Source organism: Chlamydotis macqueenii, chromosome 10 (genome assembly GCF_036417535.1).
Source record: "Chlamydotis macqueenii isolate bChlMac1 chromosome 10, bChlMac1.mat, whole genome shotgun sequence".
In the NCBI taxonomy this organism is placed as follows: Eukaryota; Metazoa; Chordata; class Aves; order Otidiformes; family Otididae; genus Chlamydotis; species Chlamydotis macqueenii.
The window spans coordinates 7,419,848-7,470,884 of record NC_141565.1 but is presented as its reverse complement, the minus strand read 5'-3'; the positions used below and the strand labels follow the sequence as shown (position 1 = coordinate 7,470,884).

At 58.5% G+C, this 51,037-nt stretch overlaps 4 protein-coding genes across 5 annotated transcripts; 2 read left to right on the top strand and 2 right to left on the bottom strand.

Annotated features, from left to right (window-relative positions):
- Window positions 1–18,732: 18,732 nt before the first annotated feature.
- Window positions 18,733–34,201, bottom strand: RBM5 (RNA binding motif protein 5). The gene is made up of 24 exons (XM_086755969.1): window positions 34,050–34,201; window positions 33,452–33,914; window positions 32,926–33,081; window positions 30,842–30,911; window positions 30,286–30,359; window positions 27,886–27,969; window positions 27,109–27,169; window positions 26,882–26,947; window positions 26,573–26,733; window positions 25,437–25,534; window positions 24,880–24,967; window positions 24,593–24,670; window positions 24,431–24,503; window positions 23,812–23,897; window positions 23,406–23,484; window positions 23,074–23,165; window positions 22,395–22,559; window positions 21,778–21,924; window positions 21,626–21,697; window positions 21,021–21,200; window positions 20,738–20,812; window positions 20,166–20,263; window positions 19,958–20,087; window positions 18,733–19,374 (listed from the first exon to the last, which is right to left on the bottom strand). The coding sequence occupies exons 1-24, from the start codon at window positions 34,064–34,066 to the stop codon at window positions 19,249–19,251; spliced, it is 2,739 nt and encodes a 912-aa protein (XP_086612095.1). The 5' UTR covers window positions 34,067–34,201; the 3' UTR covers window positions 18,733–19,248.
- A 1,053-nt stretch (window positions 34,202–35,254) lies between these two features.
- PARP3 (poly(ADP-ribose) polymerase family member 3) lies at window positions 35,255–40,230 on the top strand. Its single transcript, XM_086755854.1, is given in 13 exon segments — window positions 35,255–35,394; window positions 35,763–35,879; window positions 36,397–36,592; window positions 36,796–36,921; window positions 37,363–37,419; window positions 37,421–37,555; window positions 37,919–38,054; window positions 38,290–38,516; window positions 38,654–38,806; window positions 38,957–39,034; window positions 39,275–39,452; window positions 39,628–39,774; window positions 39,892–40,230. Coding segments are annotated over 13 exon segments (1,860 nt in total). The 3' UTR covers window positions 40,062–40,230.
- A 748-nt stretch (window positions 40,231–40,978) lies between these two features.
- Window positions 40,979–44,049, top strand: LOC104475974 (putative G protein-coupled receptor). 2 transcript variants are annotated; one of them, XM_086755715.1, is made up of 2 exons: window positions 40,979–41,085; window positions 41,701–44,049. In XM_086755715.1, exon 2 carries the CDS (start codon window positions 41,759–41,761, stop codon window positions 42,755–42,757), a length of 999 nt encoding a protein of 332 aa, XP_086611841.1. In that variant the 5' UTR covers window positions 40,979–41,085; window positions 41,701–41,758; the 3' UTR covers window positions 42,758–44,049. The 2 variants fall into 2 exon arrangements, with proteins under 2 accessions (XP_086611841.1, XP_086611840.1); XM_086755714.1 differs by having other exon boundaries at window positions 40,997–41,085; window positions 41,418–44,049.
- PCBP4 (poly(rC) binding protein 4) lies at window positions 44,010–50,129 on the bottom strand. The gene is made up of 13 exons (XM_086755711.1): window positions 49,991–50,129; window positions 48,449–48,564; window positions 48,104–48,127; window positions 47,993–48,025; window positions 47,622–47,738; window positions 47,390–47,518; window positions 47,036–47,164; window positions 46,719–46,793; window positions 46,518–46,562; window positions 46,267–46,342; window positions 45,885–45,937; window positions 45,274–45,443; window positions 44,010–44,922 (listed from the first exon to the last, which is right to left on the bottom strand). Exons 2-13 carry the CDS (start codon window positions 48,542–48,544, stop codon window positions 44,607–44,609), a joined length of 1,263 nt encoding a protein of 420 aa, XP_086611837.1. The 5' UTR covers window positions 48,545–48,564; window positions 49,991–50,129; the 3' UTR covers window positions 44,010–44,606.
- Window positions 50,130–51,037: the final 908 nt, after the last annotated feature.

Below are 51,037 nucleotides of genomic sequence, written 5' to 3'. Positions count from 1 at the left end.
GTTGAGGTTGCTGAGAAAGCACAAAAAGGGGTGCTCGAGGGGTGGGTACCCTGATCGTAGACCCATCTTGTGGGTGGATGGGCCTGGGCTGTCCCCCCCCAGGGTGGTCCCAGTGCCTCCAAGCCTGGGTCCCCAGGCAAGAGCAGGACCACAAGTGACCCAGGGCTGTCCTGGCACAAGAGCCACAAGACAGAGAGCAGTGGACACTCATAAGCAGACATAGCTGCTGTAGTGATTCCTTCCCTGAGCACAGCCCCCTGCTCTGTCCCAGTGCCCCTCCATGCCCCCCAGTTACACAACAGGGAGAGTGAACAGGGTCTCCAGCCAGCCAGGGCCACGCTGTCACCCGGCTGGGGCTCGAGGAGGGAGCAGAGAGGGTGTCGGCACCCAGCCCCACTGTGTTCTGCACCCTGCTGCCACCTCCTTTCACAGGGACGGCTCCTTGGAAATAAGCAAGCCCCGTCCTTTGCCCTCACACTTGGCCTCTGGCTTTTTCTTAAAAACCAAGAGTTTTGTCACCAGCTTCTTGTCGCGGGCCGCTCTGTGTGCGGGAGAGGGCAGCTGTAATGGCCCCAGTCAGCAGCACAAATAAATGGCCCGAAACACGATACGTGAGAGCTTCCTGGGATAAAAGAATTTCTAAGAAGAGGTTTTATTTTCCCCTCAGAGCCCCAGTCTCTCATGGTCTGGTCCAAACACAAAGGCTGTCCTGAATTTCCCGTCTCGCTTTCTCTCCTCGCGGCTGGCAAGTTGGGTGATGCTTTGGGGCACCCTCTCCCCTGCGTCGGCACCTCGGCTCGCTGTGACACAGTGGTGGCAGGTCACCCAGCCTCCCTGGGGCTCACGGCATCCATGGGCCACCGAGCTCCGGCACGGCCTCCTGGCCCCCGGTTGCAGTTCTGGGGGTGGTGACACACATTTGGCAGTGAATTAAACTGGGGCAGCTGCAGCCGTAGGCTGCTCTCAGCCCCCGCCCACCTAACCTGGTGCTGGGGTGGCTGCGGGTGCTCCGGCAAGCTGGTGACACCAGGCAGGAGAGTGTGTGCCCCAAGGCACCCTCCCAGAACGGGTGGGGGGGGTCCCAGAGACCCGCACAGGAGCCAGGGTCATGCAGCTGGGTCCCCACCATCCCCTCCCCATCCCCACGAAGCCCGGCTCGCTGGCACGGAAAGGGTCCTGGCCCCGCGCGGTGTATCATTAACCCAGAACTGAGCCATTAATGGCCCGGCTCTCCCAAGTCCCCGTCGTTATAAATCAGCCTCCCTGTAACTTCCTTCTCCCCTGCTACAGTTTAAGCCTGCGGCTTCCTGTCCTAATTAACCAGTGAGCTAATTGGCCTCCAGCCTCTTTACACCTCCAAACCTCCCTGAGGGGTGGGTCACTGCGTCCCCCACTCATGCACTGACCCTCAGACCCTTCCCCTCGCCATGAGCTCTCCCCCCCAGACCCCAGGATGGGAAGTGCTGACGTGGCCGCATTCACATTGCTGCTGAGGGTGGCTGCCCCCCTGCCTCAGCTCCTGCGAGCCGGGTTTTGCCTCCTCGACCCCTGCCCACCTAGCCGGCACCCTATCCCCCCTTCATCCCTGTTCCTGCCCCAGTTCCCATCTCTATCCCTATTTCCATCGCCACCCCTATTCTCATCCCTATCCTTGTCACCATTCCCATTTTTATCCATGTCTTCATCATCATTCCTGCCCCCATTCCCATCCCTATCACTGTCCCCATTCCTATTCCTGTTCCTATTACCATCCCTACCCCCATTCCCATCCCTTTTCCTATCCCAATTCACATTCCCACCCCTATCCCAGTCCTGTCCCCATTTCCCCCATTCCCTCTCCATCCCCTCTCCCCCCAGCCCCGCTGCCTGCCGGTGCCGCGGGGCCCAAGCTGCTCCCGGATGCCTCGGCACAGCCCGTGCCAGCTTGGCGCTCCGGCCATCTGTCCCTCGCCCGCCTGCCGTCGTCTCACGCCTCCTGCTCGGGGCTAGGGGTCCCCGGCTGGCCCACCGCGGGCAGTGGACGCCAGCGGGCACGGGGCTGGGTGTCCCGGGGAGGAGGATGACGCTGGGAGGGAGCTGGGCCGTGCTGGCGTCCGAGGGATGGGGGGGATGCCTGGAGCAGGTTTGGTAGCCCCTCCGTGCCGGCATGGGGACGGACCCGCTGCCGCCCACCCCAGAGAGCCCGCAGGGACCCTCGGGCCTGCAGAGCCCTTCGGCTCGTATCTCATCACCCCGGGCCGGGAGGGGGGCAGGCGTCGGGGGGCTGTAGGGCCCGTCGGACCTGCACAGCTGCATAGCTTGTCTCCAGCTATTAAACAAACTCCCCCAGCTCTCCCCCCTCCCCTCCGTCCCTTCCCCGCCCGCCCGCCAGACGGCTGCTTAACCCTCCGCTGCCCTGCTCCTCGCCCCTCGCCCCTGGGAAGAGGCACATGCCCCTCTCTGTGCCAGGGACTCACAGGAGAGACCCCCTCCCCATATTGCCAGTGTCCCCCAGCCCGGCTGGGCAGTGGGGGAGAGGCTCCTCCGTGTCCCCAGGGTGCCCGCAGCCTGGCACCGTCCTGCGGAAAGCGGGGCAGGAGCGGGGCAGATCGAGATCAGGCCAAAAGCCAGCTTGCCAGGCAGCCCACCCGCCCCCGCAGGACTTCGCCGGGGTCGTGGTGGCCAGTGCTGGCCACTCACACTGTGGGCAGGGCTGGGAGACACTGCAGTGGGGGTGCTGGGAGGGGGGCACAGGGCTCAGAGGGTGAGCAGGGCAGGGGGATGTGGAGACTGGGGAGATGCAGGGACTGGGGGGATGCAGGGCAGGGGGGATGCAGGGCAGGGGGATCCTAGGCTGGAGAGGAGGCAAAAGGGTGTAGGGTGAAGAGCTGGGCCTCCCCTGACCCACCCCAACCCCGGCTGCAGGTCTCCTCTGAGGATGGGGACCAGTAAAGGAAGCAGCTGGGAGCAGTGGCTGTGTGGTTCCCCGAGGGCAGCTGCTCCCTCTCCCTGCTGCTGAGAACGGCACACCTTGGTGCATGGAGGCAGCAATGCCACAGCCTGACGCTTCCAGCCCAGCTCAGCTGGGCAATGCCATGGGAACAGCCTCTGTCCCCCCAGTCCCCACAAGCTGCCCAGACGCCGCAGCTCTTGGAGGCCCCAACTTTCTACGTAACCCCCAGAAGCTCCCGGCCTGGGAACCACTGCAGGGTGTGTGAGGAAGGAGCAGGATTCGCCCCTCTGAGATGAACGGAGCCCTCCAGAAGGGCTGACCTGGTGACGCCATGCTCTGCTGTCACCATCCTAGGACATCATGGAGAGGACAGACCTGCCTGGCCCCTCGAGACCTCCCTGATTACCCTCTGCCTCCCACGCTCCCTCCCGCAGATGTTTGGGATAGCTGGGCCCTTGCCGCTCCGTCCGTGGTGACAAATGCTCGCCCAAGCGCGGTTTATTATTGTAAGAGCCTGGGGGTGACTCCGGCCAACTTTCCGCCTGGGGCCAAGCCAGCAGCTGCAGGGCGCCCTTCGGCACAGCCACCACGGGGACGAGCGGTCCACATCCCAGGCACTGTCTGCATGCCAAGGGCTTGGGGACTGACCCCGTCCTGGCATCGCCCAGCACCCCATGGCAACAGCGCATGGGTGCTGGGAGCCCAGGGCGCGTCCCCAGTGCCAGGCAAGGGATGACGGCGGATGCTCCATCCTTCAGCCGGCAGCGCCGGGAGGTTTGCCGATAGCCTTCCCGAATCCCCCGCTGCTTCTCCCCTGCTCCGCTCCCCGGCCGGGCTGTCCTGGGCTGGAGTGCAGCGGGCTTGGTGATCGATGGCCAAGGCGCGGGCTTGCCAAGCCCTGCGTGTTTGGAAGGCGCCGTGTTTGTCTTGGCAGGAGCGGGGATGTCATCTCCTCCGCCTCGCACCGTGACGAGCTGGGAAAACCAACGGGGGGTTGTGCTGGTGCGGGCGCCCGAGTGGGTCCCCCCAGCAGCAGCAGCGGAGGGGTCTGTCCCACGAGGTCCTGGCAAAGCGAGGGGACAAGCAGAGGGACACAGCGGGTGCGGCAAGGGTGATGCGGGGACAAGCAGAGCCTGTTGTCCCCTGGCAGAGTGGGTTTAGCCGCCCAGATGTGCCCTGCAGCTGGAGATGCCGGGTGCTGTCCCCAGGGTCACAGAGCCATGTGCTTGGCAGGTGGGGAAACTGAGGCAGGAGGGCAGCACTGCCTGGCAGCAGGTGCTGTGGGGCACGGGGCCGAGGGGCTGGGAGCAAGATGGGTTCCCGGGCAAAGCAGAGTCTCTGGGGCACCTCCTTCAACCCTGGCATCTGCAGCCGTGGGCAGAGGACAGCCCGGCCGCGTGCCTTCCAGGAACGGGATGCAGCAAGGACATAAAAGTGGCGCCGGATCGATGCCCAGCCCAGCGCTGACAGCAAAGGTGTTTGAAGAACGGCTCTTGCCGGTGATGGCGAGGCTCTCGGTGGGTCGATCGCTGCCTTCAAAGGCAGAGGCAGATCTTGCTGAGGGGTCCCCAGGCAGAGCGGGAGCGTGTGAAGGAGGGGAGATGGGTGGTCATGTCTGCAGCGCGACGTGCTGGCGGGCACGGGGCTGGGGAGAGGCCGAGCCTCGTGAAATGGGAATCGCTGGAGTCAGCACTGCGCCCCGGGACCAGAGTGTTTCACTGCCCAGCTGCCCCCCAGAAGGCCCAGGGTGACAGTGGGCAAGGGATGTCCGGTGCTGCCCGTGCCAAGCCCAGCCTCAGGGACCCATCCTGCTCCGCCTCTGCATGGGGGGGACGAGCAGGATGGTCACCCCCTGCTGCAGTTTGGACGGCAGCACTGAGGCCATCCATCCTCGCAGGTCTCCGTGCTCTGAAGGAGCCACCACCCACCCTTGTGAGGGGGGCAGCCCCATCTCGTCCATCTCTTCTCCCCAGCCCCACAAGCAGGAGCATCATGGTGCTCCTGACCAGCACAGAGCATCCCTGGTGTCCCCCAGCCCACACACGTGTGAGGGTCCCACGCCATGCCATGGGACCGTGTCGGTGTCACCCACAGGTTGCCATAGAAATGGGCAGGAGCTGTGCTAATGGAAACCAGACCTGGGATGATGGCCCCAGATCCCAGAAAGGCAAATCCAAGCCCCTCACTTTACCGTGGGGTGCTCTGGGCACCCCCCATGCAGCCCCCTGTGCCTGGGGGGGACTGGTGGAGAGTGATGCTGGGGCATAAGGATGTGTACAGGGCAGATCAGGGATGTACCACAGTGTGTGGTTGTGCCATGGGGCTCAGAGTCATCCCCTCCAACACAGCCACTGCGTGTGCCAAATTCAGGAATACTGGTGACTTTGGAGCAATACAAGGTCCTTTCCCTGCTCCAGAGGAAAGCTGGGGTCACGGCTGGATCCGCCTGCCCCATGGCTGGTCCCTGCCCTATGGCAGTGCTGCACTGGCCATGCAGGAGGTGGCACGAGGACATCACAGCTCATTGCAGCAGAAGCCAAGCCACCAGGCCAGGAGAAGTGTCACCTTCAGCGTCAGGGCAGCATCGGTTGTGGTGCAGAGTCCATGGCCTCCTGTCGCTGCTGCCCAGAGCCATCTTCCAGCCCCCACAAATGAACAGAGATGCTCTGTGTTGTCTACAGGAGAGGGAGAACTGCGTAGCTCAACACTTTTAAGATAACTTCCCAATTTTCTGGGGGTACCGAGGGCTTTCAAGAGCCTGGGAGGCAACATGGGCAGAGGGTGGGAGCCAGCAGCTCTGCAGCACGGCCCCGACGTGCTGGCGTGCCACTTAAATGGGTCAGTGGTACAGCCGTGGGCATCGGCGGGCACAGAGGAGCTGGAGAGGACAGGGCGGTGGCAGCCGGAATGGCTCAAGGGCTGGAAGAAACTGGGACACCTCCGTGCACGTGGGTCCTCCCAGAGAAGTTGGCCCAGGAGCTGGATCAGCGTGCAGGGAGAAAATAGCACCAGGGAAGTGGAGAGGAATTTTTGGCTGCAGGACTCAGCGATCACTCAGCTCCAAGACCCCTAACTGGGATGTGTCCAGGGATGGTTGCCTTCATCCCAGCAAGGACAGACAAGTGCTGGTCACCACTCTGTGCCCAGCATGGCCCAGCCACCCCCAGCATCTCTCTGGGATGGAGAAAGGATGTTCATCCTGGCATGAATCTGGAGCCCAGACTGAGTCTGTGGTGGGAATACTGGTGAAAGGGTTCTCCATGGAGACTGGGGGAACTGGAAGACCCCCCGTCCTGATCCCTGTGGCAGCACTGCCCTTGGATCCCCCCTCCCCTCTCCCAGAAGCACAACCTGCCTCTCCCCTTCCTGGTAAAAATCTGTGGAAATGATGATCCTGCTCTCGGGTCGCCGTGGCAACCAGCAGGCGTGACAAGGATGGGATGCAGGATCCGACCCCCATCACTCCCACCACCCCAGACCACTTACCAGCACCTTTGCAGCCCCATTGCCCATCCTTACTGGAGGGCAGCACTGTCCCCAAGGCTGGGCTCCAGCCGAGGGGTGAGCGACGCCCAGGCAGCCGATGCCGATGCCAGCACATGCCTTGTTGGGAAGCTGCCTCCCTGCCTTGCCCTTCACCATCGTCCCTCCCCGGCTGCTGCCTGAACTTCAAAGTCACCAAAGGCCACATGGCCTGGAGCATCTTCTCCGCATCCCTTCCGGGGTGGAGAAGATGCTTTGAAAGCCGCTGGCCTTTCTCCTCTCCTCTGCAGGGTAATTTCCATTTTTTTTCAAAACTCCACAAAATAAAGGAGCCTTTTTCCTCCTTGTTTCTCTTTTTTTTTTTTTTTCCCCCTTGTCTTTGTCAGCTAAAAATATGCAACCCACCAGGGAGGGCGGGTGGGGGGAGCTGCTGCCTCGCCAAAGGGCAGCGCCAGTCCCGGGCTGGAAAAGCGGCTGGAGGGGGATGTAGATGTTCCCCTCTGTCTTTTGACAGAGGGTCCTGCCCCAGAAGCCCCCCTTTTGCCTGGGCCGGGGGTCAGGGCTTTGCCCTTGCCTAGCCGAGGGCGTGCGTGGGGCTCAGGGCAGCAGCGAGGTCTGGAGGCAGCGCCCACTCCGGACACGGCGTGACATCCAGTGAAGGGGCGGGATCCGGATCCGTCTGTCCTGGTTATTTCCCGGGGGGTGGGGAGATGCCCAGGGATGCCCAGCAGCCGGGGATGGGATGTCCACGCACCCCGAGTGGGGGGTGACCCCGCGGGGCAGGGATCAAAGCGGCCGAGGCCGGGGCAGCCCCAGGCTGGAGCGTGGGAGGGAGGTGGGCGGCCAGGGCAGGGGAAGGGTGCGATTGACCCAACATCCCGCTCCGCCACCGGAACGAACGGAGCAGAAAAACAACCTCGGGGTACATTGTCTTGGGGAGATGCTGTCAGGGGCCGAGAGGCACCGAGTGGTGCCAAAGCAAGTGGGGAAATGAAATCGGGATGAATCACCCGGAGCAGGCAGCTGTCACCCGAGCCACAAACCTGCCACCGACTCAGAGGAAACGTGCTCCCAGCTCCCAGGGCTGCAATTCCCAGCCTCAGCCTGCTTTGCGAGAAGGGCGTGGGCCTCAAATCTTTTTTCCCCCCACCAAGGATGGGAACGCTGCAGCACAGTGTCTGGGCGCAGGGGTAATGACCGGCCACCGGCGGAGAGGGCAACCAAGCAGTGGGATGCGGGAGCCAGGGCTCCCCATCCTGGGCATCCCACAGGGCGGAGAGCGGGTGCTGGGTGGGGGGGAGGCAGGTGGGAGACGGCCTGGGATGCTGCAGCATCGATGGGATGGGATGGGGTGAGATGCCGAGAGCCGGGGAAACCAAGGGCAGAATCAAACCTGGTTGGGAGGCAGGAGGCGGATGGTAGGAACAAATTCCCTGCATAGCTCCAGGGCAGCCATGGGTCAGGGCATTCACTGGCGCCCGGGGATGGAGGTGACGAGGAGTGGGGAGGTGATGAGGAGTGGGGAGGTGACTGCGGTGCTGCTGCTGACATGCAGCTATTTCACTCCTTCCTTCCTGCTTAAACTGAGGGTTTGGCCACCTCCTGGTGGGGGCCCGCTTGGCTCGGAGGGCTGGGAGGGATGGGGGCAACTCATCTGGGCGATGTCCTGGCCACCTGAGACATCTCAGGGGCCATGGCTGCGTCACTGAGACTCTCCTTCTCAAGGGGTCAAGTGCTCCCGCGACGGGTGCTGGTGCCAGCACCACGAAGCCAGGTTGCCCCTTGCCGGGTGCTGGTAGCCTTTGCGGGGTGCTGTGGCAGCTCAGGGCATGGTGGGTGATTTATGGAGCGAGGGATTAGCCGGGAGGAGGAGGAGGCACTGGGCACACATAGCAGGCGCTGACGGAGGGGAAAGAGCTGCCGGGGTGGGATGGGGGTATGTCCCAGGTGGCTGGGCTAGAAGTTCCTCAGCCTTCCCCAAAGCTGCGATTTACTCCCGTGGCGATGGAGGTGGCCGCACCAAGCAGCGCGGGGCCTTGGGTTGTGGCTGTTCCCAGGAAAGCGTCCTGGTGCTCAGCTGGAGGGAGACAGCAGGTCTATCCCAGCTGGGGGGCTGGCTGGACAGATCTCCCCCACTCCCACGGCCCCACGCCCCGGGCATCCACCTCTCCTCTTCAGCTGAGACATCTTGGAGGAGAGGCGTTCGATGGGGGGTAAACTGAGGCACGGTGGGGGCTGCCCCTCCCATTGCACGGGGGTTCACCCAAGGTGGGGACTCTTCAGTGTTGGGATTCCCAGCCATGTCCCAGGATGCTCGCCCAAGGGCCGCTGGGACCACGGGGCTTCTCCGGCGCCTGACGGGCAGGCACCTCCGCCGGACGGGGATCTGCCCACGGGAGCAAGGACATCCCGGCTCCTGCCCATGCACCCCGGGCAGGTGGCATCGGGTGTCGGCAGCTGCGAGCCGCCTTTCATCTCTGGCCAGGCAGGGGCTCGCTTTCCGTCACCTGCTGCCCGCCAGGCTGGAGGCCAAGGGAGCGGCGGGCACGGCCGATGTGCGAGACGTGGCAGCTTTGCCCCTGCGTCCTCTGCCTGGAGCGGGGGTGGCGAGACCATGGGTGCCAAAGCAGCATCCCACCCCGTGCACCCCATTCCCAGCTCTGCAGCTCAGGGTGGGCTTTACTGCTGGGATGGAGCCAGGCAAAGCCGCTGTTCAGAGATGGCGGCTCCGCGCGCCTTCCCTGCGAAACTTTCCATTGCCTTCAGCGCTTCAGCGGGAAGAGCAGGAGCTGGGGTGCAGGCAGGGGGTGCGTGCACAGGCTGGCAGGGACGGGGGTGTTGCTGGGACAGCAGTGTGTGCGTGCGTGTCAGGACATGTATGTGTGCGTGTCAGCACACGTGTTTGCGCTCAGGAGCGTGTGCATCTGTGTGCATCTATAGGCACACATATGTACAAACACATATACGTGCATGCCTGTGCATTTCCGAGCCGGCGTCGCAGGCCTGTGAGACTGCAGCATCCCTTTGCTGCGGCGTTTCTCAGCGTGTGCGGCTTAATGAGCCGGCACAGCAGAGTTAATTGAGGGGACAGACAAACAGAGCTCGTCATTAAGGAAAGCGCTGCGGCAGGTACTGGTGACAAGATGCTGCCTGTCCCCCCGGGCTGATGGCAGCCCCTGCGGGGGACAGTGACAGCCTGAGTCCCCAGGGAAGACGGCTGAAGATGAGCGTCCCACGTGCTGCAACCATTGCTCAGGGCCAGTTCCATTAGCGAAAGCAGCCAGGGAGCGAGAATTGCTGCCGCCTGCACGGAGGAATAAATCTGCCGGCCCTGGCAGGATGGGGCTGGCGGGAGGCTGCCAAGCCTTGGACCCAGTCCCTTGCCAACAACCCTGCCTGCACCCTGCCCACAGCCCTGCTTGCACCCTGCACCCAGAGCGTGTCCCTGCTGGTGCACACTTGCAATGCCCTGGCTGCCAAAGCTGCCCCCTCAGCTCCCACCATTAGGTTCCAGAGTGAATGCGCAACAGAGGGGACAGAACAGCCGGCTCCCAGCGGCGTGATGAGCCCGTGCCAACAGCCCACGAGGACGGGGAGCCTTGCTCAGGGCTGTCAGCTAGGGAGGCTCACAGAGCTGGAAAGGAGCCTTCTCTGCCTCTGTAGCCAGGAGCTCCCACACTCCGCCTCCCACTCTCTTCCTGGCCGTGCCTCTCCCTGGGGAACCACGTCCCCACAAGATGTGTCTGCAGAATCCCCTCGGGAACCCAGCCGTTGCTACGAGCATCTTCATCCCCAGGGCTGGGGAGGCATTGTTCTCCTCCTTCCCGTGAGCGTTCACTCTGAAACGTAACGGTGGGGCAAGAGCCTGTCCTGCAGGGAGGAAGGGATCCTGCTGGAGCAGAGTCCGTGGCTCTGCCTCTTCCTTCCCATCACTTCAGCCCCCCCCAGCCCTGTACCCCCTGCCCCAGCCACCAGCGCCGCAGGCAGAATAAAACCCTCTCTGAGTGAGCATCCCCCCGTCGGATTCGCTCCCCTCCCAATGAGGGGCTCATTCAGTAGTTGTTGGGTTCCCGTCAGGGGGACCGGGGTGTTTATGAGTTGATAACCTTATCGCAGACACATCCCTGATTAAGCTCGTTAGTTCTTTATGATAAACAACATATGGGCTGGGGCCGGGTGGCTTGGCGGGGCCACGTGCTCTCCGGCAGCCGTGCAGCCCGTGGGGCGGCACAGGCAGAACAGGCAGCCCTGTGTTTGTGCCTGGCTCTCCCTCCCATTCCCGAAAGAGACCTTCAACCCTGTGACTTCACTGACCCTCCAAACCCTAATATTAGTCTTGGGTTTCTCCTCCAGACCAGAGCACGGCTGGGCAGGAGCAGGGCTGGATTGTGCAAGGCTGCCAAGGCTTTGCCGGAGCTACTGGATCCTCCTCCTCCCACGGGGAAGGCCACAGGGCAGCATGAGAGGGACCTGCTAAGTGTCTCTCAAGGGCCTGGAGATGAAGAGATGGTGGAGAACAGCAGGTCTGTACTCCTCACAGGGAGAAATGAGAGGACCACAGCTCAACCTGCTGTTGAGTGGGTGACCCTCAGGGTTCACACAGGGCTTGCCACCCACCCTGGGATGGCTTCTTCATCCATCATCTGGCTGGTCATGGGGGATATCCATCCACCCAAGGCCAGGTTGGATGAAGCTCCGAGCAACCTGATCTGGTTGGAGATGTCCCTGCTCCTTGCAGGGGGGTTGGACTAGGTGGCCTTTAAAGGTCCCTTCCACCCCAAACCATTCTGTGATGCTATGACCCACCCACCCACCCACGCACCCACCTACCAGCTCCCCCAGCCACCCCCCCCTTGCCTTCACCTCTCCTTCTGCCCATGTACCTGCCCTCCCCAAGCTCGAAGAGCTCATGATCACCCCCACCCATACTCATTAGGTACCAGCCCACGTCTCCGGGGCCAGGCCTGCTAATGGGGTGCAGGGAGGGCACCCGCTTGCTCCCCCTCCTCGCAGCCCAAGCCAGCCCCGGCATTCCTTATCTCTGAGATCCCACCTTGCCGGCGGAGGAGCAAGGCAGGACGCCGCATCCCTGGGGAATGGCAAGACGAGCGATAACGAAATCGCAGTGGCGAGGAGAAATTACCTTGCCTGAATTTTAAAAACTTCTCGCTGAGGTTGCCGTGGTAACTGAAAGGTGCATCACGTTGCTCTGACAACCCCGAAACAGCCAGGTTTTTGCCTGGCGGGCTCTGAAGCGGCAGGTTTTGGTGAGAGGGTGCCCGGTGTGCTGGGGAGTGGGTGGCTCATGGGATGCTCAGCCCTGAGCAATCCCCCCCGATGACTGTCCCCCTCCCAACAGCTGCCAGCAGCACTACCCCCCTACCCCAGCTCAATTTCCACCCTCTCCCCCTCCATCTCTGGTGGGAATCACTGGAGGAAGAGGACTGGGGGCTCCAAACCCAACTGTGCGGGTCCCCTGAGAAGGTGCCAGGGAGGTGGGACGCGTTCCAGGTAGGTCCACCCTGCTGTGAGCATCCCTGGCACCGTGCTGGAGGTGCTGGGAGGCAGCCTGGGCACCCTCCCCGCGCCCTGCTGAGGGGGCACCCAGCGTGGCTTTGGGCTCCAAGCCCCTCGGCGAGCAGCAGCGGCATTGTCCCAGCCCGCGCAAATCACCCTGCCACGGAAACAGCCCCAGCGGGGTCGAAAAATAGCAGGTGACTCACGCAGAGCAAAGGGTCCAAAATAGCCCCTCCGGAGCGCTCCTAAAATTAGTTTCCCTCCTGGGAGGTCCCGGCCACTGTGTCCTTGCCAGGGCACAGCCGTGGCGTTGAGCCCACCCGGCTGCTGTCGCCGTGGCCAGTTTCCTCCCGGGGTTGGGGGCGTGGGGCCCCCCTTGCTGCTCCCATCTCCCTGGGATCTCCCCAAAACCCACTCCTGGATGCGGCTGAGCTGTGGATCTCCGAGTCTCTGGGCAGATCTGGGCGGCTCCTGCGGCGGAAGGCTGCTCTTCATGGGATGCTCCATGCAACACTGGTGGCACAAGTGAGACCCAGGCACCACAAAACGCAGCCTGGGAACCCACAGGCCAGTGGGGTGCCGAGGGCTGGGCCCCCATCCTGCTCCCTTGGCCTGGATTTCAGGGGGGAGGAGGGCGGCGCAGGGGATTGGGATGGCGAGGTGGCGGATCAGGTGTTTTCCAGCGATAGTGAGTCCCCCTGGGATTCGGGCTCGCAGATCCCAGCTCACCCACTTTGCTGTGCCCCCACGACAGGGCAGCACCAGTCTGCCCACTCCCACCCGCTGCCGGGGCTGGGAGGTGCGCGGGTCCAAGTGGGGGGACACAGGGGGACCCCGGGAGCAGCATCCGCTCCACCGGCGTGGCCAGGAGCGCTCTCCGTGCCGGGCCATCCCTCCCGTGCGGAGGAGCGGTACCCAGTTAATTAGAGGAAGGGATGAATAATTCCTTTTTATAATGCAATGTCGCGCGGCAGATGCCGTCTGCCTCGTCTCGGCGCGCCGCGCGCGGGAGCCCGCGTTATTCTGCTCTCAGCAGAGTTATTTATACACTGGGACATTTTTCAAAGCGCCGCTTTGATGGTCTTCCACCAGCTTGGAAAAAAAAGTAGTCCATCCCAAAATAACCCGAGTGAAAGTCACAGCTCTTCATTACGCACATCTTCAACTGGGGGGCTCGGAGAACAAAAACCCGTCACATTCCTCCCATCAAATCCGCCCTTTTCAAGTGCATCTCAAACAGGTTCAAGCCGCCGCTGCGGCGGCTAGACGAGTGCTAATGATGCTGCGGGCGCATCCCACTCTGATTTGGGCCCAGGAGACGGATGAAGCTGGGGGGCAGGGGGCTTTCAGCAGCCTCCAGAGCCCACGGATGTTTTGGGATGCTCAGGGCAGGGTCAACCCTGCGGGGACCATGGTGGGGTATGGGAAACGCGGTGCCCTCTCTTGCCTGGCTTTTCCTGCTGCAGGAAGCAGTTTCCCCCCCAAAACCAGGCTTTGGAGGAGGGGAATGAGCACCAAATAATTTTCTCCAAGGAACTAGAGCAAAAAAAAAAAAAAAAAAAAAAAGAAACCCAGCCCCCATTTCTCCATCGCACCCGCACGCACGCACCCCTTGGGTCTGGTTGCTGTTAAAGGGAAAAAAAAAAAGGGGGGGGAAGAAGAGATTTTGTAGGTGGTGACAAATTCCTGCGAAAACGTTTCTGACATGAAGTCGTTTCCCATCCAAGTTCCCTCCCAGAGGAGATGGCGAGCGGCTCCCCCTGCTCTCATGCCTGGCAAAGGGCCCAGGCTGCCGGGGGGGGCCAGGGCCAGCGGGCGCCCCACACAGCAGCGTGGGGGGTTTGGGGTTCCCCCCATCACCTGGGCTCCGGTGTCACTGCGGTGCCTCCACGGCTAGCCCAGCTCTCCAAAACCCTCTCCCCTGCACTGGGACAGGGGCCCCGGGTGTTTTGGTGGGGGCTGCTTGGTGTCCCCCTCACCGTGGGGTGCCCCGAGCTGGACCAGGCACCAGCTGCACCCACCACCATCCACTGCCAGCACCACGGGGCCTCCAGCACAGCATGGCATCCCAGGGCGGCTCACCACCCTGCTGTCAATCACACCTTGCCTGTCAATCACACCCTGCCTGTCAATCACGCCCTGCCTGTCAATCACACGCCCTGATTCCCCTCACCAGCCCCTGTGGGAAGAGAACTAAGGGGCGTGGGGACCCGTCGGAGCACAAAGTGTGCACTGCACCCCAGGGAAGAGGGAAACTGAGGCAGCCTGGGACTCACTCCAACCTCCCGAGGCGTAAAATGCCCTTGTGGGGTCTGCTCGCCCTCTGGTTCCCAGGGGGGTCTGCCTGTACCAAGCCCGGCGCTGCCTTGCCCAGCTGCCCACAGCCCCCCAGCCAGCCCCCTTGCCCTCTCCCAGGGGCTCGGCTCCACCGCCCGTGGCTGGCTCTGCACCAGCCAGCCCAGTGCGCCACGGCTCCAGGGCCGCCAGCGCTGTCTGGCAGGTGGACGGCTCACTGCCGGCGGCAGGGAAGACTCTCCGCTGGGAAAGCCATTTCTTTACCCTCCAAATCTTCCTCTTTTGGCATTTCTGCAAGGCTGGAGCATCTCCCCCGGGAGAGCCTGGCGCTGGAAGATGCCCAAGTGCCCAGGACGGAGTGAGCTGCCCGCGGCTGGTGCTCAGCACAGCGGAGCCCCAGGGGCTGGCGTGCAGCCTGGCACCCAGCCGGCTGCCTGGCAGGGGGATAACGGCGCTGGGTGCGGCCGCAGGTCCCAGGATCCCAGCCCCCATCTGCTTTTGGTTTCCTCCAACAGCACCAGAGCCCCCCGCTCCACCTCCTGGGGCTGCAAATTGGGTCCACGTTGCTGCAGACGCCATCGATTAAAACCATCTTTTTTTCCCGCCCCAGCAGGGAAAGCCGGATCGTACGGCTCCCAAGCCAGAGATGGGCTTTCGGTCAGAACAGCATCCGGGTGAAGCAGCCGAGGGATGAGGGACACACCTCCCCTTCCTTCCCCCCACTGCTCCCACGGGGCTGGGTGGGGAGCGTGGCCGGGGCGACACTACCACCCGTCCAGGGCCGCAGGGGCTCTGTGCCACAGGGCAGGAGGGGGTGCTGGTGCAGGATGCTACCACCCCCCCAGGGGAAGGGGCCACCGTTTGTCTGTGCATCCCCCCACCTCGGCCGCCCTCCTCCTGCCCCAGGAGCATCCACCCCCCCGCAAACAGGCAGGCTGCCGCGGGGCCACGGCGGTATCCCCTACACCTGCGGGATGCCGCACCGCGGCCCTGCCCGTCCTCCCCGCCACAGCCCCACGGCTCAGGTCGGAGCTGAGTGGCCGTGGGGCATTTGGGAAACAACTCCAGGACAATGCTGAATTATTTCGGACACATTAGTAGCTCAGGAGAGGATGGACCTACACAGTGGGGAGGAGAAGGGGAAGCAGCTGTGTTACCTACCCTGCGGCGGAGCAGCACACGCGTGCACACACGTAAGGGTGCACAAGCACACGTGTAGGTGCGTAAGCTCTCCCCTTCCAGCCCCGCCGCAGCAAACACCACCTCCCGATCCAGGCCAGCTTTGGCACCCAGGACACGAACCCCGGGGAGCTGCGGGTGCCTGGCTCTTGGCACACGTGTAGCCAAGGTGGCCCCAGGCCACGGCTCTCCCCAGCACCAGCTTTTTGGAACTGGGAGGGGACAGCTGGAGGGCCAACCCAAGATCCCATGAGCACCCCAAGCACATGTCAGTGCATCGGGCGCTCCAGACTGGTCCCCCTGCACCCCAAGTCTCCGGCAGCTCCAGCTGGCCACGTGGGGATGTTTTCCTGCCCACAGGCAACATTTCGGCAACAGCGCGAGCTGCCAAGCGGGCAAGCAAGGCGCGCCTGGGGCTGGTCACGCAGAGCGCTGAGCTCCACCGTGGGTTGGTAACTCCGGCGATTAACGAATGCTCAGGAGAGAGGCTGTTTGCGCTAACGACTTGGCCGGTTTCCTCGCTTCAATTAGCGTGCAGGAGCTCAGGATGCTCGGAGGGCCTCCTGGAAAGCCAGGGCATAGCAGGCTTGGGAGTTTTAATATTAATAATGCTGAAAGCTAGCCAGGAAAATCCCAAACCTTAAAATCAGACCGACAGTGATCTTTAATTCTGCAAATTCTAGGTGCTGGAAGGAGGCGCATCCTGGTTGGTGCTGAGGCCCTGGCGATCACCCTGCAGCCAGCTTGTGAGGAGCCTCAGGCTGCAGCCCTGCCCTCACCCAGCTGCCCCCCAGGAAAGGGCACAGGGTTCCTTTGGGTGTTCCCCTCGCCCCTCAGCCTGCGGTCTCCACACGCTCTGTGGCTCTGAGACCTTTCTCTTTCCCTGTCATCCACAGAGGAGAGACTCCGTTGCTGCTCAGCAATAGGGAAACTGAGGCACGGGAGGACTGCAGTGCAGCTCTGCCCGTCCAGGGATTGCTCCATATCTTCTGTCAGTACCATGCTCCAAAAACCGTTCTCCGGCGCCCTGCTTCCCTCTGCCTCCCTGCTATGACCCATACCAGTCCCCATCTGGCATTTCAGCCATGGGCCAGCACCCTCCTGGGGCAAACTGCGCCAGGATCAGGCCATCAGGAGAGGCAGCCCCCCAACAGGTGCCCAATGGAGCTCCCCTCTGCTCTGGGGGGGTCCTGCCTCGTCATCGTGCACTTCTGGGGCTGGCCTCATCCCACACCTTCTCCCCTCTGCGTCCCTAGGGAGGCAGGGACACCACGTCCCTCTGAAGGCAGTGGGCCACAGTGCATTCAGTCACGAACAGCCGCATCGTGCTGCCTAAATTGGAGGCGCGGGCGCTGGCAAGCGCCGGTGTCTCCATGCCCTGCTCCAGCGCCTGGCACGGGGGTTGAAGGGCATGCCTGGCAGTGGGAGTGCTGCATGCCCCCCCCCATCACTGCTTCTCCCTTTCCCTGGGTGACCAGCAGCACCTTTTCCGCAAGAAGGGGGGCTTTGACCCATCTACCATGTGGGACCCCGTTAAAGCCTTGTCACAGGAGGTGGCCCTGCTTTGGGGCCCCCCTCCAGCAGTTGTCCCCACGAGCAGGCAGTGGGGATCCTGCGCCCCCACGGTGCCCTCCTGGCTCTGCACCGCAGCTGTTCTGCCGGAGGTACCAGCTGGGGCTGGCTCAGCTCCTGGCATCGGGGCAGCACTTTGCCGCAGCAGAGGGAAAGAGCCTGGCAGGAGCCAGCCGGAGCCGGGAGAAGGCTGTGCTGTGCCCACCACAGCTGGGCCCCTCCTCTCACCCGGGGCATCGCCCCTCATTAGGAGGATGCGCTCGAAGGGGATCGATGGGCTGGGAAGAAGCTGAGCTGTACAAATGCACTTTATCGACCCACGGAGCCCACCTGCTGGGAAACAAACCCCCCCGGCTGCAGCCCAGAGCAGCAAAGCACTTTGCCGCATCGCCAGACAGGACACACGGGGAGGAGGGGGAGGCTGCCGCAGGGGTCCCCGCTGCAGCACACCGGGCCAGTCTCCCCCTGCCATCATCCCGGGGGGAAACTGAGGCAGAGCACTGGCACCCTCAGGACAGTTCAACCCACCCGGCTTCCTCTGTGGAGCCGAAGAAGGGATGCCGCACCCCAGCACCCAGCCCCGCACCCTCTTGTCCCCCCCAAGTCTGGTACAGCGACTTCGGCTCCCGGCTGCAGCTGCTCACGAGTCCGGGGGGGCTGCACCCACCTCTAGGGCCATACCCCCGGCCATGCTCGGGGAGCTTTGCACCGAGGAAACGCACAAGCAAGGGCTGTGCGACAGCCGGGCCACGTCTGCCACCTGGTGGCACGGCCGGCCCGGGGACGCGAGGGGGGACCCGTCCCCTCCCCGGTCCTCACCCCGCAGCAGCCCCGCACACCAGGCTGCGGCGCCCGAGGCAGGGGTGGAGGGTTGGCGGGAGAGTTTCACAAACGCAGCTCACCCCGAGCCGGGCATCCCCCAAAACTGAGGCGGCAGCCAGCCCCTGTCACAAGGCCCAGACACATTTGGCAGCAAGTGAGGGGGGATTCACCATGCCCCCTGGCAAGGCAGCCCCAGGCAGCCGGCCTCAGCCCACAGAAGGGCCTTGCGCAAGAGGAACAGGGAATGGGGTAGGAGAGATGCTCTCGCTCCGTTCTAAATCCTTCCTACGCCCACCCGGACAGCGCTGGCCTGGCCACTCCATGGGGAAGGCAGAGGGCTCCTGGCACAGCTTCTCTGGGGGCTGAGCCCCACAGCCACGGGCACCAGGCAAAGGCAGAGGGCAGGGCTGGGCCCAAGCTTCCCTGCTCCCCTTGACTCTTGGGAAGAAGATGCAAAGGTGACGCCCCAGACACAAAGCACAGGCAGAGGAGAAACACAAAGACAGCAGCTGAAGAGCTGCAGAAGGAAAGGTCTGAGAGAGGAGGAGGGCCACCACCACCCAGCCTCAGACCTCTCCCCAAGGTGCCACAGGGGCTGGCCACACTCCTGGTCAGCCCACCACCCACCAGAGGACCAGGTGGGAACAGGCAGGGGTTCCCAAGCAGGACCCACAAGCAGTAGAAGACATTTCCCCTAGTCCTCTCCCGCTCCCGTAGCTACAGCGGGGTCCTCCACCAGCCAGTGTCCAAGCTGTGACAAAGACTCGGAACAAGGGGCAGCACCGCACAGGGACCAAAGGAAGCAGGGGAGCTGAGCGCTGCGTGGAGGAGCGAGACTCCAGGATGAAGTCTCACCAAGGAAGAAGCAGAACCACAGAAAGGACAAGTAGCATTGGCAACTTATTCTTCATTCACCCACTGAGAAACAGAAATAGGATCATTTTTTGATGTATTTCTTTTGGAAATGAGCCAAACTGGCAACTAGAATCAAAGTCTTCAAAAAGTCTATACAAAGATGTATCATACAAAATGTACAGCAAAGTTCTTCAAAAAAAAAAAAGAAAAAACAAAACAAAAAACAAAACAAAACAGACAATACAACAAAAGGAGAGCAGAGACGGTGTGAAACCACAGCTAACAGGTCCTGCCCCTGCTCTGGAGGGCAGGAGCGGCATCTGGACAACACACTCCAAACACGAAATACATTACACTATGTACAGGACCGTATAAAGATCAGCATCCCCTTTGGTCTGACCAGGAGCTCTCCAGCATGAAGGTGGGGCAGCTGGGACAATCTGCTCATGGAAGTGTTACATGCCGAGAGGGGAGAGAGTCCAAGGGAATGAGATGGTCAACTCTAAACCATAACCAGAATACAGCCAGGCCAACAAGGCTACAGAGTTTAACAGTCAGTTCTGGCTAACGAGTGCTTTGGGGGCCAGAGCGTGTTACTCCATCTCCGTGAAGCGAGCGAACATGGCTTTCCGCACTGCGTCTTTGTACGAATCTGCAGTGGAGACACCATAAGAGCTGCCCTTGGCTCCCAAGCCAGCTCCTCTCATTCGTACTTGGGCCTGCAAGGGAAGAGAAACATGCTTCAGCTCTGCGGCGAGAGGCCACGCCACCACAGGACACCACAGAAAAAACTCATCACTCCAGCCAGCTCCTCAAGCTCTCCTGGGGATCCCACACAGCCACAAACACTGACGCCAGGAGATCAGACTGTACACATCATCCCATGCTTGTGGGGCTTTGCACCTCTCTGACCCCACCCCAACAGCAGCTGAACCGAACCTTCACAGAACACAGCTCCTAACAGCGTAACCCAGAGCGCAGACAAACCCCAGAAAGCCATGAGCTGGAGCGAGGGCAGCCCATCTTAAGCTGCACCGGGGTGCACAGCTTGCGTGCAGGCCCACTGCCTGGCGCGTCAGGAGCTGATTTCAGAAAGAAGGAAGCACAGCCCTGCCTGTCCAAGTCCCAGCTCTGTCCCATCTTTAGCATCCGACAGGACAAACAGAAGCAAGAGCTAATGTGAACAGAGGCCGCTTTGCCATGGATGGCACAGCTTCTTCCACAAGAGACCTTCCGCAGCGTGTGCTTCTGGATTACAAAAAGGCACCAAACCTCATGAAGGAAGCATCCACCCCCACTTACCTCAATGGGTGCGGTGATGCCCTGACATTTTCTTCCCAAGCCCGAACCTTCCCTCCAGCCCATGGCCTGCAGCATCTTGTTGCCTATGTTACTGTTGTCGAGGCCGTCTTTGGTGGGCTGCTCATAATTACTGCAGGAAGAAGAGATCAGTTAACCAAACTGCTCATCATGCTCTGGAGCCACGGCTGGGGCGCCTTCGGATACATACACTGTGCCAGCATCATAGACCTTCTTGCGCTTTGGCTCCGGGGGCTCTGGGATGCCGTACTTCTCCCGCCTCTCAGCCGCTCTGTCTCTGTATTTCATCTGCATGAGGGAACCACATTTAGTACTCATTTAAAACCAGGCTTTTGTTCGTCTTTGAGCTACAGAAGTAAGCTAAATGGCTGCTATTATAGAAAGCTGTCCACTGCAGCCTGCTAAAACGTGGCTGGACTAACACCACAGAAAGGAAACCCAAACACAAGTCCCAGAACACGACCCGGGTAGGAAGAGCCCGGCCTCAAGATCTGCTGGATCAGCTGTGGATTGCCACTTGAAGGTTTCTGGTCCCAGCCTGGCAGCCCTGAGCTGGAGGTGCAAGGCCCCTTCCCTGCTAAGCAGCAGCTGTGGGATATGGGACACGTCTCTCCACGTAACAGGACAGCGCTGAACCTTGACCTAAGAAGGGGTTGGCTTACAAGGATTATCTCAGGTGACATGCGTCAGGATAAGGAGAGCTCAACATCTCATCTGTGCAGGTTTTCCATTAGCTACTCATCTGCTCATCTCAACACTGACCTCTCTCTCACGTAGCTCCAAGGCTTCAAGTTCCTGCTCCGAAAGCTTTGATCTCCGATAGATATCCATGTTTTGCTGAAACAAGAAGAGATTCACATTAACAATATGAAATGTACAACAGCTCTTCTTAAGCAAGTAGCTGACTTTTGGGAGAGCAACAATCTGCCTGCAACTATTTTTGCTTTAAGAGGAATGGTTTTCTGAACAGCAACGTGGATCACGGCCTTGGTTTACACACTGAATTATGGCAACCAAGGAGACTCCTGACAGCACAGTGTAATACCTTGTGCAAGTCGGACAGCTGCTGGTGCCGAATAAGAGCATCTTTGTTTGGGAACTGCCTTCTACACAGCAGACAAGCCATCTTCTTCCAGTCAGTCAGCTTCTCTTCCTCATTCTCCATTCTTTCCAGTAAGTCCTCATCATTATCGCTGTCACCACTGTAGGCAGCCACGAGGCCACGCTGGAAAACAAGGACAGGGTTAAGAGGAGTGCAGTGTCACCAGGGTTTAGAGGAGAGCCCAGGAAGGGAATACTGAGGCTGCAGACATGTTTGCTGCACGAGAGAGGCATCACACTCTCGTTACTAAGGAAGAAATGCAACTCAAAAGAACCACATGCTACCGTGGCTGCAAGACTTAGCTCCCACTAGCCAAACAATAATTTGAGTACAGAGATTTTAGAAACCTCAAAACCTCAACTGAGCTCTTGAGGCCAGAAGAAATCGCAGCTCTTCTCAGTGTATCTCAGTCACTCAGCCTACTGCACTTGCACTTGTAACCACCACAACCTCTTATGGATGATGCCGTGGATATCCAAGTTGGAAATCAAGTACCTGCTAAACCTCCTCTAAAGTGGGAATAGCCCTGTCAGGTATCTCATACTCACCTTCAGCGGATTGTCATCGTCCCCATTTTTCATCACCTCTGGCAAGATCTGCTGTCTCTCAGACAGAGCTCCCTGGATGAGACAAGAATGCCATGAGCACTGAGCTCTCTGCCACACCGCACCCCGCTGCACACTGTCCCCAGCACCTTCACCTTTTTCTCAAAGAGGGCAAAGCCTGCATCTGCAGCTGCAGATTCCTTCCGCTCCTCCTCTCTGGTGCTCAGTGGCTGGAAGCTATTCTTGAAGTTCTCTTTCTGCTTGTTCAAACTCTTTGCCCAGCGCTCCATGTCTTTAGCGATCTGAAATGCAGAGTGGTTTGCTCAAACAGCTCCCCTCACAGCTATTAATCTCCTACGACACAGATTCCATCTTGCACACAGCTTCCCGAACAAGCCAACCCACTACCTTTTATTTTTAAATCACAGGACACTTGATGTAGTGCAGCTGTTTCCCAGTACAGCGTTCAAAGACACCGCAGCTTGCTTGTTTTACTGTACAAACCCTTCTTATCAATCTAATCCTCTAAGTGATGGCTCAGTTATACTCCCACCAATCCTGGCATTATTCCATATGCGCTCCTCCTATGCAGAGCTTATTTCTGCACTGAAGCCTTGCCAACCCCACCTCTCCTCAGCCCTCTAAAAAGCTTGCAAATTGCAGGCATGCACCCCATGGAATAACCTAGGATTTCCTTTATCATAAAAAAAGGAGAACTATCATCCCATTCCACAGAAGATTAGCCCAGTTACAATCCCATTTTCTCTTTTACCTGTTGAGCTGTTTTACTTTTAGGCTTCTCTTTCTTCTCTTTCACTTCTTTGGTGGTGGTTGTGGTAGCTGTTTGTTGGTACGTGACACCTTCCGCAGCAGGCATGTACGTCTCTTTTTCACCATCCCAGTAAAGGTATTGCTGGGTTAAGGCATTGTAGTAATACTGCCGGAGAGAGGAAAAGAGTTAGGACAAGCTCAGAATCCAAGAAGACCCAAGCAGGCTGACTGAGAGAACCACACCAAATGGGAAGGCATTTTCCAGAGTCCAAACAAGTTTTGCAGACTCCACAAAGGAGTCAAAAGGCATGAAGACGCTGAAGCCTCTTGTCCCCAAAAACAGGCGTTCTGCCCAACAGCACTACAGAGAATCTTTTGCCTCTCCCAAGAGACAACCCACCAGAGCCCAGAGCTGGGTGCAATTTGCTGGATGCTGTGCAGTGAAACAGCTTAATTACAGTATCTGTGACAAATGGGGCCAAACCAGGAGGAAAAATAAGAAAAGGAGAGAAAAAATGAAGGGCTATGCCAGAGAGAAGTCAAGTCCCAGCCTTAGGCATGCTGCCGAGTCATCTGCTATACTTGATATTTTGTGCACCTCAAAGTTAACTTCACTTGTATAGTAACAGGGAACTAACAGACCATAACAGTTAAGACAGGTGGGAAGAACTTGTGTTTACCTGGGAATTAGGATCATAGTAGAGCCCTGTTACAGGATCATAATAATATCCTGAAGATTCATCATATTGGTAGGTGGAAGTGTCGGGGACAGCTGTAAGAAAATTGAAGCGTGGGACATGGTTGTTCCAGTCGAATTCAGACAGGTATCTTTCTACATTTCAGGTAAAACGCTGAGATTATTAGCAGCCACGACGGTGGACAAGCCTGTAAAGGCCTCTTAACCACCTGTGCTGAATACACCCTCCATGGACAGCTTCACCACTGAAGGCCACATCTCTCTTGCTAAGCAGTGACAGACACCTGTCCACAAGAGCAACTCCCAACTGCTTACCGTACTTGGTTCCAGGGACTACGCCAGTTGGGGGAGCCGTTTGTGCCTGAGTGCTAGTGGTAGCTGGTGCGGATTGTGTCTGAAAAAAACCCCAAACCAGGAACCTCAATTAGAAAAATCTATCACCGAGGCGCAAGAAAACAGGACAGTGAGCCATAGCATGAGCAGCCCACACCACACATGCAACAGCTAGCTCCTCTTCACTTAGCACCCACCTTTAACAAAGAACAGAACCATCATAGAAAAGAAATGGCAGATGACTTATGACCACAGGCACTGCAACCAACCTGTGGACACTCAGCCGCTCTGCCATATCACCCACTTTAAACAGCAAAGGCCACAGCTAAGACAGATATGCCACATAACCCCGGCATTGAAAGCAAGGAGTAATTAGTGCTGTAATTACCGGAGAGTCAGGTGAGTTTGTCTGTTGATTATATAACTGAGGGCTCTGGGACACAACTGCAGCTGTGGTGGTAGTGACAGGAGCTCCTGCCAACAGAGAGCAATAACGGATAAGCCAACTAATTTGTAGAACAGTATTTCATCCTAGAGCTAAAATTACTTTGTTTACAGTTTCAGCTCCTAATTCCAGCTCCAGCAGCCAAACAAGGCAATAAACATTCAAAAGGAGACTGATACACAGAGGGTGTTTTCTACCCAGACAAGGAATAGTTTCCTTTTCAGGAAGGACAGACCTGCTCCCAAGGTCAGTGATTCCTGGCCTCCGACAGCTGCTAGCACTGAAGATCTGTCTAGAGCTGCTTACACAGCTCTTGTAAGTTCAAGGCTTTTGTTAATGGTCTGAAACAGAGGCTGCGCTCTCATCTTGCAGACTAAGAGGTCCCACTTGAACCAATCTGTTACAGTTCTCTAGTAACACATACTCATTCATACATCCTGAGAGCAAAATGAGCCAAGTCTCCCTTTACACAGTAAAATCACATCAGGGCTAAGGTAAGATACCACTGTGGCAAAATTATCATTACAAACAGCAGCATCTCCCACATGGCGGAAGGGCTAACCTGATATGGTAGCTGTGTCTGTGTCCAACACTCCTCCTTGATTTTGGTAGTACTGCTGATAATCCTGGGAGTACTGCGAAGGGAAACGAATGACAACACAAGATGAGCAGATGCCCAAGTTACACCAACCTACCAGTTAAGAGCACAATTGCCACTACTCACCTGAGCATACTGTGTGTAGCCATCCTGTCCTGACTGGAGGTAGCTGTAGTCAAGGGTGCTGCCTTCTCCAGTCTGTGGCTGAAATTTGAGCAGGTAATTTTTGTCAAGGACAGGTAAGTGAATGCATTTAAGAATTTCAACACTGCTTACGCTCCAGCCCGTCAGAGCAGATCTGTCATAGTAGCTCTGGCCAGTTCAACAAAGCAAGTGGCCAGCAGTGAAATTATATGCTCTACATTTTCTTTTTCAGGAAAGTAAGACTATGAGCAGTAGACTCCAAATCATACCTGTGTTGACGACCACTGAGCTGCAGCAATGGCTGTACTCGCCACAGAGAAGGCGCTGACTCTGTTACCGTCTGGGAGAAGCAAGTCTCTGCAACAAAAAAAAATCACACCTTTGAATAAACAGTGCTTTTTCCTGAAGTGACTCTCTGTCCAAGGAGATAGAGTCTGCCCTTATACATGGATTTACTTGGTAGTTACAAAACATTCGGATTGTAATGAGTGAGCCAAAGCACTGCTGGCAAGTAAAGGAACTTTAGGTTCATTGTTGTACAGTCAGTAGCAAGTCACTAGATCTCCAAGGAAACAAGCGTGCTGCGTACACGAGTGGTTACGATGCTATCTTCAGAGGACTGGAAACAGGGGTGGTAGCCAACACTGCTTTCACTCCCCTCACACACAATGAAGAGCAGGATGCACGCAACACAAGATACTTAAGAGAAGCAAGACTTTGGACTGACAGTGATCTTAATAAAAGTCTGGGTGACAACAACAAATTTCTAATATAAGTGGAAGGGGAGGAATTAAAAAAAAAATAATTAACTGCTATTGCAACTTACTTTCTGGCACTCTTCGCAAAGTCAACACCAATAGTTTTGCCATCAATTTTTAAAGGTGGTTGAAGACTCTGTAAAATCTGCAGCAGTTGAGAAGCATCCTACAAGAAGAAATACTCATTATTATGAAAGGCAGGTTACTTAGGAGGATTCAGAAGTTCCCAAAGCTCTACCTTTTCACACAGAGCCACTGAAAGCAGCTAAAGCTGTTAACACCACCTCCTATCTCCTCATACTATACACACGTAGAAGAGCACGACGGGACAAACCACAGTCCACATGCAAATAGTGTGGGTCTCCCCAGGTCAGTGAATATCAAACAAGTTCTAAAATCTCAGCTTTATAAAGCAGATGTGTGGCCCAAATTACTCCAAAGTAGGCCAGCAGAGTCTGAGATCAGGCACCTGTTTTCATGTGTTTCCACTCTAAAGCAGGTGCAAACAGATCATACTGCTGATCAAGTTTGGTATATAGAACCATTAGTTTGGAAAAGACATTAAAGATCAAGTCCAACTGTAAACTTAACACTGCCAAGCCCACCACTACACCATGTCCCTAAGTGCCATGTCTACAATCTCTTAAATACCTCCAGGAACACAGATTCTACCACCCTTTGGGGATCTCATGGCAGTATCCAACCTCTCTCACAGTTAAGAGCTTCTCCTTGTACCTCACTGCAATTTCCCATGTTTCAATTTACAGCTGCTGCCTACTGTCCTATCCCTGCGTATCCTCAAGAAGAATATGCCTCTGCTGTCCCTACACCCTCCCACTGCATGCTGCAGAGCAGCAAGATCGCCCTCCTCCAGGTGGAAGCAGCTCAATTCTGTGCACCTTCTCCCATATTACATGCCCCAGACCTTAATTTTTGTGAAAGAAATATGATCCCAGATCACTATTTTTGTCACCCAAATCCAGAAGAGCACTCTGCTATGAAAACAGCTTCTCAAGGCACTCACAACATCCCACCACCTTCTTTCCAAACTGTAGCTGATGATGAAAGGCTTTAACACACTGAGTGTCGATTAACTTTCGGTGAACTGGGGCGGTCCTTCAGACAGCACAAAGGCTTTAAAGGCTTCAGCTACAGAAGCACGTTAACAAGCTGTTTTTCTCCAAGACATCAGTAAGGCCCTCACCATGGCAGAAGACAGCTGCACAAATGCAAAGCCTCTATTTTGCTGAGTCTGCTTGTCTTTGATAAGACGAATATTATTGACTGCCAGAGACGCATACGGGGACAAAGCAGTCATAATGGATTCCACTACTGTGTGAGGAGCAATGTTCCGGAGAATGATGGCTGAGGAGAAAAGAAAGTACAACATTAGCTGTGTACGTAACGGCTTTTGGAATACTTCAAGTTCTTCAGTGGGCAGTATGAAGTACAGGAAGGATTTCACTACCCGTGTTTACATTTCACATTATACAGTAAGTCAAAGATAACTTACTATCACAGTAATAATCCACAGACTGAACAGCTTCTGATGCTCCAGGTGGTACCTCCTGTTCTGAATCTTTGTAAGAAGAGGAAAATATTTTAGTCACAATATGGCTCATTCACTCAAACTCAGCATTTCACAAGCCAGCCTAGGACCTACAGTGAACTTTGTTTCCTACACAGGACAGAAAGTTTCCCACAAAATCAAATACAGCCAAAGAGATCAATGTAACATACCGAATTTGTCCGCTCCACAGCGGAAGCATTTTAGCCTCCTTCTGAAGTTGTACAGGCAGCACTATGAGGAACAAGAGAAGCCTAGTGAGAACTCGGGTAATCTGTAGTAATGCTGGCATTTGCTGTTCAATAATGAAAACTGGACGTTCACAAAAAGTAACGTAACAAAGCAAAACCCACCAGAATAACCAGGAACAGCAAAAGCCACCCTCATCTATATCATAGCTAGTTTTCAGAACATTCCAGCTACCTTTTCCCTAGTCCTCCTGAATTACTTTGTTATTTTAACAGTGTGGTCTTCAACTCAGAATCTCAGGCGTAGTAAGTACTTTAAAAAGCACAATATTAAAATGAAAACAGGCTGGAAAATAAGTTAACTTTATGGGCAAAAAGCATAGTTAAAAGTCTGATTAAACAGCCTGGTCTTCATCATACTGAATCATCTCCACTTGAGGTGGGAGTCACACAAGAGGCACACAGCAGTACAGAGCACAGCAGCAGCAATTCAACACCAGATTAGTCATCACCTAACGACTTCATGTTTTACTACAGTTCACTGCCCAATCTCTGCATCTTCTGGGGCAAGACCTCTGTTATTCCATCTACTTTGCCACCAGAGCTACAAAAACCTTTTCATTCCTTTGTCTTACTACTCCTATGATGCCACACGGACTAGCAGCACCAGCAGGTCTGAATCACGTGTCACCCTGTTCAAACCACTGAGCTGCTGAAGAGCACCGAAGCAGACAAACGCTCTGGTAAAAACATGCACTGTACCTTGTTGCAAAGCCAGTCCTCAAATTTAGGCCTGGGGTTGCTGTAGTGCATCGCAATCTGCTTCCCTTGTATCACCAGCTTTTTCTGAAAAAAAAGTGGCTTCAATTATTCCTGTATCGAGGCACACATGTCCATTTTCCCATGGCAGAGCACCCTTCGGAGGAATCAGTGCTCCTGAATTAAATGGACAACATATGGGGAGGATGTGGAGGACAACCACCGCCACCTACACCCTGCCCATCCAATCCTGCAGAGGAGGACGAGGGCAGTAAGAGAATGGGATGTGGAGCAAAGATAAACGGAATCAGGGAGTGTTGAAAAAGCTGCCAAACACTAAACGCTGACATGGAACCAGGAAGTGTCTCGAAGGAGACAAAGTCCTAAGCTGCTGCGTTCAGGATTAACACATTTTTAGGAGTCTCTTTGCCCCAACATTTCTATTCAGTTCTGGTATAGCACTGAGCGACTTTTTAAACATGTCCTTAGGTGACTGCTTCACTTCTTCCCCTACTCCAAACACCCCAAACCTTCTAACAACCACATTTGGATTACTTTTCCAAGCACTTTCTTCACAAGTGTCCCTTTGTAAAATATAGTAATTCCTCCCAAAGGGACCCTGCTTAGACTTCTTGGAGGCTGGATTACAATTGCCATCAACTGCAACATAACTCAGAGTGGTTTCCTTTGACTAATGCATCAGTTCAATTGGAAGCCTGCACAAGAGGTTTGTGTTCTTCATTCAGGCAGGAGCTCTCCAAAATGAGGAACTAGACTGCAAGTGAAGCTTCTCCAGAGGCAGGAAAAGTTCATAATGCTTTCAGCATGTCCTCTCACTCTGATTTCAGAGGAGTCAAGAATTTACATCTATTTAAGAAGCCTTGATTCTCAGCCTCACACTTTGCCAAGTGTGGGTATGCAGAATGCCCTTTCAAAATATGGTCATCAACAGATTTTAGTCAAACAGGTGGAAGTACGCCTGAGGAAGCGCAGATTAAGAGGCTGAACCTCAGACATTTTAACGGAAGAACTTATTTCATAGCAAGTTGGCTTACTGCAGAAGTACCACAGAAGTGCCAAGACCAGTGGCTTTTATGATAACAGGGTCTGACATAGATCAAGCACGTAGCATGAATAAGGCTGTCACATTCTGCACAACTAAATAGGGCAAAGCCATTTCTCCTACCGGCAGGAGGGAGGGTTGGAGGGCCCAGCACTCACTGGATATGCACACATAGAAACAAAGCTGCTGGCATTGTTGCAATACATCATTCTTTCATCTAACAGTCAGCAACCGGGCCGCTGGGGAGATTCTACGTTTTCCCTACTACTAGGGTGGCTGGTTACCGGAGTGAATTTGAATATGTTTCAAGAAATTATGCATCAGTACAGCTTTGTATACATTAAAATTATCTTGTTTCTGAAAGTATGCTCAGCTCAGCTAAGTCTTCCTGCTGCACCCACCAACCCTACGGAGCAGCACATGAGAAAAAGTCTGAACGCTCCTCTCTGGCTGGAGAAATTACTCATGGTATGGGAGACGTAAAACCCTATTCAGCGTAAGGCACACAACAATTTCCATCTGCTGGAACTAAGTGCCTGTGAATCCCACTGTGGTGCCATCTCTTTACGCCTAACACCAACAGAGCAGAATACCATTCCTCATCTTGCCCAGCATCAAATTCACATCAAATTCTCAGCTGTAAAATAAATAGCTTGATACACTTTGCTCACTTTGAGAGTATTTTTAAGTTCTGTTGTTAAAACAGATTATCAATATTCAAAAAGGAGCAAAAGCAAGTGAAACTGTTTGCAGTTGCAAAATCTCACTGAAAAAGAAACTAGAGGACTCAGCATATTTTGGCTCCTTACCAAGTCATACTCCAAAAAAGCCAAAATACATAGCACAACGTATAGGGGAACTCACTACTAAATTTAATTGGAATAAATATGTTTTCCTCTAGAAGAGCCAGTTCTCCCACTTTCACTGGGGGAACACACTACCGCCATGAACTGGCACTTCTCTTTCAGGGTTAATACCAACATGATGCAGAGATCTGGTGCTTTCTCTGGCAACAGAGAAGAAAACACCAGGTGAAAATAAGCTAGGATTTTCTAAGGATTACTTGGTAAACCTTCATGAGCCAATTAAATCTAAACCAAGTAATTTAAAACAATGGTACATTTTACCAGTGTGCTCAAAAGAGCAAGTTTTCTCTCCTAATGTTACCTGCTGTTTTGTCCTACTGTTACAAATTTTAATATATACAAAGCTTTTATTCTTTTAAATCATTGTTATGGAACAAACCACTCCTTCCACCTTTATTTTTTCTCTTTTTTTTTTTTAAACTGTACAGACTTGTTCCATTTTCAGGAATATCTAGACTTGGTGAGTGAAGCAACCTGATTGGCTTCCATCCAGCTGGTAGCATCTTGAAAGTGATAAAACTCCACGAAGGCGAAACCACGGCTTACACCTAGAGACAGCATTCAGATATAGACGGGATACTTGTGTTAGTCAGTTCCTTTAAAACAGGTGAATCTCTCTCCAACTGCTTCATTACTTCACGACAAAGCAGCTTTACAAATGCGACGTCAACTGCTGGGTTCTGCTCGTTATTTTGCCATGGCAAGGAACCAAGCTCCCTTAACTGGCTACATTTCACTCGATTTGAATCCATGTTTAAAGGTAACCATGCAACAGACTACATACTACTAAATGGGTTTATACTAGTATTACTTACCAATACCTGTTAACAAAACCCCCTGCAGACAAGCTTCTTTTAAAATGTTGACCGGCTATCTAAAAGTCTTCCAAAAAGCCACATTCCTTAGCCATGGCAAACCTTTTATTTTTTTTTTTTAATTGCATGTGCTTGCAGTGTGGGGACAATTCTGGATACTCTTTTGGGCTGGGGAAGAGGAAGGTGATGTCAAAAACTGGATTAAGAGCTCTCACCTGTCTTTCTTTTCATCAGCCTCACGTCTGCAGGCTGAGGACCTTCAAAGGACTCAATAAGCTCCCGAATCTGTGTGAGATTTTAATCAGACAGTTAAATTTTCACATCTTGGCAGACAGCTATGACAGTCACAGAAACAACCTACCTTAAGGTACATGCAAGAGAGACACAGAAACATAACATTCTCAACACTATCTCAGAAAAAAATAAAACTTTTATGGAAAACCTAACAGGAGACTGATGAGTAGCAGAGAACCTACAGAGTCCCTTGCTACACTAGAACAACTGTCACCTTCACTGAGACTGCAGAATCCTCCAGAACCTGAATCACTGCAACCTTGTGTTACAAAATTATTTGTGCAAGATTCAGCAAATACTGTGCTTGCTCTGAAGTTTTTATGAAGGACACTGCTAGCATACCGCTCCCTGCACATCTAAATATCCTGACTCCTAGCAAAGAAAACCAAGAACATTATACTGCAAGGCCCCATGATTCTTAAGCCTCATGCCGCAGTTCTCACCCTCTAACAGTTCCCTTTCTGTTTTTGAGAGGATAAAGTAGATTTGTGAAGAATGTATCATCAAAGAACAAGCTGAAATGACATCAGTTCTTCAGCCATAACAAAACTGCTTAAATTGTGGTGGAGGCTACATAAATCACTGTCAAGAGGCATACAGGAAAAAGAAACGTTAACGAATTTTTTAGTGTCAGAGCAGAAGACATAATGAGGTGTTTCAGCAGCTCTTACAGAATTCAAACGTTACATACAACAGGGCTGCTAAGCAGACTCAAAACTGATCTAAAGCTGCCCCTATACATGCTGACCAGAACTGACATCTTCAGTGCAAGTAGCTTTTTTTCCCCCATGAAAAAAGTGGAAAGAGCTAAAAAATATGTACTCAATCACAAGTGTTGAAGTAATGTTAACTTAAGAAAACAACTAGTAGTTCCAAGATGCATCATCTACTCTCTAAAGATGAGTCCAGAATTAAACTTTCCCATAAATTACGTAGCTCTGCACAACTGCAGAGCTACAACATTAATACCTCAGAAACAAAAACTGTTCTGAAGTGTTCCGTGTAATGGCTGACTGGGTTGTCTCATTTGGATGCAGGAGCCTACATTTTATCAGAGACTCATGAAAATATTAAACCAGCAAACAATGATTAAAAAGAACACTCAGTATTAGGAGGGTAGTGAATAATCACAAAAAGCAAAGAAAAAGAATTCCATTGCAGAAATGGTGCAAAAGGATTCTCTGTGTTGGCAATCGATGCACAAAGGTCTCAGAGGCAGTGATGGAGTGTGCCTGAAAACAAACCAGAATAGCTCGGCTTTTAGAAGGTTCCCACCCACTCCTCAAATAACAGTTGTAGACTTGTATCTTGGTAATCAAAATAATTGAGCAAGGGAGGAAAAAAAAATTAAAATCTAGTAAGAAAGCTGAAAGCTGATCACCTTCAATATCTTTCTACCAAAAAAAGTTAGATAACCGTGTACTAAGCTCATCTGTACTTGCTCCGTCAGCTCCGCAGCAGCCATTTTATGACTTCCACAGCTGCAGCCACACAAAGCGGCTCTGTGTGCAGGGCCGTACTCAGCCGAGGAGCGTGATGTGTTTAACCTCACCACTCAGAACTTCTGGCCTCAATGAAGACCAGGAAAAATTCAAGGACCTCCTCTCTTATCTCTCTCCACTGCTCCCAGAGGTGGGGGGGTGAGGGCAGGAGAGAAGAAGAAAAAAAATCTGCCTCTTCCCTCCTATACAGAAAAGCAGAAGAGAGGAGGAGGTAGTTTAAAATCCACTCTTAGGGAAAGCATCCAAAGATGCATGAAAAAAGACTATTCAGATTGTTCTGTTTGAAATAAACTGCTTAACATTCAATTGACCTCTGTTACTTAACAGTGACAGTTTAAATCCTTTTAGGACTCAAAATGGCAGCGCGACCAACACACTGGAGAGGGGGCCACCATGATGCCGCTTTCAACAAAATGGCAGCAGCGACTACCACGCAGACCTGCTGACACAAAGCTGCAGATTTCCAGTCACAGGAAAAGGAAAGCCCCTTTCTGGCTACTTACATCGTTCTCTGTAACCGTGATAGGAAGGCCACGTAACATGATGGTTTTGCTTTCTTTCTCATCGTTAATGTCATTCCTGTAGTCGTGCTCTCCATAGTCACCATCGGAATGGTATCCATCTTCTGATTTGTCACTGTTCCTGCGCTCCCGCTCCCTCTGAGAAGCCAGCGCCCAGAATTAACCACAATTTCTGGCAGCGTGCCCCCGCAACGCCATGAAAATAAAACATAACAAAGCCACCAACTCCCCATACGAGCATCTTTCTCAGGTTAGGTCGTGACGGCCTCAGGCAGGAACACCAAACTCAACGTCTCCGACTCTCACCTTTGCCCTAGCAAACCCCCGGAATGCCAATCCTAACACTGGGGACCGGGCTCCCCCAGCCCCAGGGGGATTCGCAGCGGGACCCCGGGCTGGGGTGAGGCCACCAGTGTCCATCCTGGCCCCTTCCTTCCCCACGGGGTGGCCAGAGCTGCCCCAGGCTGCAGCGCCCACCGCTCCGGCCCGGCTCCCCCGCCCCACTCACCTCCGGGCTATCATAGTCGCGGCTATCGTAGTCTCTGTCATAGTCTCGGCTATCGTAGTCTCGGCTGTCGCGACTGTCGTAGTCTCGGCAATCCCGGCTATCGTAGTCCCGGCAATCGTAGTCTCGGTTGTCACGGCTGTCGTAGTCACGGCAATCACGGCTGTCGTAGTCACGGCAGTCCCGGCTGTCGCGACTGTCGTAGTCCCGGCAGTCTCGGCTATCGCGGCTGTCGTAGTCGCGGCTGTCGTAGTCCCGGCAGTCTCGGCTATCGCGGCTGTCGTAGTCTCGGCTGTCGTAGTCCCGGCTGTCGTAGTCGCGGTAGTCATCGTACCGGTCACCGCGGCGCTCCTCACTGGACCTCTTATAGTCAGAGTCCCTGCGCCGGCTGCGGGACTCTCGCTCATCGCGGTCCTCCCTCTCCACGATGGAGCCGTAGCGTCCGCTCCGCTCCGTCCTGCTCACGCTGCGAGACACACCGGGCCCACCTCAGAACAAGATGAGCTTGCAGCGACCCCCATAATCGGTCACCCCGCAAGGCCACCCGCCCCCTACCCTCTTTCCATCCCTCCCTCCCCTCGCCCCCCCCACCCACGCTCACCGCTTATCCGAGCCCATGATACCGTCCACGATCCGCAAGCACACAGCGCAGCGCTAACCGCCACGACGGGGCGCCGAACACACGTGCGCAACCCCCTCACTCCCTCGCCACAAAATGGCGCCGAGGTGATTGGCCGTCTTCTACCCAAGAGCCAGCGCGTCCGCCGCCTGGAAGTTTCCAAGCGGTGCGCAGGCGCAGGGAGGTGGCCGCCCGCCGCGGGGCACGCCGGGAGTTGTAGTGCGGCGCGGGCGGCCCCTCAGGCGTCTGGAGCTCTGCCTGCCTCCCCGTGGATCACGGGGTCACAGCGTGGTTTGGGTGGGAAAGGACCTTCAGAGACCACCCAGTCCAACCCCCTGCCCTGCGCAGGGACGCCTTGCAGCAGACCAGGTTGCTCGGAGCCCCATCCAGCCTGCCACACTTCCAGGGATGGGGCATCTGCAGCTTCTCTGGGCAGCCTGTGCCAGTGCCTCACCACCCTCGCAGGGAAGAATTTATTCCTTATAGCCGATCTAAACCTACCCTCCTTTGGTTTAAAACCGTCACCCTTTGACCTATCACTACATGCCCTTGCAAAAAGTCTCTTTCCATCTTTCTTTACGTATTGAAAGGCCACAGCAAGGTCTCCTCCTCTCTTCTCCAGGCTGGACAACCCCAACTCCTCCAGCAGGTGCCGGTCCCTCCGGACGGCACCCCTTCCCCCAAGCGAATCAACCGCACCACCCAGCCTGGCATCACCCACAAACTTGCCGAGGGTGCACTCAATCCCACTGCCTATGTTCCTGAAGATATTAACTAGTACTGGTCCCAGTACAGACCCCTGAGGGACACCGCTTGTTACTGGTTTCCACTTCAACACCAAGCTGTTGACCGTAGAAGTGGGGAACTTCTGGAGAGAGTGGTGGGCCCATGGAAGGGACATTTTACTTATGAAGCCAGGCATGGAGAAGCAAATAAGACATAAAGATGCCCTACACTCAGTCCTTCCCTGTCCCTTTCGCGAGGCAGCCGGTGGTACGCGGGCTGGGAGCTTCTGGTCTCCTCCTGCCACTCCTTGCTGCTTACTCATCTCGTCCGTTCCGGCATGGGCTCCTCCGTGGGCTGCAGTCCCTTTGGGGGAGTACCTGCCTTGGTAAAACTAAATCACTTTTTCTGTCCCCAAGGGAAGACCCGTGGCTGTCCCCTCGCCTGTGCTGCCTTAAACTGACATGGCCAAGTCCAGGAGCTACAAAGCCACCGATGTTCTGGCTCCAGGAGCACCATTCCCTCCAGGTCCCCAGCAGGAAGGGCAGCTCTGCCTCCTGCCCACGCTACCCATCCCCACCGGCTGTGTGGCCACTCCTGCCCGGTGACATGCACCTCTTATCGCAAGGCAGTTTGCAGGCAGGAGAAGGCAGCAATTGCTGCGAACCCTTTAAGCCACGTTCACACGCCAGCATCTGGTCCTCCTCCCTGCCTGATCCTGAGCCCTGCCTGTTTGGCAGGCACCCAAGAAATGAGATTTAACATGCAAAATGATGCAGGCTTTAACCCTTTCAAGACTGTTTTCTCTTGTCCCAGAGCATGGCTGAGGGGGGCTGGCTGGGGGCGCAGCCAGCAGCAGGGTCACCCCTCGTCCGGAGAGGGGCAGGCTGGCCAGCCTCAGGGTGCATGCGCTACCCGGGACGGGACACTTGTTTCCGCTGTCATCCCTGGCCGCTGCCTGCTCTCACCTAGAGAAAACGTTTCTCCTCTGGACAGGCTGCCAGACCCACCGGAAGGCTCCAGAAGGATCCTTGGTGAGGAGCAGCCGTGCCGGGTGCTGGGCTTGCCAGCCCTGGGCAGCGGGAGCAGGTAGGCTGCTCCCTGCTCTTCTGCCCTTTTTGCTGCCCCCAGCACCCCCTGTTCTGCTGGGACCGGCGGGGCATAGGAGATAAGGGGCAGTTTGGGAGTCCCTGGTGAGGGTGAGATGGGGGCCAGGCAGGGCTTTCTGGACTCCCCCCACCCTTCTGGCAGACCCTCGTCCTCTTCCAGCTTTTCGGACCTGAGTTTGCTACTCAAGTAGCCGTGCCCCACCCTGTGCTCCCCCTCAGCTCCATGTCACTGGGCTCTGTCTCCCCTTTGGGTTCCCTTGGGGGCTGGAGGCTGCCAAGGGGCTCTGCCTCCCACCCCGAGCAGAAGGGCAAGCCTGAGACATTTTTGGGGGAGAGGTCCCGGCCCCTCCTCCAGCTTAGCTGCAGGCTGGAGGTGTAGGGGAAGTGAGGCACAGCCCAGCTGGACTTTCCCAGAAGGGCGGCTCGGCATCTCTCGCCTCCCGCTCTGCACTCCCCAGGGATTTTGCCGGGGGATTAAGGCCACGCTGGCCCCACAGGGGCGGCTCAACCACGGCCTCCAAGCGCCACGCGTCTGCCCTGAAGGAGCCAGATGGCAGAGGCAAGAAAGCAAAGGAGGGAGAGGAGGATGACACCTGGAGCTCCACCTTGGCAGCTCTGAAAACTGCCCCCAAGGAGAAGCCCCCTGCCACCATCGATGGGCTGTGCCCCCTGAGCACAGAGCCACGTGCCCGGGTGAGAGGAGCGCTGGGGTACCCAGAGGGGCTGGGATGGGGGAACGTGGGCAGGAGGGATGGGGGAGTCCTGGGGCAGCCCCTGCCCTGCTAACTCAGAGGCAGCCCCAATTTTTCTTGCAGACCCTGCTGGGTCAGCTCTGCACCCTCCCCCGTTCCCAAATGCCGCCTGGGGGTCAGCTCAGGACACGCCACTTGTTGTAGGTCTACGAGGACTACGACTGCACCCTGAACCGGACCAACATCGGTGCCAACAACAACAAGTTCTACATCATCCAGATCCTCGAGCATGACGGCACCTACAGCGTCTGGAGCCACTGCGGATGCGTGGTGAGTCCACCCCGGCACTGCTCGTGCTCCCCACTACAGCTGCCCCCACCCTGCCTTCGGAACCCCGAAGGCTGAGGATTGACTTGATGGTCCCCATCACTTGTTCTCAGTCCCAAAACAAGCAACCAAGTGGCCCTGCTATAGCCCCTCTTTAGGGGGGCTTCAAGGACTTGCCCCTACACAATGAGGTCAGCCTGGCCGGAGGGGATGGCGCCTGTCGCTGTGATGACAGTGAACGTGACACCCCAGCAAGGAGTCCTGGGGTGTCTCCCCAAGCTGGAGGGACCCCCAGACCCGGTGCTCGAGGCTCAGCACCTTCCTGCTCGCTGTCCCCTGGCCCTGCCACCTCAGCCCCCCTGCTCCCAGGCTGCTCCCCCCGGCACGGGGCTGACGGAGCAGGAATGCAGAGGGGGGGTCCTGACTGCTACCATCTGCTGCCAGGGGGAGGTGGGCCAGTCCAAGCTCATGTCCTCCGCCTCCCTGGAGGCTGCCAAAAAGGGACTTCGAGAAGAAGTTTTGGGAGAAGACCAAGAACAGCTGGGCAGCGAGGGAGAACTTTGTGGCCCAGCCAGGGAAGTACACGCTCATCGAGGTGCAGCCGGGGACCGGGCAGGAGGTCGAAGTTGCCCTCAGGGTGAGTGTGCTGGGCAGCTGGGGTGTCACCACGGTGGGGTGGTCCTCACATCCCACACCTGGCCCACTGGGCACCAAGTGTGTCAGCAGGGTGGGGTCAGTTTCGGGAAGGGCCTAGGTGTGAGCTGAAACCACCCATGGGCAGACATCTGGGGCTAATGGGTTGACATGGAGTGGGAGGGCATCCCAAGTGAGAACCACGGGCATCTGGGTGGCATCGGTCGTTGAAAGTGGAGGCAGCGTCTGCCCGTTGTTTTGCTGCCTGGGGGCCAGGCTCTCCCCACCAAGATGGGTAGCCCTGGTGCTGTGCCCCCGCAGCCTCCCGCGGGCTCACAGGCGGTGCAGTGATGTTTGGGGTCTGCAGGTGGATGGCGTGGATGGGAACAAGGTCTGCAAGCAGCTAGTGCTGCCCTGCACCTTGGACAAAGCCACGCAGGACCTGGTGTCCCTCATCTTCAGCAGTGACATGTTCCGGGATGCCATGCAGACCATGAACATTGGTAGGAGGTGATGGGTGGCATGGGGTGGGCCCGGGGGCTGCGGCTGGGAGGATGAGGTGAACAGGGCAGAGGTGCTGGTGGATTTTAGAGCATCCCTGCTGACAGTCCAGCAGCTGGTGGGACCATGGACCCCCCATGCCGGGTTCCTGCATATGCCCATGGTGATGCCATGGGTAGCTATGAGGCAAGCGGGGTGGATGGGTTCACCTGTGCCCTCCCCTGTTCCCTCGGCCAGACGTGAAGAAGATGCCGCTGGGGAAGCTGAGCAAGCAGCAGACTGCGAGGGGCTTCGAGGCACTGGAGGAGCTGGAGGCGGCGCTGCAGGAGCAGCCCCCCCAGGCTGCCCGCCTGGAGGACCTCTCCTCCCTCTTCTACACCATCGTCCCCCACAACTTTGGGCGGGCACGGCCACCTCCCATTGACTCCCCTGACCTGCTGCGTGCCAAGAAGGACATGCTGTTGGTGAGATGCCAGGGCTCCTCAAGGAGGGCTCCTGCCTGTGGGGCAGGGAGGTGCTGGCAGGAGGCTGGCTTTGCCCTGGTCCCCCCGCACGGTGCCCAGCACCTGCGGTGAGGATGTCCCCGGTCTGTGCCTGCCAGGTGCTGGCTGATATCGAGGTGGCCCAAAGCCTGCAGGCGCAGAAGGTGAAGGAGGAGGAGGAGGAGAAGGAAGTCGCCCACCCGCTGGATCAGGATTATGCTCTACTCTGCTGCCAGCTGTCCCTGCTGGACCCGGCTTCCCGGGAATACCAGGTGCTTATCCTGCCACGGTGCCCCACGATGCGGAGCAACCATGCCACGCCTACAGCCAGCCCCAAGGTCCCTACTGTCCCAGTGGGACAGTGGGCGTTGCTGCGATGGTTGCCTGCCGTGACACCGCTTTCCTACCTCCCTCCCTGGCAGCTGATCCAAAACTACATGACACAGACGGGGCACAAACTCCGCATCCTCAACATCTGGCAGGTGGCCCAAGACGGCGAGGTGAGGAGAGGCAGATGATTATCCCTGTCCTGCAGTGGGGAAACCCCGGTTGCCCCCCAGGACTCTGGGGTGGCTTCAGCCCAGCTAGCCAGTGGCAAACAGGTACCCACTCCCCTGCCCCTCCACCTGGCACCGGGGTTGGGCTGGTGGGATTGGGCTGGTGGGTTTGGGTGGCAGTCTCCCACCCTCAGGTACCCACGTCTTCCTCCATGGACAACCCTTAGCTCTGCATCTCTCCAGGACAAGCGCTTCAAAGCCCACGACCTCCTGGAGAACCGGCGCCTGCTTTGGCACGGCACCAATGTGGCGGTGATCGCGGCCATCCTGAAGAGTGGGCTGCGCATCATGGCCCACTCGGGCGGGCGCGTGGGCAAGGGCATCTACTTTGCCTCTGAGAACAGCAAGTCGGCCTGCTACGGTGAGGGTCCTGGGACGGGCAGGGCTTCTCAGGATGCCGCAAGGTCCATAGGAGACCAGCTGCCCTTGCATACCCCCTGCCAGGCAGCTGTGGGCATGCAAAACCCCTTCACTGGCATGGCAGCCGTGCCAGGGTGGCCTAGGGCTGGTGCCATCATCCCCTTCTCCTGTGGCAGTGGGCTGCACGTCCGAGAAGGTTGGCATCATGTTCCTGGCTGAGGTGGCCCTGGGCAAGCCCTACTGCATCACCTGTGACGACTCCACGCTGTGTCAGCCGCCCGCTGGCTATGACAGCGTCCTGGCCTGCGGCCGGACAGAGCCGGGTGAGCCTGGGGCAGGAGGGGGTGTGGGGTCTGTGGGGCTGGGGGGCTGTGGGAGCCAGGGGGAGAGAGGCCAGATCTCAGGCTTGGTGTGATGGTGAGTGGTGTCTTCTCACTCAGACCCTGCAAAGGACGAGGAGGTGCTTCTGGATGGCAAGAAGGTGCTGGTGTGCCAGGGCAAGCCCATCCCCGTGCCTGCCTACAAGGACTCCTCCTTCAGCCAGAGCGAGTACCTCATTTAGCAGGAGAGCCAGTGCCGGATCTGCTACCTTGTCCAGCTCCACTTCTGAGGGTGCCTGGGCACCCCGCAGCCCCGACCCAGCACCCACTGCTGATGCCCACCAGCCCGAAACATGGTGGTCTGGACTCTTTGGCCACCCCACCTGGGGCTTGGCAGGGGACAGGCTGGCTTGGGGACAGAGCTTGCTGTGACCATGAATAAAAACACCATACCTTGCACCACACAGTGCCAGTGCCTTTCTGCCCAGCGAGGCGGGTGTGGAGTAGGGAAGGGTAGTAGTGGGTCCCACAGGGATGGCAGCTGGTGGCTCTGGAAGGGCTGTGGCCTGTTGTGGCCGTGTGGTGCTGGCAGTCTTCAGGTGAAAGCTGGTGGCTTTGGAGTCGGGTGCCCTCATCACCTTACCAAGGCACCTGGCTCGTGCCCATCACCGCGGCTTCTGAGCTACAGAGGACAAGCAAGATGAGCTGCCCTGCCTGGGCATGGAGGAGCTCATCCAGCCGTCCAGAGGGTGAGTCCCTGCCCTCCCTCTTCTGCCACGCTTGGTGCCATGCCTGCTGCCCCTCTTCGCGCTCATGTGTGACCCCCCGAGCACGCAGCTGGGTCCTTGGGGTGCCAGGGAAGGGCAAATCCCGGCTGTGTTACCCTGATGCTCCACAGATGCTCCAGAGCATCCACGCGCTGGTGGGGAGGAAACGCCGCAGACCTGCCCGTAGGTCTGTCCCCACGCCTGGGGGACCGCGGGGCTGAGCTGTCCCTGCGGATGGACCAGACCTGGCGCAGTGGTGGCCGTGCTGGGGGGGGCACAAGGCCCCCGGTCCCCCCTTCCCGAGCCCCCGCTGGCTGCTAGGACCCAGCAGCCGTCCCCGTGGGACCGCCGCGAGTGCAGGCAGCGCCGGGAGTGACAGCTGGTGCCATCCGCAGCTGGCGGGCAAACAGGATGACGAGTGGGTGACGGGGCGCGGGGAAGGGGGAGCGTGGCCTCGCGCGGGGCCCCCGTTCTGCTGCAGGAGCGACGCCGGCGAGCAGGACCCCCGGTGAGGAGGGGAGCATCACCCGTGTCCCCAGGAGCAAAGGTACAGTGGGTCCCCTGCACCCAACTTGGGGTCCCCCCCAGTCAAGGGAGCAGGGATGGGGTGGTGGGCTCCTGCTGCCCGCCCCTCGGGGTGTGCTGGTGCGGCGGGGGCAGGGGATGGGGAGTCAGCCTGGCAGGGGTCTTGGCAGCGCCGTCCCTCACCAAATTGGGGAAACCTGGACCCCAGCTCTGGGCTACACAGGGTGCCATGGCCTCACTGGAGTCCTCTCCCTGCTCCAGCATCTCAGGGGGGTTCAGGTCGTCTCTGGGTTTCTCTGTGGCTCTTCCTCATTTTAGTCCTTCTCCTTCATGCCCCGCTCCCCTCCCCAACAGGCAAGAAGAAGACAGCAGCCATGGTTGTGGCAGGGTTTTCCTCCAAGGGACGCAGGAGAAGAGCCCTTGCTGCCCAGACGCTGGAGCTGCTGGCTTAGCCCGTGGAGGGGATGGCGAGCCAAACAGGGCTGAACACCACAGGCAGCCTAGAGCTGCTTTCTGTCCCCGAGCAGTCCATCGCCCAGGAGGTAGTGGGCCTCCTCTTCATGGTCCTGCTCACCCTCACCGCCCTGGCGGCCAACATCGTGGTGATGGTTGTCATTCTCAAAACTCCCCTTCTCAGGAAGTTCATCTTCGTCTGCCACCTCTGCGTGGTCGACCTTCTCTCTGCCATTTTCCTCATGCCCCTGGGGATCATCTCCAGCTCCTCCTGCTTCAACAGGGTGATCTACAGCATTGCCGAGTGCCAGGCCTTGATATTCCTGAATGTCTGCTTCATCAGTGCATCCATCCTCACCATCTCCATCATCAGCGTGGAGCGGTACTACTACATTGTCCACCCCATGAGGTATGAGGTCAAGATGACCATCAGGCTGGCGGTGGCCGGGGTGATCTTCATTTGGGTCAAGTCTGTTCTCATCACTGTCTTGGCACTGGTGAGCTGGCCTCACGGCAATGGGGCCACCAGTGCCAGCCGCTGCACAGTCTACTGGAGCCCTGGGGCCCACAAGAAGGTTTTTGTGATCATCTTCAGCATTGTCTGCTTTATTCTGCCCACCATCATCATCTTTGCTGTCTACTGCAGCATCTACCGTGTAGCTCGGATGGCATCCCTGCAGCAGGCGCCCATGCCGGCACAGGCAGTTGCGCCGAGACACCGATCAGACTCCCTCGCCAGCCAAGTGACCATCATCACCACCAGGAACCTGCCGCTGCCCAGGCTGACGCCAGAGCGCTTTTTGGGGAGCAACAAGGCCATCCTCACCTTGGTCCTTATTGTGGGACAGTTCTTGTGCTGCTGGCTGCCCTTCTTCGCTTTCCACTTGCACTCCTCTGTCGCTGCTGGCACAGTGGGCGGCGGGCACGGGGAGATGGTGGTCACTTGGATTGCCTACTCCTCCTTCGCCATCAATCCCTTCTTCTATGGGCTGCTGAACCGCCAGATCCGAGAGGAGCTGGCCCGGCTCCGGCGCAGCTGTCTCAACCGGCCACTCAGCCAGGAGCTCTGTCTTTCTGTCTCGGAGGCTTCTGTCCAGGAAAACTTCTTGCAGTTCCTCCAGAGAGCGACTTGCACGCTGGAGACCCACGCCAGCTGTATCAGCCCCAGCCCCAGGAACAGGCTGGAGCAGACCAAGATGGGCTTCCCCATCCCAGGTCAAGTTCCTGAAGAGAGCAGCTGAGAGGTGGGAGGCCCTGTCCCACCGTGCTGGGCAGGAGGGTGGGCAGGGGACCTGCCAGGGACCCACTGGACCTGCTTGGACCCAGCCTGTTGGATTTGGAGGAGTCCTTGTTCAGGTTTTGCCTCTACTCTGAGCTTATGGTGGAAGATGGTTTCTCCGCCCGGGAGAAGACAGCAGATCTGGGGAAGCCTAATCTCCCTTCTGCAGGCTGGGATTGTCTCTGGCTCCACCAGCACAGCCCGGTTGCATGGATGGGCTCTTCTCAGGATACAGGATGCCAAGGGGCTCCTACACAGGGGCAGAGGAGAGGTCACCTCCATCTTCGTCCCCCCGCTGGGACCACTGGTGGCCAGCGGGGAAGAGCAGATGTCCCTTGCACTCTTCCCAGGAGCTAACACCACTAACACCAGTAACACCAGGGCCCCGGGCACTCTGCCGAGCCTGGACGGCTGACATGGAGCCCTTCATCCTTGGCTGTTTAACCCAAAACTAACGTCTGGGTGGAGCTCCTGTCACCCGTGGTACTTATCAGGGGGATGGCACCCGCGGGGCTGGCTCTGGCCGGGTCTGAGTTTTTCCTGTTGGCATGGCAGCATGCGATGCCCGTGGCCATGCCTGGCTCTCTGTCCCCCGCAGCTGGTAGGGGCTGCCCCTCCGGGGGGGATGCTGGCTGGCTGGGGGTCCGTGCCGGGCTGTGCAGGGACACAGCTGCCCAGCTGAAGCGCAGCCAGCGGTGCCACGTGCCAGCCAAACTGGGCTGCTGGCCACGGGTGGATGTGGTGGCACAGGGTGGCCAGGGGACTGCGTGGGGCGTCCCTGGGCAGCGGCAGCCGGAGGGGAACCACTGCTGTGGGTCTCATTGCTTCTGCAGGGCTTGGGGACCCTCCCATGGGGTCCTCAGTGCAAGCGAGGGGACTGGGCCCTGCTGGGGGGACGCTGGAGGGGTACGTCACCCCCAGCCCACCCACAAAGGTCCCAGGGATGGTGGTGGCACAGTGGGTTGGAGACCCCCCAGCCCCAGTAATAAGTAGGGGTCTGGGGGAAAACTGCCCCACGGCCTCTCAAACTGCCTCTGTGGCAGGGAGGGGGCTCCGGGGAGACCCCCAGAGAGACTGAGGGCCAGCACCCTCCTGGCCACAGGACGCCCCTTTGGCCACCGCTTCATGTCCCCAGGAGCTGGGGCTGCCCCCGGCGGGGGGGGGGGGGGTGTGTGTCTCCACCCCAGCTGGGGGATATTATTATGATTTTCGTGTAAATTTTATCTTTTTATTAAACCATTGATAAGTTACAAAGGAGGAAAAAATATAGACTTATATATACAGCATTTCCAAGCCAGCAGGGACCGGCTCCGGGATGGGGTTGCTGGGAGGCGATTGCCCCGAGGTGGCCCAGGGAGGGTCCCTCACCAGAGCCAGGGGACAGGGGACCGCTCCCCTCGTCTGGCGGGACCTCTGTTGGGTACCAGCCGGAGGGTGGGCAGGAGCGATGGCAGGGTGGGCAGGGCGAGGGGCGGGAGGCGAGGTCCCACCCCAGCACGGGGCACTGGGAGAAGGGAGCCCGCGCTGGCAGAGGCAGCCCCCCCGCCCCATACCGGGGCATGCGGTCCCCGTGCAGGAAAATTGGGGAGGGAGGCCCAGCGCTGCCAGGACAGGCAGCAGGCAGTGGAGCAGCCCTTTTCTTCAGCGAGCGTCGCCGCCGGCAAGACCCTTCCTTTCCCTGGGGTTGGGGCGAGGGGGTCCACCCTGGGCACGGGGTGCCTGGCAGGGGCTGGGAGACAGGCTGGGCAGCAGAGAGGTGTCCCTGGCACCAGGTGGCACCCGGGACCCCCTAAACCACCCATCAGCGGGGCTCAGTAGGGTGAGAACTTCTGCCGGTCAGCTTTCTTGGTGCCGTTGGCTGCCGAGATCTTGGTCGTGTAGGTGGCAGTGCCGCCGTTGGGACCGGCCACGGAGGATGGGGACAGCGCCAGGAAGGACACCGGCTTCAGGCCGATGAAGTTGGAGAGAGAGATGGCGTAGGGGGTGCCCAGCAGGGCTGGGGGGGCTGGGGCGACGGCGGGCAGCGCTGTGCCGGAGCCCGGGGTGAGGGGCTGGGAGAAGCCCATGCCGAGGTCCATGGAGCCAGGGCCTGGCGGCGCCTGGGAGGTAGATTTGGCCGTCTCTAAGCTGGGAAAGCGAGCGAGAATGATGGGGTGGTGAGCACCATGGTGAAGAGCAGGTCCCCTGCCCCAACCTGCCCATCTTAGTGTGCAGGGACCGCATCGCTCGAGGCACCAGTCTCCATGGCACATCCTGGGCATCCCACTGGGCTAAAAAGCTGGGGCTCAAACCCCAGCTGGGGCTCAAACCCCGTAGGGTCCTGGCTCCCCCGCCCACTATCTCAGGACCTCAAAGCACCACCCAGCTCATCCACCCTGAGGATGCTGGGGCTGGCATCCCCAACAAGCTGCCTTGGGGTGCTGAGGAGGTGCCACCCCTCGTTAGCAGCCAGCGTGTCCCCCCTGGGCTGGCACCTACCAGGATGTGATGAGGTACTGAGCCAGGGTGATGCTGACGGGGGACCCTGTGATGGTCACATGCCGCTCGCTGGAGCCCTCGGTCTGGTTCCCGATCTTGATGTGGGCGCCTGACATCTGCCGGATCTCGCTGATCTTGCTGCCGTGCCGGCCGATGATGCAGCCGATGAGCTGGAGGGGCAGGGATCGACGTGAGCTGGGAGCAGCCGAAGGAGCCACGCCGAGCAGGGAGCTCCCAGGGGCTCACCCGGCCGCCCGCTACGTCGGGGAGGAGTGGGGAAACTGAGGGAAGGCAGGGCACTGCTTTCCTTGGGCAGACTCTGCTTTTTAGTCGCACTCAGCTCCCCCCACCAGCTGGCATCACCAGGCTGCCACATCCCAAGGCTCTTCCCTGGCGTTGGCCAAGCCCTTTCTCCCTCCCGTGTCTCGGTTTCCCTTTTCTCCCAGCTGCTTCTGTCCCAGCAGCCCCTCCTGCTCCTGAGCCCTGGGGGCTGCGGCAGTCTCCGCTGTGTGGGGCGGTGGGTGCTCGCCCCTGCAAAGTGGCTGTGAGGTGGGACACATGGGTAAGGGCAAGCTGTGGGCCCCCTCGTCATCCCTGTAACCCACACGTACGTCGTTGGGCACCAGGAACTCCTGGGAGCTGCTCTGGGAGCTGGCGTCCAGGCCTGGAGGGAGAGACAGGGATGTTAGCGGTGGGCAGTCTCCAGCAGCTCCATGTCCCCACCCCTGTCCCCAGTGGCCCTGGGGACAAACCTGAAGGATCCCAGGGGAGAGGCAGGAGGGTGGGACACAGGCACGCATCACCATTTGGTGCCGGTCTTCCCCCACTGCAGGGTTGGGGGGCTCTGGTGGGTGCAGGGACCCCAGGAAACCAATAAGAGGGTCGTTCTGGGAGGCAGGTAGCCACGCTCAGGGGGGGCTGGGACCAGAGAGGGTGCAGGGGACAGGGACCCCATGCTCCCAGCCATTGGTGGGGGGCACGGGAGATGCTCACCTGGCACCATGGAGGGTGCGTGGGCCAGGGAGGCAAAGGGGAGCGTGTGCCCCGACAGCTGCTGCAGCTTCGTCACCTGCCCGGGCAGCGGGAGGAAGAGGAAGGAGGCGTTAGGGGTGAAGGCAGAGGGTCCCCTGTCCCCTCCCGGGGCCAGATGCTGACACCCAGTGCATCCCAGGACAGGCATCCCTGGCAGGCACAGACCCAGTGCCCACAGGGGCAGAGGGGGGCTGCCACAGGGACAGGCTCACCTCCGCGGGAGAGACCCCGCTGTACTGGCCCTGCATGGAGAAGCCCTGGGGAGGGAAAGAAGGGGCATCAATGCGGGGCCAAGCAGGGACCCCTGCCTCAGGCCACTGCCCCAGGGCAGGGAGGCCACCCCGAGCCCACCGGCACCGCCCCTCAGGGTCCCCTGGCCACCCCATGCCCTCCGGGGGGCTGCAGCCCCTTACCTGGTTGGCAGAGAGCAGGATGGTGCCCAGGGAGAGGCTGGGGTGGTAGGGGATGGTGGCCCCCTTCGGAGGCGACTGGAGAGGGAGGGAAGGAGGTGGAGGGGATGAGAGATGAGGTTGAATGCCCCCACAGCCCCCCCGGAACCCCTTTGCCTCCCCCCCGCTCCCAACAGGCTGGGCATGGTCCCCAGCACCCCCGAGGCAAGGTGCTCCTATGGGCACCGGTGCGCCGGTCTGGGTGGGCACAGGGAGCCCTGGGGAGGGGGAGGCAGGCAGCATGTGCCCCCCTCAGGCTGGGCACGGGGCTTGGCAGGTACCTCCAGGATGACGGCGCAGATCTGCCTCACGCACTGGATGATGGTGTCTGGCACCCCCGAGACGGTGACGGCCCGTTCGGTGGAGTTGGGCAGCAGGTCACCAGCCACCTGCACCTGCGCCCCTGTGCTCTGTCGAGGGGGCAAAGGGAGACGTTGGGGTGTCTTAGCCGCTCCTCCATGGAACTCAGCACCTCCCCTGGTCCCTCCTTGGCCCCTGGGGACCTTCGCAGGACCTGCAGGGTGATGCTCCATTCCTGCATCACGTCCCACAGCTCCTGCAGGGCCGTGGCAGTCCCCAGACTGAAGGGTCTGTGCCCCCCGGGGTAAAAGGTAAGCCCGCACCCTCAGCCTCACCTCCCGAATCTCCCGGATCTTAGCTCCCGCCTTGCCGATGAGCGAGCCGCACTGGCTGGCCGGGATGACGAGGCGCAGCGTCACCGGTGCTCTGCCCGCCGCCGCCCCATCGCTCCCCGCTCCCAGGTCCTGCGAGGTGGGGGGGAGATGCAGTGTTGGACCTCCATGAGCCCCACCAGCACGGGGCTCTTGGCTCAGGGGGCACCCGGCAGGGGTGCAGGGGTCTGCCTACCTCCTCCAGCTTGAAGGCAATCATGGAGACAGCGCGGAAGACAGCGTCGGTGGAGCCGGTGATGGTGGTGATGCGCTCGGGGCAGGACCCCTCCGAGATGGTGATGCGCGCACTGCTCTGGGGACGGTGTCGCACCCCGTCAGGGACGTTGTGGGCCCTGAGCTTGGTGTGTGTGTCCCCCAGGGAAGGGCTCACCACAGGTGGACCTGGGCTTTCCCCCCCAACACCTGCCCCAGGCGGCCCTCCCCAGGGTGCGGCAGTGCCTCCCCTGGATCCAGCTGGGAATGGGGGGGCTGTGGCTGGGCACGTGGGAGCCACCAGGTGCAGGCAGGACAGGCAGCGGGACACCCCCCCCCCCCGCACACCCTTACCTGCTCTCGTATCCTCTTAACAGTCTCTCCTTTCTGCAGGGAGAGGAACGGGGTGAGCGGTCAGGTCTGGGGGTGCCTGGGGCTGGCAGCGTCCCAGACCCCAAATCTTACCTTGCCGATGATGCTGCCGATCTCCTGCAAAGGCAGAGGCGAGGGTGGCCCCGTCAGCAGGCAGCTCGCTGCCCGCCACATCCCTCTTCTGCCCACAGCCCCGCCAGCGGGCAACAGGCCCTGCCCCGTGGCCACCGAGCAGCTTGCTGGTGACACTGGGGCATAGGAATGGGCCCCTCCCTGGCTTAGGATGAGGGAAGAAATCCTTCTGGGAACGCCGTTGCCAGGGGGATTGGGAGCAGGGGAGGAAAGCAGTGTGCAGCAAGGAGCTGGTGCTCCAGCGTGGCCCCCCACCCCGGGCACTGCTGACCCCCCCATGAGCAGCGCCGAGCCCCCCGCAGTTACCTTGCCGTGCATGAGCATGCGGAGGGTCAGGGTGATGCTGAGCTCCGTCTCCTCGGGGCTGCCGCCCACGCCGCTGGCTCCGTCCGGCGACGCCATGGCGGGAGGGCGAGCTGAGCCTGCGGGACACGGCATCTCCAGAAAGGGAGGAGGCCCCAGCTAACCCCCTCCCCCCTCAAATCTGTAGCCTGAAAAGCACCTATGGCTGGGAAAAGGGGAAACTGAGGCAGGGGCAGCACTGCGTCCTCCTCCGGTGGGGCAGGCTTGCGCAGTGCCGTGGTACCCACTGCACCCCTTCTGGGAGGTCCCCAAAAGGGACCCACCACTGCATGTCTGCCTGAGCCCGCAGGCAGCTGCCTCCAATCTGGCCCGCGCATGGCTCTGGCCCAGAGCCGGCGCCGCACCTTCAAGAAACCAGGAGTCAGACGGATGTTTGGGGAGAAGGGGAAAAGTGTGGGGAGGGTGGCTGTGGGATGGGGTTCGGTTTGCAGGTGCTTGCTGTGGTGGTGGCAGGCGGAAGTGGTCTTGTGCAAGCCTTCCTCCTCTTCCTCCCTTCCCCGGTCCCCATCCAAAATCCCAGGGGAAACTGAGGCATCTCCCTGCCAGCCTGACCCAAACCGCAGCGTGACGCCCAACACCCTGTCCCTCCTCCCCGAGCACCCCAGGGCCCCCTCCCCGGACCCTGTGCCTGTGCGACGGGGGCGGCTGAGACCCCGGTGGGGGCCGGGAGCAGGACAATGGCCGTGTGTCCGGGCACGGGTGGGCGGCTGCGACACCGCTGGCTCCCGGGAAGCCGGGTGATGCCAAGCGGCTTTGAAACAAAGCACCCGTGTTGGGGCTGGGGCCCGTGTCTGCGGGCATGGCGGGGGGGTGGGACCGGTTATTTTAGGTGCTGGCAGGACTCGCCACCGCTACGGCACATCTCCCGCATCAGGGTAATGGGGCGGGAGAGGGACAGGTGGGTGCCTCTGCAGCCCCTTGGTGCGATGGGGGTGGGACCCTCCATCTTCCAGCGGGAAGGCGGAAAGGCTGGGGAAGCGGGTTATTCCCATTCCCGATGGAGGAGAGCCTGGAATCCTGGGGGAGAGGGGGGACGTACCCCCCTATAAGCCCCCTTCCCGCACCGTCCGGAGCCGTGCGTGGTGTCGGCGGGGTGGGGTGGGGGGGCAGCCTGCCCAGGTCGCCCCGGGTACGAACGGCAGCAGGGACCCACCAGGGACAAAAGATCCCGCGGGGAGAGAAGTGACGAGGCTGGCAGTGGGGCAGGGGGGAGGCGGCAGGGCCACGGGTGTCCCCCCACTGCCACGGGGAACACGGGGGCGCCCAGGGCCCCGGTGATGGGCACGGGGCACGGCCGGCGTGGGGACAGCCACGAAGCTGGGCACCGCCCGTCCTCCTTCGGGTGGCGAAGGCAGGTGACACGGGTAGGGGACACGGGAGGAAGCCCCCACCTCGTCCCACGGGGAACCTCTCCCCGCTCGCCCTCCCGGCCGCCCCAAGCCCCCCTCGCCCCCCCCCCCCCGCGGGAAGGGGCCTGGCCGGTACCTTTCGGTGCGCCTCGTCCCTCCGCCGCCGGCCACCCCGCTCAGTGCCACATTGTCCCCGGCGGCGCTCGGTGACACCCGGGGCAGGAACAATGAGCCGCTTGACAGGCCCGGGCCAGGCTGGCAGCCCCGGCCCCCACCCCGGGCCACGCCGGGGGCCCCCCTCGCTCTTCCCCTCTCCCACATCCCTCCCTCCGGGATCCTATTACAGCGGATAAGAGACACTAAAAGGAACAATGCACCCTGGGTAAGGCCATCTGCCACCGCTGGGGACATTCCTGTCCCCCCCCCCGCCCCCCCTTTGGCTCACACGTCGCCCCTCTTTGTAATTGCGGCTGGTTGGTTGTTGGTTGGTTGTTTTTTTTGTTTTTTTTTTTTTTCCTGGAAGCCGATCAGCTGGCAGGGCTGGAGGCTCAAGGACACCCGAGCGGGCAGGGTCGGGGCGGCTGGCACCCCAGGGCACCCAGGGGTGCTGCTAGGGGGGAGCGCCTGGAAGGCTGGGGGGGCAGGGCTGCAACAGGGCAGTTGAAGCAGGTGGAGGCAAGGGGATGCCCCAAACAGGGGTGCTGCCCTCCTACCAGGGCAGGGACCGGCTCCTGCACCCCTGGCACTGCCCCATGCCCCCCACACGGGTGTCCTGCGCCCACAGACTGGTGCCCCCCCCCCGCCCTGTTACTTCCCCCACTAAATCCTCCTGGGCCCTGGCGTAAGCAGCTAAAGCCCAGGCAGGCTTGGGGAAGGGGGGGGGCACTGGGGGGGCACCCCACTGCCGGCTCCATCTGTGCCCCTGAGTGCCCAGCGCAGCAGCACCACAGTGCGGGGGAAGGCAGGTGGTGGGCAGGGGGCTTGTCCCCCCGTCTGTCCGACCAGACGTCTGTCAGGCCTCCCCGCCCGCCCCCCCATCTGTTCACGGCAGCCACGCATTCGGTAAATCCCCCCCCGCCCCCCCGCCTCCCCAGGGCACTGGGCTGCTGCCACCACGGACAGGAGGCGGCTGGGTCCCTTTTTAAGCCCCTGTGGATTACCTAGGGCTTGGGTGCCTGCCAGG

Excerpts from the sequence above, each read along its gene's own strand:
- RBM5 (XM_086755969.1), bottom strand. Across the intron at positions 27,170-27,885 it reads AGGACTGGCTTTGCAACAAG|TGCTGCCTGTACAACTTCAG; the intron begins GTACAGTGCATG and ends TGTTCCTCATAG. Across the intron at positions 24,671-24,879 it reads CTCAGTGGTCGTCAACACAG|CCACAGACTGGAGAAGGCAG; the intron begins GTATGATTTGGA and ends CTCAAATTTCAG.
- PCBP4 (XM_086755711.1), bottom strand. The coding sequence starts at position 48,544 with ATGGCGTCGCCGGACGGAGCCAGCGGCGTGGGCGGCAGCCCCGAGGAG. Across the intron at positions 47,165-47,389 it reads AGATCCGGGAGATTCGGGAG|AGCACAGGGGCGCAGGTGCA; the intron begins GTGAGGCTGAGG and ends CCCCCTCGACAG. Across the intron at positions 45,938-46,266 it reads CGCACCCTCCATGGTGCCAG|GCCTGGACGCCAGCTCCCAG; the intron begins GTGAGCATCTCC and ends CTCTCCCTCCAG.
- LOC104475974 (XM_086755714.1), top strand. The coding sequence starts at position 41,528 with ATGGCGAGCCAAACAGGGCTGAACACCACAGGCAGCCTAGAGCTGCTT.